The sequence below is a fragment of the Balaenoptera ricei genome, chromosome 1, assembly GCF_028023285.1.
Source record: "Balaenoptera ricei isolate mBalRic1 chromosome 1, mBalRic1.hap2, whole genome shotgun sequence".
Classification (NCBI taxonomy): Eukaryota; Metazoa; Chordata; class Mammalia; order Artiodactyla; family Balaenopteridae; genus Balaenoptera; species Balaenoptera ricei.
The window spans coordinates 15,546,495-15,617,210 of record NC_082639.1 but is presented as its reverse complement, the minus strand read 5'-3'; the positions used below and the strand labels follow the sequence as shown (position 1 = coordinate 15,617,210).

The 70,716-nt window shown below is 50.2% G+C and overlaps 1 protein-coding gene across 1 annotated transcript; it reads right to left on the bottom strand.

Moving 5' to 3' along the window:
* Window positions 1-27,440: 27,440 nt before the first annotated feature.
* On the bottom strand, window positions 27,441-66,890 carry VWA5B1 (von Willebrand factor A domain containing 5B1). Its single transcript, XM_059895372.1, has 21 exons — window positions 66,752-66,890; window positions 64,759-64,911; window positions 63,241-63,508; window positions 59,814-59,959; window positions 58,780-58,911; window positions 58,023-58,147; window positions 54,273-54,449; window positions 50,321-50,431; window positions 48,248-48,450; window positions 47,665-47,779; window positions 45,685-45,870; window positions 43,592-43,775; window positions 42,537-42,727; window positions 38,734-38,935; window positions 37,987-38,301; window positions 36,325-36,462; window positions 33,039-33,152; window positions 30,798-30,872; window positions 30,097-30,166; window positions 29,458-29,575; window positions 27,441-27,935 (listed from the first exon to the last, which is right to left on the bottom strand). Exons 1-21 carry the CDS (start codon window positions 66,888-66,890, stop codon window positions 27,441-27,443), a joined length of 3,657 nt encoding a protein of 1,218 aa, XP_059751355.1.
* Window positions 66,891-70,716: the final 3,826 nt, after the last annotated feature.

Genomic DNA, 70,716 nt, shown 5'->3' with positions numbered 1-70,716 from the left:
GGGGGGTAGAGACAAGGGAGCAAGGTGAAATAAGAGAGGCAGTGGAGAGAGTTTGAGGATGGAGATGAGGAGTGAGGGGAGAAAGAGGGAGAGATCAGAGAGATAGAGACTGCGAGGGAAAGAGAACCCACCAAACAGGGATGGAGTAGTTCTGGGAAGGTCGTCCTGAGGAACGGCAGTTCTGGGCATCTGACAGCCAGGCAACGATTCCCCAGCCCTTCTTGGAGGGGCTCTGAGGGGGTCACCAGAAAACCTGAGCACATCTCACAGGTGTTGAGGGTGGTAGTGGGAAACCTACTCCCCCCCAACTCTCCCCACTGCCGCCTGGGGTTCAGGGCTTCAGCTGCTGGGAAAGGATCCCTTCCCTGCAGCTTCCCAGACCTCAATCAATTCAGGATTAATTCCCTGCCTGATTGGGGTGGCCTGGCCACTCCCGAGGGCTCACCTGGACTTTCCATCACTGTACAGTGTTAAAGCAAGTGCAACAGTGAGGCTGGAGGTGGTCAGAAAAGGTGGTCACCCCTGGGCTCCACTTTATTTTATTCAGAACTCAAGACCTGATGTGTAGTGGCCCCTGAGGTCCTCTGTATTGGGACAGGCCACTAGGCCATTAGCAGATGAAATGGCAGTCATCCAAGCCAGAGCTGGCCCCTTATAGGCAAAGGCTGAGGCTGATGGGTCAGTCTCAGTCTCCCCAGCTACTAAATGAGGGCATGGGACCAGAGATCATACCTTTAGCTATTAATATTGAGCTCCTGCTATGTGTCAAACTCCTTCTGCCGACATTCTAGGACCCCATCCTGACCTGGCCATACTCACCATTCCAACCTCAGCCCTGCCACTTTCCCCACCACTCCCTGTCTTCAGCCTTACCAGCCTCCTAGACACTGAGCCCATTGCCTCCTCAGGGCCTTTGCACATGCTGTCCCCTCTGCAGAATGTCTCTCCAGGTCTTTGCATGGCTGACTCTTCCTGCCATTTGTCTCTTCAGAGAAGGCCTGCATGATCACCCTGTCTCAGTCACTTGCCATTACGTCGCCCAGTTTTATTTTTTGTCACTCTGCTCTCCCCACCCCCCAGCATGTGCAGACCATTAAAGCACGGACCTTGGACTTTTTAGACTCGGGGGTATTCAACCCCCACCCTCACGTCTAGCTCAGTACCAGGCACACATAGACACTGTGTGTCTATTTTCTAAATAAAATGAATGAATGAATGAAGGCAGGTGGAGTAGTTGATACTTAATCTGTGTAATTTCATGTAGATATCAGGAATCCTACTTCCATTAGGTATTGAGGGGAATGTTATTGTCAGCAGTCTGCACCTGAGGGCCCTGAGGTTCTGAGAGGTGAGGTCACGCAGCTGGGACCCGGACCCAGGATTCTGTCCCCCAAAGCCCTCAGTCTTTCCCTTACCCCAGGCTGCTCCTTTGCTGAGCCAGGAGGAGACACCAGCAGTGAGAAGGTTATTATCTGCGTTTCGAGATGGGGAGGTGGTGGCTCAGGGTTAAGTTGCAGGCTCCTGGTTGGTGGCACTCAGCACTGCCACCTACAGGCCTTTGGTGGTGATGATTTTCCTGCCTGTTCCTAGTTCCCACCTTCGGCCACTCTGTGATTCTGGGAGGCCCAGGGCAAGGCTGTGGGGAAACGGCTGCTGCACAGTCTGGATTCAGGTCCCAGCTCTACCATTTACTGGCTGTGTGATGTTAAGCAAGTCACATAACTCTCTGAGCCTCAGTTTCCCCATTGTACAAGAGACAGTGCTTATTGAAGTGCCCGGCCTGCAGTAAGGCATCGAGAGGCATCATCTCGCCATCTGGCCACACTCTCACCTCGGGCCACTCCCAGCCAGTTCCTCCCCTGTGCCTTTGCACACACTGTTCTCTGGCTGGATGCCTTGCCCTGCCTTGCCCGCTGGGCAAAGGTCTCATCCTCCTGCAGGGCAGGCACCTCCTCAGGGAAGCTTCCCCCAGACAGATCAGTCTGGGCTTCTCTGGCCCCCACGGTGCTCTGGGGTGATGGGGTTATAAGGGTCAGTGTCCTTGAGGACCTGGGCTGTGTTTTGTTCATCCGTGTCCCCAGTGCCCAACACAGGACTCAGCACAGGGCAGGAGCAAAAGGAAGATCCCTTTAACAAATAGATGGAAGAGGAATTAAAAATAGGAATGAATTAATGAGCAAAGGAAGGAATGAAGGAAAGAAAGGAGGAGGAAAAGAGGGAAGAGGGAAAAAAGAAAAAATGAAGGAAAAGGAGAAGGAAGGACAAGGAAAAGGAGGGAAGAAAACAGAAGGAATAAAGAAGAAATGAGAGGGAGAGAAGGCACCGAGGGAGGATGGGTTTCAGGCTCATGTCCCTCAGGCGCTGCCTTCTTCCCCACCCTGCAGCGTTGACACCTCTCCCCTGACTGTTCCTGTCTGCCTGTCATCAGCAGAGATCTTCCGTTGCCTCTGGCTCCCACAAAATATTCATTGTTCTCTTGCCTGCTCCATCTCTCCCTGCCTCTTAGGTGCCAAAAACTGGTGGAATTATCAGAGGTAAAACAGGTCTGTCACCAGGCCTGGTGGGTGGGGTGCTGCTACTGACTGATTCACTGAAAGATGCTCCTGTCCCTTGGCTAAGGGTGCAGAGGCAGACTCAGGCCCGACTGAGTTTTCCCCAGAGGACCCAGAGAAAGTGGCAAAGGCTGTGAAAAGGGACAGTCCCCAGGGCTGGAGAATTTCTTTTAGAGCAACTGGGGCCAAGAATCCTTGGCCAGGGGGCAGACCCCAGCCCATGGGGCTGTAGGGGGCTGGGGAGTGGTCCAGCCTGCAGTGGGGAGGGGCTGGGGGAGAGTGTGAACCCAGCTGGAGATCCTGGGGGAACCCTAAGGGCAGCTCCTTGAGCAGGATCTGGGGTGGCTGGTATCTTAGAATGCGCTTGTGCCAGGGGCAGGGCACACAGGGCACAGACTCTCCAAATGGGGCCAGAGACAGGGCTGGGAGAGCATGAGAGAGTGAAGACCACAGGCTGAGAGGCAGAGGCCAAGATTCAGGAAGGCCGCTGAGGCCTCAGCCAGCCTGGGTCTGAGATGACAGCCACAGAGAATCCGGCTAATTGCTTCTGTTTACCGTGCGCCTATTATGCGCCAGGTCCCGTGCTAGGTGCTCTAGGGGTCTTGTCTAATCCCATCTTCACACTAGGTGTCATCCCCATGCGAGGAAACATGGCATAGAGGTCAAGGAAATCATCAGGCCCATGGCTAGAGGATGTCAGAGTCAGGATTTGAACCAAGAATTTGAACCAAGAACTGTCAAACCCTGTTGACACACATTAAAAATGATTTATTAATCTTTCTAGAATATACTAATACATGCTAGCTGTAGAGATTTGGAAAGTAGAATTCAAGAAATAAAATAAAATTTACCCTAAACCAAGTTTTTTTGTTTTTTCTAGGCCCTTAAAAAAAATCATACAGCATACACCAGTTGGCATCTTATTTCTTCTACTTAACATTACAGCATAAGCAATTTCCTGTGGGAGTAAAAACTCTCAGTAAGGGTAATTGTTAACGACTGTCACAATATTCTGGTTCGGGATTTGTACCCTAACTTCCTTAGCCATTCCCTTACATTTGGACACTTGGATGGACTCTAAGTTTTCCCTGATGTAAGCCTCTTAGTGATGCATTTCTTTGTGTGCAAGCTTTTTTTCTATGCTTTAGGTGATTTTCTGAGCATAGATTTCTGGAAGGGGAATTACTGAGTCAAAGGAAGGGCTGTTTTTAGGGATGGGTAGATGGGAAGAAGACCAAAGATTCCTGGCAGGCTCAGGGATGTAGTTTTTTTCTAAGAGAACCCAACTCATGAGGGAAGTTGGCTTCCTTTGGACTAATATGTTTCTGATTTCTGGCTGTGGGAATTAGAACTGAAACAGAGCTTTTGATAATACTCTTTGGACTGTTTTTTCATCCTCTCCCAGGAGCTGGTAGGTGAATGTTGAGGGAAACTTCATGCAGTCACCTAGCTACAGGAGGCATCCACCAATTTTATAGATCTTGGGGATCATCCCACCCAACCCTCCCCACATTCACATAGGTGTACATTTGACAGGCTGGGCAGATGAGTCCCAGCAGGGACAGGTAACTTGTCAGAGTTACTTTGTTGATAGTGACTTTGCTGCGGCCAGAAGTGGGCCCCCTGAATCCCAGTCCATTGCTGTTTCCATGACATTAGCTACTCCTCATTTTAAAATTCCAGGTCATATAATTCTATAAGCTGAGCATAGTGAGTACCAAGCGCTGGTACTGTGGTTACCGTGGCAACATTGGCCCTGAATTTCCTCCCAGAGGTGCCTTGGGCTGTGAGAGGCCTAAGGCTGGGGTGGGGGCTGACCTGGATGGGGCTGGAGTCCACTGGTGTCTCAGGCCATTGAGATGACATCACCCTGATGCCCTCAAGGAAGCCCCAGGGCTGGGCCCTGAGCAGGGACTGTCACCAGCGATGCTCCAATTTGGAGCTGATGCTCCGTGTGAGAAGAGAAGCAGTATCTGTGTTTCGGGTTTTTTTAAGACCGGAAGATGAGAGGCACAGCTGAGTCCTAGAGCCGACTGAGCCACCTAAGCAGGGAGGAGGTGCTGGAGAGAAACCATGTCAGGCCCTTTTGGAAGATCCAGGGAGACAGCAAGGGAGCAGCGGTTCCTGGCGGTGGTGGGTGGCAGGCAGGCTGGTTTGCTCTGGAAAAACGATACAGAAAAGTGACTGGAGAGAGGCGAGGCCCAGAATGGGGCTCTGGAGATGGAGGGGCTTGCAGGCAGGACCAGCTCCGGATCCTGCCCCCCCGGGTGTCCTCCAGAGCACTGCCCAGAGAGGGGTCCTCATCTGGGCTGTGGAGAAGGGTGGTGCTTTCACGGAGGAGGATGGGGGAAAGTGGGGGCTTTGGAGGAAGTGGGGGGAGGACCCCAGGAACAGGAGCCGAAGGGAGGAGGTCTTTTCCTGTTCCCCTCTTTTCTCCCCTCCTTATCCATCTACGTCCTTTCCTTTCTTCCTTCTCTCTCGCGCTCATTCTTTCTCCTCTGTTGCCCTCTTTCTGTCTCTTTCACCTCTCTTCTCCTTCCCTCCTTCCTCCAGCCACTCTCCTCTCCTTTCTCCTGCCACTGTTTGCTCAGTGAATTGAAACACAGCCCAAAGCCAGCAAAATTGAAAAGGAAAATCTGTTGCTAAAATTTCCAAAGCTAAATAGACATGCATTCCCCACACTGTGGCTTATGAACTCCAGGTCCTCAAGGTGGGATATGCAGTTCAGTGACGTGGTTAAAGCAGAGACTTTGGAGCCTGTCTGACTAGGTTAACAAATCCCTGCTCTGCAGCACACTAGCCATGTGACCTTGGATAAGTATTTGATCCCTCTGTGCCTCAGTTTCCCTTTCTGCAAAATGGTAACAATAATAACACCTGCTTCGTAAGTTGTTGTGAAGAAAAAAATGCCTTAAAATGGAAAGATCTCTTAGCTAGTGGGAAGCAGCCGCATAGCACAGGGAGATCAGCTTGGTGCTTTGTGACCACCTAGAGGGGTGGGATAAGGAGGGTGGGAGGGAGGGAGATGCAAGAGGGAAGAGATATGGGAACATATGTATATGTGTAACTGATTCACTTTGTTATAAAGCAGAAACTAACACAGCATTGTAAAGCAATTATACTTCAATAAAGATGTTAAACAAAAAAAAAAAAAAGGAAAGATCTTAGAGCAGTGCCTGGCATGTAATAAGTGCTGAATGACTTAGCTATTCCTATAGATGTTCCATGACAGAAAGTCTGAGAAACACTGAGCACTTCTCCCCCATCATCTTGGAAATAGTCAACACACAATAGCACATTAGAAGCCCCAGAAGTCCTACAGCAAAAAGATCTGTTTGCCTTTGCTTACCTTTGGACATCTCAAAGTACTTCCCCTTCCTTCTTTGTAAGCACAAAACACCTTTCTCTTAGGACATGCCCACTTTTGAAGGCCGTAGTTTGACAAATACTGGTTTGGGATTACTCACTGTTTCCAGACCATGGTGAATGAGGTAGAGGGAGAAAGCGTTATCTGAGTCATCAGAAAGAGCTGAAGTCAACCCCCAGCTTTACCCTACCAGCCACAGGGCTCAGGAAATGTCATAGTCAGACCCAGAGAGAAGAAGAGGCTTGCCCAAGGCTGTACAGTGAGCTAGAGGGAGACCTAAGACTAATACGCAGAACTCCCAGCCCACGACTCCTCCACTTCCCTCCTCCCTTCTCCCTCATTGTCAAGTAGAAGCAGGAGGTCTTTTCTGGGGGGGAGGAGTGTCCCTCATCTTGGAGACTGATGTGATCCTCTCCGCCCCACTTCCATTAGCTTTTCATGCCCTGCAAGGCTTGAGCCACAGTGGCCGTAAAGAAGGTGTGCTTTCCTCTCCACCAGGGAGAGTGATGAGGTGAGAAGTTCCCACTTTTCTCCCCCTACCAAAAAAGGTAAAAGAGCTAAACTCCCTCTCCCCGTCCCTACAGGCAGAGTGACCAGGCACTTTTGAGAGAGCCAACGTGTGTGTCCCTGTCCCTGGTGCTGAAATATGGCTAGTACCTGGGCAGTGGTCCCCAACTCCTGACCAGGCTGGAATGGCTGCTGCAAAATCTGTTGGGGAGAGTCCATCATCACGGTGATTCCTAGGCCTTGCATCTCATTTGTTGAATCAGAATCTCCTGGGGTCACTGCCCAGTTTCTGTACATTTGAAAATCTTTCAAGGTGTGGTTTGGGACCCCACTTCTTTGGGTAATATTTGCGTATCCCAATGCTAGCCCACCTCTCTCATGGATCATTGTTTTTCAGTGGTATTATTTTCTGATTTTTCTTAATAAATTTGTAATTATCATACTGTGGCAGAAAAACAAGTCATTTTATATGCTTCATATTAATGGAACAGATTTTATGGGTGGTTGGCAATTCGATTATTTTTACTCTGGGAGATTGAGGGTGCATATTCCCTCCTGATCCAATATTTGTGGTCCTTTGAAGTCCACTCCATTCTTTCCCTCTGCCTTCAGGCTTGGAGATTTAGGGTGCTGGAGTGGTTTCAATTATGTTCATGTGCTCTCCATCCCCACATTGGACTGCTCCAGCCATAGTGAGATGCCTTTATTGTGGTATTTACTCTTTCAGATACTTCTCTTTCCCTCTGAGACCCTGAGGAAAATCCTCAGTGGAGAAATAGTCGCACTGGACATTCTACCAAGACAGATGCCAGCAGGATTGGGCCAGAGAGCTTCACTAGCTTCTGACAACCCCCTTGGGCTCTAATGCTGTGGGAGAGGGTGGGCTGGGCCCTTGCAGACTGCATCACTCTCTTATTTGATTTCCAGATTCCAGAACAGCTGGTTTTGAGGCCGTGAGGAGGTACAGAATAGTGATCGCAAGCACAGGCTTTGGTGTCACATCTGGATTCAAAGGCTGGTTCTGCCTTTTGCTAGCTGTGTGATCTTGGACAAGTTGCTCCTACTTCCTGGGCCTCAGTTGCCTAACGTTTGAAATGTGGACAGCACCATTCATGCTTCGATAGGGTTGATGTAGAGATCACATGAGAAAATGGACATCAAAGTGTCATCCTATAAGCCACCATAAGTTATCTTTTTTTTTGCTGTCATTTTTAATTTTAATAAAATAGATAATTTCATACTACATAGAGAGCAAGTCCATCCACTCATTGATAAAATTTTAGAAATATTTTCTATAAAAAGTTTAGTAGCTGATTGCGAATGAATCCATTAGAACATGATTTCTATAGGTACAGTGTTCCCATCCTCACCCCCGTTCTTGTTAATTTTGAGAAAATTTAAAAATACAGAAAAGTACAAAAAATAAGACAAGATATCCATATACCACAATCCAGAATTAACCAGTATTTCAATATATTTTCTTGCAGTCTTTTTTATTTTTTTAAAGAGAAATGGACGTTTATATATAAAACTGAAGTCCCCTCTAACCAATCCAGTCCCCCCCTCTCCCACACACATTCCCTTCCCTTCTCCACTCTTCACAGGCAACCACTATCAAGAGTTTGGTCTGTATCCTTCCAAACCATTTCAAAAACATTTAAAAAACATACATACATATATGTATCTATTACCAATATATAGCACTGAAATTTTGAGGAAGTTTTATTCAAATTTACAAAACTCATCATATTATATGTCTGCAACTTTATCTTTCCCCCTCAATATGATTTTTGAGATCTTTTTCTGTAATACATATAGATCTCATTTATTACATTTTACAGATATACAGTATTCCATCATAAGTATTTTCCATTTTGTTGCTGATGGACATTTGTTTCCAATTTATGACTACTACATATCATGCCACAGTAAATAGCCTGGTACACATTTCCTGAGCATACAAACTCAGAGTAGAATTGCTAGGTGTTTTTCAATTTGCTATAAGGAATGTTTCCCAACTCCCAAGGTCATAAACATTTTAGTATATAGCTTTTTCATATTACTGTTTTTAACCTAACCCCCTTGGATCTTACCTTTGTGTATAGTTCATGTTTTTTTTTTCCCCCTTGGAGAACAAATTACCTCCAAATCATTTTTAAACAGTCCCATTATATTCTCATCTCCTGATGCCATTTCTATATTATAAATTCTAATAAATGCATAGGTGTTTCCAGAATCTCTTCTGTTCTGCTAAATCAATATCATAAAAGTCTCTTCTTTTCTAATACTTGCAACCTTTTTTTTTTTTTTTTTTACATTGGTGAAGATCTCCAGATCCATGCAGACGGCAATGTTAAACATGTTTTCCATTCCCAATTTTAGTGGAAATGCATCTAAAGTTTCAGCATTACCTTTGCTCTATTTTTTTTTTTTACTGAATATTATCATACAAATGTCTTTCTCTTCAGGATGAATTCTCTGGTGTCCTTTAAGTTTTTAGCTTTTGTTTCTCTCATTTGTGATGCTTTCCTTCAGAATGATTGTTTCTGATATGTTATGAGATTTAAATTCCTGATGAACACCTTTCATGATATCCACAGGTTTTTAATGAGTATGAATTTTCTGGTGTCTAATATGGTGTGATTTCTGGCTGAAAGCTTTACCACATTCACTACATTGATAAGGCTCCTTACCTGTGTGTATTCTCAAATGTAGAGCAAGGGTTGAGAATTGAGAGAAAGCTTTCCCACACTCATTACAACCATAGGGTTTCTCACCTGTATGGCTTCTCACATGCACCGTAAGAGATGAACTTTGAGAGAAGGCTTTTCCACATAATTGCATTCATAAGGCTTATCACCTGAATGAATTCTCACATGTACAATAAGTGACGTTCGCTGAGAGAAGGCTTTTCCACATTCATTACGTTCATAGGGTTTCTCTCCAGTGTGAATATTTTGATGTTTTATGAGGTACTTCTTCTGACCAAAAGCTGTTCCACATTCATTACACTTAAAGGGTTTCTCTCCAATATGAATTTTCTCATGCTCAGTAAGGTTTGACTTGCCACTGAAGGTTTTCCCACACTCCTTACATACAAAGGGCTTCTCTCCTGTGTGAGTTCTCTGGTGTCTGATGAGGTTCGACTTCTGAATGAAATCTTTCCCACAATCCTTACACTCAAAAGGTTTCTCTCCAGTGTGAATTTTCTGATGGGTAAGAAGGTTTTCCTTCTGGCTGAAGGATTTTCCACATTCATTACATTCAAAAAGCTTCTCTCCAGTATGGATATTTTGATGTTTAATTACATACTGTTTTTGGCTGAATGCTTTTCCACATTCATTACATGCAAAAGGTTTCTCTCTATTATGAAAATGCTCATGCTCAGTGAGAGTTGATTTGTGGCTGAAGACTTTCCCACATACCTTACAGGCAAAGGGGTTTTCCCCACTACAAATTCTCTGCTGACTGAGGTGTGACATCTGAATGGAAGCTTTCCCACATTCACAAGATTTCTCTCCAGTATGAATTTTTTGATGAATGAGAATTTACTTTTAGCTGAAGGTATTTCCACATTTCTTACATTTGTAGGGCTTCTCTGTGTATGACCTTTCAAATGCAGAGTAAGAGATAAGGGTCAAGAGAAAACTTTATCATACTTAGTACCTTCAAAGCTTTCTCTTCAACTCTAAATTTTCTAATACTCAAATGAAGTTTTGTTACATTCACTGGTTTCTCTCCAGTATGAATTTTCTTCTACTCAATGAGATTTGTTATCTAGCTAAAGGCTTTTCAACATTCCTTAGAAGCACAGGGTTTCTCTCCAGCCTGACTTCTACATTTATGAGGTGCAACATGTGAGTGAAAGTTTTACCACATTCAGTAAATTCATAGGTTTTCTCTCCAGTATGAATGCTCTGATATCATATGGGGTTCAAAATTTTTTTAATGAAGGCATTTCCACACTGATTTACGCCTAAAGGGGGTTATTACCACAAGGAGTAAGCTGTGGCAGGATTTCCAAACTAATGGATGATTCTTTCCTACACAACTAAGTCTAAATTGTGTTTCAAACTCTTTCTAGGTTAAGATGAAAAAGGTGTTGCCTTAAAAGATATAAGGTTTGAGATCAGAGGAAGTATTTTTCCAACTTTCTTATATTCACTGCTATTTTCCTCAGTCTGTACTTTACTGGAGCTGGATGCAACTTGCCTCCCAAGTCTTGTTGCCTCTCTATCTGCTCATCATCTTCTCAGGCTTCTTCTGGACAAATTTCCTTTACACTTCTTTCTCCACCATCCAGAGTTTGTCTTCTTGCTTTAACAGAGGATCACATACAGCTTGGTCAGCTTATAACCTGCTATTGGGGAAATGACACAGCACTAGAATGTTAATGCTGGAGCCAAAGTTCTGTCCTAGAACTCAGGCTGAGCCCTGGGGCCTCCTGGCCTTCCGAAGGATGAGGAAGGTGCAGTCTCCAGGAATGCACAAGGAAGCGACCCTTCTATCGACAGCAACGCCGCTTTTCTGGCCTTGGACTACATTTCCCTTAAGGCTTTGCTGGTCGACATTCTATGTCTCTCCGTCTGTCTTTCCCACGCGAACTTGGCGGCCTCTTCCTGTGATTATGATGCTCTCAGGGTGAGTACTTCTGCCTTGGAGGAAGATCAGCTAAAGCCTGGTGGAAGGTTTGGAGGCGGAACCCCAACCCCCTCTTTGAAGCCTCCCGAGGGCAGCATCAAACGAGCCAAGCCCATACTCTGAGGTATGAGGATGCCATCTTCTCTGTAGCTGCCATCATAAGTTATTATAATCATACAAAGGAATCTCTACCCATATGATGGCTGCAAACTTATGGAGGGCATTTATTTGCATTTTATTATGATATTCTTGGTGTCCTGCAAACTTCCACTTCTCTCCCCTTCCTCTGGAGATCAAGATCTAAAAATGAAGTTGAAGGTAGATGTTTGGGGTCACGGAAGGGCAGGGTTCTGTGTCCAGAGCAGAGTGTTGGTCATTGTCCCTTTTAAGGCATCCTCTTGAGGTGCCTCTAAAGGGCAGTTCCAGCCAGAGGAAGAAGGGAAACTGTCCCAGGGGTTGGAGAAGGTTGCTAAGTCTTCCCAGGCCCCAGGTGTGGAAGCCTTGTGCTAGTGTGGGCCTGGAGCTGCTCAGGTCTTAGGGTTGAGCCTAGGGAGCAGAACAAAAGATCACGAATTGGGGGCCCCTCCCCACTTTGTGCGGATGGCAAAACAGAGGCCCATACAGGTCAGATGACTTGCTCCAGGCCACAGAGTTAGCTGGCAGCAGAACCAATGGAAGGAACCAAGTTTCCTTTCCTTGTGCCTCATGGCCTCCTGGGCACAGTGCAAGGAGTCCAGCCACTGCTTCTGTCCAGAGCAAAAAAGAAAAGACTTGAAGGGCTGTGGGTTAGTTTCTGGGAAGATATATTGGGTTGGTTCTGTGTGGCTCCGGGGGGAGCAGTAAAGCTTAGGTGTTAGGAACAGAACTTTTGGCATCAGACAGGCTGAAATATGAGTTCTGACTCTGTTATTCACCACTGCTAGGGGCTTGGCCTCCAAGAGGCTGGGTTTCTTCACTTGCGCAGTGGGACTAATGAGAAATGCTGCCTCAGTGGTGTTGTGAGTCAATAAGACAGCCAGGAGCAATATGTACTTCAGGGGTTTTACAATGATACTTCAGTTCTGTGTCTCTGCAGGTGCTAAGATGTTGAGTGAGAAAGTGAAGAGGTCACACAGCACAGCCAGGAACAGCCAAAATTGTATGCAAAATGGTATGTGCAGACTTCCAGCGACAGAAGGAGCTGCCTGTGTGATGGCGAGCTCCACATCACTGGAGGGGAGCAAGCCCCTGGTGTGGGTGCCCCTGAGAGGATTCAGGCATCTGCTGGAGAAAAGGAACAGAGCCTCTGCCATTCCATGAAGCCCACTCTCCCCCTTCTCAAGTCCCTGGCTCCAGCTCACCGGGGGGGGGGGGGTCTCTGTTTTCCAAAGCAGCAAGCTGCTTGCATGGTAATTACTTTTGGACTTATTAAGCATAATTATCCCCTAATCGCACACAACCAGTAATTACTGTGGCTGTTACTGGGGCCTACCCATACAGTACCACCCGCAGTCCTGGGGTTCCAACACCCAGCTGGGGCCTGAGGTGCAGTTGGTGCTCTCTGCCATGGGGTTGGGGGGCTCTGCAGAGATGGGGCTGCCGTATCCCCCACCAGTGCTCCTTCAGCCTGGGTACCAGGCTGGTGAGGAAGTTGCTCAAACACCCCAGCCCCAGGGCCTTCCTTCCAAGTACTCCCCACCCTGTATGCCTGCCCAGGCCATCCTCCCTTTGCCCGTGCTGCTCCCTCCTCCTGGGACTCTCTTTCTCTCCTCTTTTATTCCCCTTCCTTCCCTCCAACCAACTACCCTCCCTTCTTCCTTTCTTTCAAATATTTTTAAAAAATAAATGTATTTATTTATTTTTGGCTGCGTTGGGTCTTTGCTGCTGCGCACAAGCTCTCTTTAGTTGCGGCGAACGGGAGCTACTCTTCATTGCGGTGCGCAGCTTCCCATTGCAGTGGCTTCTCTTGTTACGGAGCATGGGATCTAGGCACACGGGCTTCAGTAGTTGTGGCACACGGGCTTAGTTGCTCCGCGGCATGTGGGATCTTCCTGCACCAGGGCTCAAACCCGCATCCCCTGCATTGGCAGGTGGATTCTTAACCACTGCGTCACCAGGGAAGTCCACCTTCTTTCAAATATTTTTGAGTCTCTTTTAGGTACCTGGCACTATTCAAGGTACTGGAGATACAGCAGTGAGGGAGGGGGCAAAGGACAAAATCCATGCTTTCATGGAGCTTACTTTCTATTGGGGAAAGAGAGAGAGAGAAAGAACAGATAGGTAGTTATATAGCATATTAGAAGGGGTTGAGCGCCTTGGAGGAATCAAGCAGAGTGATGAGGACGAGGTTTGCTTTGTTGGGGGGAGAGAAAGTCACAATTTCAACAGAATGGCTATGGTTGGTCTCGTGGAGAATGGGACACTTGAACAAAGACTTGAAGGCTAAAGACTTGAACACTTGAAGGTGATGGCTAAACTATGATGATATGCGGGGAAAGAATGTTCCAGGAAGAGGGAACAGCTAGTGCAAAGGTCCTAAGGTAGGAACAGGCTTGCTGTGTTCAAGGCACAGGGAAGAGGCCAGGATGGCTGGAGCAGAGGGAGTGAGGGCGGAGAAGTAGGGGAGGAGGTGGAGGGTAGATGGCGCAGGGCCTCATGGGCCTTTTTAAGGACGTTGACTTTTCCTCCGAATGAAACACCTGAGCAGAGGAGTGGCTTAATCCGACTTGTTCTTTGATTGGTTTTGTTTTGTTTTTTAAATCTCTATTCTGTCCACAGAGAGACTGTGGGCGTGGGGGAGCCCAAAGAGGAGAAGCTGGGTGAGAAATAACAACAATCGGGTGAGAAATAGTGGGAGTTTGGGCCAATATGGCGGCCAGGGAGCTGGGAGGCATGGAAAGATTCCAGATCCATTTTCAAGGGAGAGAGGACAGGATTCTCTGATGGGCTGGATATGAGGTGTGAGAGAGAGGCAGCCGGAAGGGCTCCAAGGTTTTTGGTCTCAACAACCGGAAGGAGGGAGCTGCCACTTATCCAACTGGGGAAGACTGGGGGGCAAAGCAGGTTTCGGAAGGGAGGGCTGAGGTTCGGTTCCAGGCACGTTAAGGTCTGGACACCCTAGAGATGTAGGTTAGTCAGTGATTCAGAGGAGACAGGTCTGGCTGGAGTGTGAACGTGGGAGGCCACACACGGATGACAGTTAACGCATCCAGATAGGATGCGCTCCTCTAGTGAGTAAATGAAGACAGGTAAGAGGCCCTGGGTCTGAGGGCTAGGACCCCCCAGAGTTAAGGGGTTGAAGCCAGCAAAGGGCTGAGAGGGAGCAATCAGAGGTAGGAGAAGAATCCAAGGGAAGAAAGCGATTCATGTAGGAGAGAGGGAGCTCTCACTTCTATATCCTTGGGGCACTAGATTCTGCCTCTCGAGCTCCCCTACTTCTGTCCTCACTCCCCTTTCCGTCAATTTATTCCCTTCCCTCCTCCCCTCACCCCTCTTTTTTCTCTTTCCCTGTCGCTTTGGATGTCTTTCTCAGTGTCTGTCTCTCCCCTGGGCTCCTTCGCTGGGCCTCTCCCTCCCCTCCTCCCTGCTCAGCCCCTGGCCGAGGGTGGAGGCCCCTGGGGCGCGGGGATCCCTGGCAACCGCCGGCACGTGCCAATCTCCCGGCGTCTCAGAACCAGCTCGCGGCCCGTGCCGCGCCTCCTGCCCGCGTAATGCGCTCTAATATTTATTTACATGCCTTTCAGACTATTATTTATTAAGGTATCGCTGCCAACCGTGCTCGGGCTAATTGCTCTTAATGTGCCCCCTCCCGGTTCCCACGGCGACGCCTCTGTGCCAGCGGAGTCAGCGCCGCAGCAGCGGGGAAACCGAGGACCAGCGCGCGGAGGGTGCTGGGAGTGCGGGTGCCCGCGCGGGGTGGGGGCGCGGGGCGCGGGAAGTGCGCGGGTGAGGCGCAGAGGGTGCTCAGGGAGCGCGCAGTTGGAGAGCTGGGGACGCGGAGAGCGCGGGAGGGGGACCCCGGCGCCAGGGCATGAGAGGCGTGCCCGCGGCGCAGTGTGGAGTTGGAGTGGGGTGGAGGTGCAGGGGACCCAGCTGGGGGGTCTGGGAGCAGATGGGGGACTCTGAGTGCGAGGCTGGATGGGACTGAGGTTCGGACGGGCTGTGCTCGGACCTTGCGCAGCTCGCCTGGCTGTGGGCAGACGGACCGATGACGGGGGGCGGCGGGGAGGGGGCCGTAGCCTCCCCGCACCCCATCCACGTAGGCGGTGGCCTCGCCTCGGCTGGTTCTCCCGACTTAGCAGCAGCAGCAGCCGAAGCCGGAGGGAGCGGTTTAATTGGCAGGGTTTTGGGTTAAGGACAGAGGTGGCTTCGCTGGGTTTGGAGGCTGGGCGTGCGGGGGAGGGGGAGGGTGCTGGTCGGAGCGGGCAAAACAGACTGAGAGAGACTCCGCCTAGGCGCCGCTGGAGAGAGGAGACAAGATAGGGGTGGCCGAAGATTGGGAGAGAGAAGCAGGTGAAGAGGGACAGAAAATACAGCTGGGCAGAAACAGGCAAGATGGACTCTGGAGAGACGGCTGGAAGAGGGGCGCTGCCAGGCTGGCTTCTGCCCTCTGCCTGGTGGAGGCCCTCCCCCTTCCTGCCCGGGACCACCCCCTCCCTGTATTAGCACAGCCCCATCCCAGGCAGCAGTCTTCACTGGGGGGGATGGGGGCTAACTTGGGGACATTTATTCATTTAATTTTATTGTTACTGTGTGTACAGTGCCTGCCAACTCCCAGGCCTTGTTGGTGTCACCCTAAAAATTGTCCTCTGGATTGGAGTTGCAGTTTAATAAAACCCAGGGTACTGTGCCCCTCCCCCCAATAAAGACTGATTTAAAGCAGCTGTGCAGGGGCCTTTTGGGTCCCTCTTCTGAGCTGCACTGGGCCAAGTGCATTTCTCCCTGTGAACACTGCTGAGGTAGGTATGGTGATTTTCCAGATGGGCAAACAGGGTCTCTGAGAGGTGAAGTGACTCCCGTAGCTAGTGACAAGCAGAAGCTAGATGGAGCGGCCAGCCCAGAATTCTGCTCTACCCAGGGCCAAACCTCTGATTGCTGGTGGCTATAATTTCATCAAGCTTCTGGCCCCAAGGGATGTTGAGGTGGCCACAGAGCTTTCTGGAACTGAACCCAGTCGATCTGCCTGGTTGGTGGTTGCTTGAGGCTCCGGGCTTGCTCTGTGCTCTGCACGTTCCCCAGATGCCCAGAGCTCATTTCTCCATCCCTGGACCAGATGTGGCCATGCTAGATGCTGCCGCCTGAACGCTGGGAGTCTTATGCCCCATGGGGAAGAGTCCTCGTCTCCAGGAGAGCTGACACAACCTCATGGGGGCTGAGAGTGAGATAGAGGCAATCCCCACCCTTTCATCCTGGAATGTTCTGGAGTCTGGAATCAGGATGTTAAACTCACCAGCCTCAGAGGTGGAGGGAACCTTGAGACTTATCCAGTCCACCACGTTCATTTAACAAATGGGGAAACTGAGGCCCAGAGAGAGGAAGGGACTTACCTAGGGGCACACAGTCTGTGCACCTGAAATGACCTCTGCCCTCACCGAATGATTGCTGGGAGGTGTGGATGGCCCCTCCCCCCATCTTATTTCAGCATCGGGGGTGTGGATTTTACTACAGAATTTGGAGAGTGGCAAGATTTGTTTTCTGTGTGTCCCAGCCTTCTTTCCAGCCCTTGCTCCCCCTCACCCAGCGCTCCTAGGACCTGACTTCCCCAGCCTAAGTATCTAGCTTGTAGGTATTACCCCTCCGAAGTCACCTGTCTCTAGTCCTTACCTACACACACGTATTTTCCCAGGGTCTTTCTAATGACATTGCCTTAGAGTAGCTGTAGTGTGGGATCTTTAGACCTAACAAGGGCAGGTTTTAGGGGACCAGAGTGACCTTGGTGCAGGCCCTGTCCCTCCTGGGCCTCAGTGTCTCCGTCTGTAAAGTGGGGGTGTTGCGGACATTTGGAGGTTCCTAGCATCCTTTCCAGCTCTGACATGTCAGGATTGCCCACAGAAGGAGCGGCTGGGACCTGGGTCCCAGGCCAGGGCCCATCTGCTGCTTCCCCTCCTTGGGGCAGGTGTAAGAGAGGGTAATGGGGCTAAAACAGTGGAGAAAAGGCAAAGGCCTCTGGGCCCCAGTAAGCAGCGTCTGAAGAGGAGGGAAAGGCAGGAGGATTTGTCACCCATTCTCCTCCTGTGTCTTAAGCCTCCTGGCCCCTGACTGCCTTTCTGGGGAGGGACAGGAAGAGGGGGGCTATATTTGCCTTCTGGGGATGGTGTGGGGTGGAGCGGACTTGGTGGGCACAGGGGCAGTGAGCCTGCAGTCCCAGGACCTGGGCATGGCAGGGCAGTTCTTCGTCTAATGCGGGAGAAATGTAATGCTCCGTAACAAACACTCCCCTCCCCTACTTGGCCTGGTTAGCCTAGCCTTGCGGTACCCCGCACACAGTAGACATGGGGTGAATTCACAGGTGGAGTGAATGAATGAATGAATGAATGTCTTGAAGTAAAGAGGCCTGGCCCTAGAGTTGGGCAGACCTGGGTTTGGATCCTGCCCCACCAGTTTCTGGCTGGCTGACCTTGAGCAGATTACTTCATGTCTCTGAACTTTGGTTTCCTCATCTATAACATCGAAAAGATACTTCGTAGAGTTGTGAGGAGCAAACGAGATGAATCAATGGGAAGGCCTTAGAATCATGTCTGACATTTAGGACTCCCCAAATTAGAACTTCTGATTATTTTCACTAAAGAGAGAGTGACTGGGTCACCCTCTAACCTTGCACTTCAGCATGAGTTTATTGAGCCTCTACAATGTTCCAGGCACCACAGGGGGCCTAGAGGTGATTGAAGCAGTCTCTGCTCTCAGATTGCTTATAGTCTGAGAGGGGAGACACCTGACCACACAGCCTTGAAATACCCCTGAGAAGTGCTCATAATAGCTGTCACCTGGAGTACAAAAGGCTGTGGGAGAGGTCGAGTCTGCCCTGGGGTGGGGGTGCAGGTCAGGGAAGGCTTCCTGGAGGAGGTGAGCTCCACACTGAACTCTGAAGGACTTTGCTCCTAGTAAACACCTATCATAGGCGGAGAAACCATGGCAGACATGAACGGCTTGCTTGGGGAGCACTCAGCATCCAGTCTCTGCTCCTATGTCACTTTCTCAGGAAGTCTTCTCTAACTGCTCTCGGATACATAGCGTCCTCCCTACTCTTTTATCACCTTCCCCCAAAACTGCTTCATTTTTCCGCTTTACCTTTTACCCCAATATATATTTATTTGCTTTTGTGTTTCTTGTTTCTCTTTCCACTAGAGCCTCAGCCCCATGAGTGCAGTGTTATGGATTTAATTGAATCTCCCCCTGCCAAAAAAGTCTTTGTATGTTGAATTCCTAACCCTTAGTACCTCATGATGTGACCATATTTGGAGACAGGCTCTTTACAGAGGTAATGAAGTTAAAATGAGGTCATTGTGGTGGGCCCTGATCCAATATGATTGGTGTCCTTATTAAAAGGGGAAATTTGGAGACAGGCACATACACAGGGAGGATGCCATGTGAGGATGGGGGTTATGCTGCCCCAAGCCAAGGAACCACCAGAAGCTGGGAGAGAGGACTGGAGCAGATCCTTCCCTCAGCCCTCGGAAGGAGTCAGTGCTGCCGACACCTTGATGCTGGACTTCCAGCCTCCAGAACTGTGAGACAAAACATTTTTTATTTTTATTTTTTTTACAGTATTGCATCAGATGAAATGAACTCGTATGTAGTAAGTGTCTACACACTGAGTTTTTTTTTTTTAATAGTAATCTTTTATTTATTTATTTATTTTTATATTTTTTATTTTTGGCTGTGTTGGGTCTTCGTTTCTGTGCGAGGGCTTCCTCCAGCTGCGGCAAGCGGGGGCCAATCTTCATCGCGGTGCGCGGGCCTCTCACTGTCGCGGCCTCTCTTGTTGAGGAGCACAGGCTCCAGACGCGCAGGCTCAGTAGTTGTGGCTCACGGGCCTAGTTGCTCCGCGGCATGTGGGATCTTTCCAGACCAGGGCTCGAACCCGTGTCCCCTGCATTGGCAGGCAGATTCTCAACCACTGCGCCACCAAGGAAGCCCCGAGACAATACATTTCTGTTCTTTAAGCTCCTGGTCTGTGGTAGTCTGTCATGGCAGCCCGAGCAAACTGATACAGGCCGAGACTTTGTTCTGTTCATCGCTGTATCCCCAGTCTAGAATAGGGCCAGCGTTTAGTAGGCAACACAGTTCATGTCTCTTGAAGGAATGAACCTTGGTTGTGATGTGCAGTGATGAGGACCAGATCCTGGGTGACCGTGCAGATGGAAGAGAGGAGACGCAGGAGCAGGGTACAGGTGTGGTGCAGAGAAGGGGGGCTGGTGGCTTCAGTCCCTTACAAGTCTCATCCGCCCCCTTTCTGTTCTTCTTTCCCAAAGTGGTGATCTTTTGCCTGATCAAATCCCATCTTTCTCTTACCCAGTGTGCAAAGCTCATGGGACTTGGGGGCAACTCAGATCCCCCCTTGGGGGAGTGGGGAAGAGAGCTGTCCTCATCCGATCACCGTCTGTGAACAGAGTCCTAAAACAGGTGCTACAGGAGCCACACAAGACTTGCCACCGAGAGTGTACAGTCTGTTGGAGGAGACAGAGCCCTCTTTGAGAAAACCCCTGGTCTGCTGGAGCAAATAAGATATGTGCCCTTGGAGAGCCTCCAGTCTGGTGTGGGTACACAGCCCCTGCCCTGCGGGGAGAGATTGCCAATTGTGATTGGGAGTTTCCAGTCTGATGGGGGAGACATACCCACATACATGCACTAATAAAATATCCCATAAGAAGCTGCTCCTGGGAGGCCTGGAAAGACTTCCTGAAAGAAGTGGGTTTGCACGGAGTTGGGGGAAGGAAGGGGGGGGTTCTATATGGTGGGGGGGAGGAGGCGTGGGCAGAGCAGGGAGGGACCAAGTAGTTATCTCTCCTTTGCAGTCCCAGGTGAGCTAGCCTGGTATCTGGACACACGGGTGAATACGTGACTGGCACAGCCTTTCAGTGGGCTTCCTAGCCATCACGAATCACCCATTTTTAGGAGAGAAAAAAGACTGTTGACAGGGGACGGGAATAGCTTCTAAAGCCTCCCTTCATCCCTGCTGCTCTTGTTTTCCCAAATGTTGTCTCCCCAGACCCTGGATCTGGAAGGCATTGCATGCCCACAGCGCCCTCTGCTGGAAGGCATCAGAACATGCTCTGAGTGCCAAGGCATTTGTGCAGGCAGCCCCTTGGTTTCCTGCCAGGGGAAAAGAGATACTGAAGTCAGGAATGAAGCATAGACAGGCCCTGGGTCAGTGTCTGCGAGGGTCCATATGTGCAACCTGGAGGATCTGGAGCTTAAGAGTAGTGTAGGGGAAGGTTAGTTCTGCTTGTGGTGACTGAGGGAGCCATGATAGTTAACTTGCCCCCCAGATCTTATCAAGGGCTCAGGAGCTGGGGGTGGCCATCACCCTGGGTAACCAGGACCTCTCCTCCACCCCAGCGCATGGGAGGACCCCCTCCTAGCGGATTACCTATGTCTCATTATATCCTAGGGGATGTGTGTCCCTTTCTTCCTCCAACCTGGCGTCTGGGGTGGCTGGACTTTGGGTGGGCGGTCTGGATGCTTCCAGGAGGGGTTGATGGTTGAGAGACTCTACGTGATGCTCATATGGGAATGAGGGCCACTGTGCTGGGTGGCAGAAGAAGAGAGCTTGGCAGAGCTAGGCTGGGACTCAGCTTAGTATTTTCTCCCTTTTTCAGACCAGGATAAAGATGAATTGAGTCTAAGGGAGCTCAGGGGGCCAGCAGTGCCTTGGAGTGGACAGGCCACCATAGGACAGAGGACCCAGGAGGCCCAGAGACCCACTGGGCTCACTTCATTCTCTCCTTCTACAGAGTTCCTGGGGAGAACCTGAGTCCCTGCTTTCCTGTGCATGTTTTTCATGGTGTGAGGGACTAGGAGACCCTTACTGCCATCCCAGCAGGATGTGCACGTGCACACCCACCCCCAACCCCAGCTTTTGCAGGATGCACAGTGGGAGAAGAGGACAAAGCAGCAAGTGGGAAGTTTCTTAGAAAGGTGGAGGTAGTGCCCAGCTCATGTAAGTCAGTGAGGTGCTAAAGGGACCTTGGGTCCCCCAGCAGCTTGGAGCTGTGGTGGGGATCAGAGGAAGGGCTTGTCTATCTTAGTGAAGGCCATTACCTGCCTGAAAATCACCAAAGAAGGCTGCCCGCGAACAGTATTTCTGTTGACCATTTAATCTCAGCTTGTTGGCTCCTGGAATTTTTTCTATTAGGGGCTGTTAGCACGTTGTGGTGATGCCTTTGGCCTGTGGGGAATTCCTGTTTTAGTCACTGTTTTCCCTGACTGCTGCAAAGGGATGAATGATTTTGAAGAAACAAGGCAGGCTGCTAGAGGATTTCCAAATGAACCTTGTGTTTGGTTTTGGGGTCAGTCTGTGTAGATTCCAAGACGAAATGGTGGCTGGTGACGATTTTCAAAGAAATATATTTTGTGGGACCACTAATGGCTTCTGAGAAAAATCTGGAACGGGGAAAGCAGCTCTGCAGAGATATTGCAGCAGGTGCTGTCCGTGCCTGGCTGTATCCCCTCAGCTCCATTCAGCTCAGCGCACAGGGGCTGAACACCTGCTGGCACCTGTCCTTTGCCAGTGGCTTTCTCTAGCTGCAGAAGTCAGCGTGGCTGGTGCACCTGTGGCCAGCCACAAGTAATGCCCTTGGGAGGGAGGGACCCTCAACCAGTGGCTGAATGGAGCCGATGCACATACACTCCATTCCTTCCCTGTGAGTTCTGAGATCTGCATCTACTCTTGTTCCTAGAGTTCCCCAGGGGGATGAGGGTCCACACCCATAGTAGTAACCAGGTTAGTAACATTCCCTTTCTGGGTGTCCTTCCTGTAGCTATTTCAATTCCTCACTTGCCTAGGGTGTTTCCTAGAATCACACAAATAACATTATTTGCACTGAATCCTTATCTCAGGCTCTGCTTCTGGGGGAACTACTGTGACCAACTTGTCCCAATTTTCCTGGGATTGTCCCAGTTTTAAAACTCCAAGTCCCACATCCTGGGACCCCCTCCCCCACCAAGTTCCAGGCAAACTGGGGGACAGTTGGTCACCTGAGAGAGACAAACGTAAGACAGATGTAATCATACTAAGTGAGGCAAGAGGATCACTGAGCCACTATTTTGAAAGCCAAGCACTGGCTTCGAGAACAGAAGAGCAGACACAAGTCTAATTTCGTCATATCATCAGGTTTAACAGTTTTTATGAGCTAAAAGCCTTTAAGAGAACGGTAGCCACCATTTACAAAGAAGCCATTCCTTTGAGAACAGGCACACGCATACAGCCCCAGGGTATGCTTTGCTAATTACTGGTGAACATTAGACGCTGGTGTCCAGGATTCCACAGTGTCTACATAACTGGCTACCAGGCAGAAAGGTGATGTGTATTCCAAGAACAAGAAGTGTCACAGGCACCATGGGGACATTACAGGTGAGCAGGCAAGGGGATGGGGTAGCACGTTGTAGGCACTTGAGGCTCTGAGGGGAGCAAGCACCGGCCATGCCACTTGAGCCAAAGCCATCTGGGCAAATAGTGAAACTATGCTGCGGGTGTGCCCACGTTTGGCCACAGTGAGACGAGGCGCTTTGCCTTGGAAAGCGGCTGTAAGCTCAAGGCCGCTGGCTCTGAGCCAAGGAGATTTGCAGCACGAACAGGAGAAATCCCACTTTGTCAGGTTACCTGGGAGGCAGTGCTGTTGAGAGGCTGGGGGCCGGGTGAACACGTGGGTCAGGGAGCTCCACAGTGGGGACTGGAGGCCTGGCCAGGAGATGCCGCCAAGCTCCTGACCTTGGGACGGATCTCTGCGGATCCGAGATCCGTGGATCCAGCTGCAAAATGCCACACGCGCCCCTGCCCTGTTTATTTTTACACTGGCACTGCAGAGCGTGCTACAGCTGAGGAATGTGCCCATTTTTGTTGTTTTCTCTAGTCCTTGCCAGATTGGTGGGGAATAAAAGATCTTCCAAATGCCATGACAGTGAACACACAACCTATTTCCTGGGGGTAGCAGAGCCCTTCTCTTTCCCTTCCCAGGGCACTAAGGATGCAGAATGCATTTGTGTCTGGGCACCACCTATAATCCAATATGAAAGTAGTGAGAGGCAGCATTTGGCCCCTGCCACGGCAGGTGCTGCCGTGTCACACAGGTTCCAGCCAGGCAGGTGAAGGAGGTGACAAGTCCCTCGGGGTAGGCTGCACACAGATCTCAGGAGACTCCTCCAAATAAGGGTAGGGACCAACAGGGACTAGTCAGGATTTAAAGGAAACTTGAGAAGTCTTTTCTGACAGCTGTTCCACGTGAACAGCTGGAAGGGAAGAAGAGGAACCCTTGCCTTCTCAAATGTCTGAGGAGCAGGTGAAAACCCACCAGCAGCTAGTCTTGGGACCAGCCACTCCATTCATCAGCCCGAGCAGTGGAGGACAGTAGATGCCATTGGTTTGGTCCACAGGCAAGGGACAGATTGAGAAAACAACAGTGCTGGCTGGAAACTTATGCTGCTTATTTCCACGTCCAGTGTAAGTCTGCCTACGTGTGGGGTCCAGTTTTCCTGGGATCTGGAGTTGGTCTCCTCAGCCGAGGGGTCTGAGAGAGAGGGCTTTGCCTCTGGGTGTAGCCGCAGGTTGGACCCTTGAGGCAGGAACTCCCCCCGCCCCCGCCCCGCTTCACTGGACAAGGAGGCCCACAGCTACCTCCCCCCTGGCTGCAGTGGTCAGTTTTCTTCACACACCACTGAGCATCAGAAAGCTTAGGGCGGTCTTCAGTGCCAGTGGTGCCTGAGGCCACACCCGCAGAGGGCAGAACCACAGGGTGGGGGTGTGGCCAGTCAAGACACACCCACCTGGATGGCCAGGAAGTGAAGAAACGGTTCATGGAGCAGACATCCCTCAAATGCTTCTCACCAAGCTCCAAAAAGCACAGGAACACCACCTAATATGTTCACTACGCCGCCCCAGTGTGCCTGGCATACAGTAGGCTCTCAATAAAGGAGTTTTGAATGTCAGTGCCTGAAGAACCCAAAGGGGGATCTAGACCAGCATTTTCCCTACTGAATAACCCGGGGAGAGACACCTGAATCACCCGATGGAGACTGACAATGCATGTTTACATATTCATGGGACTGAGTTGTCCTGACTTCAAGAAATCTGTTTTCCTAGTGTTTTCCCAACATATTTGCCCGCCAGACAGTTTCTCATGAATTGCTAATTCACATTTCAACCAAGAAATAGTGCTGGAAATGCTGATCTAGTGTTACCTCATCCTTCTACAAAATATGAAAAGGGGCCCAGAGAAAGCAAGCAACTTGCCAGAAGTCACACAGCACACTATTGGTGGAGTTTAGACCAACATTTAAATTCCCCAGCTTTTAGCTCCACGTTCTTTCCACTAAAGGCTGGGCTTTTCTGGACAATGCCATTAAGCATTTGTACCCTCCTGATTCTTCAGCCAGGCAGGGCATAAACATCCTTCTGCATGACCTAGAAAGCAAGGGCTAGGGTTAACAAAGAATCCAGATTAATCCAAATCAATCCCGATTGCTGGGGCACCGGTTCACCTACTCAAGAACCCTTGGAACCACTTTAGCTTCAATGCACGTGCTAAATACCTAAGGTTCTTCTCTCTTCCTTAAAGCAAGTCCCTTTGGTCCTCTGCTTGGCAACCCTGGGGACAGATTCCCGAGACCCATGTCCTCTCGATACCACTGGAGTTTTTAAACAATGTCTCTTATCCAGATGTCCCCCAAAGCCCTTGGGTTATCTGAAATCAAGGCGCATTTGTTCCTCTGCACCTTTGGGTGCTGAGCAGGGGAATCAGGGAGTGCACAAGTCAGCAACCTGCTTGTGCATCAAAGTAGTCCAGGGCTCCAGCAACTGTTACTGGGGCAGGGTCTGAGTCAGTTCCCTGGAGAAGGGGGTGGTGTGCCCATCGCTCTGCCGGGCTTCTCAGTTCCTCCTTCCAGGGGTCTTGCAGCACTGGTTTTACACTGGGCAGGTACTGGGCCACCTGAGCTCCGGTCATTGTCCACACTGAGCTTGGAGACCCAGAAGCAGGTTAAGCAAGAGGCTGGCCAGCCCTGTCCCACCTGGTCACCTTAAGGGGGAAAGAGGCCCAGAAAGCACATGGGACTTGTTCAAGGTCACACAGACAATCAAGCAAGTCCATGGTCACTAAGAGGGAAACACCTCAGAGGCAGAGAATCTGGGAATATCAAAGCAGGGGGAACCTCCCCCCCACCACCCAACCCTGGCTCCAGGGCACCCAGAGAGGGATAGCCACTTGCCCAAACTAGTGCCAGGCATTTCAGCTCTCAGCTTGACAATATTTCCATTCCTGGGGGCCAAGGCGGCGATGCCACGCCCCTTCCTCCTTCCCCTGAAGCTGGGGCTGCTGGCTGCATAGCTGCACAAGTGTTATTTTGTGGGGGAGGACGCACGCAGGGAGATGACAAGGTCTGGAGCCAGAGCCTCGAGCCCTCATCCCTCTGTGTGCGCGACTGCCCGGCTGGGTTCCTCCCCAGGGTGGGGGTGAGGGGGGTGCATCTGAAGCAGAACAGTCAGCCAAGCAGCAGGTGGGACTTGATCTGAAGTCTCCAGCCCCTTCCCCTCCATGCGGGGTGGGTCACCGGCTTTTTGGGGAGAACCTCAGAAGGGCTGGGGAGGTGAAATCCCCTCGTGGGAGATTTTGCAGCACAGCAGGAGGGTTGGGCAGGGCTGTGCATTGGGGGCGGGTGGCGTGCTGGGCAGGGTACCGCATCCTGGTGGGGCTGCCTTTTCTCCATAAGTGATGGGTGTTCTGCTGAAACACCTCTCTCTCACCCCCTGCTGAAGACTGGGCATTTCTTGAGTCTCCATGAGGCTTCATGAAGGTGTTTGATCCATGGGGTCCTCCACATACCCCTGAAGGGGGACATCTGGGGGGAGGGTGCTTCTCGCCAGGGCCCTGGTGCCAGAAGGGAATCCTTTTCTTGATTAGGAAACGTTAAAGCCCTGGAGAGGGGGCTGGGCAAGGGCATGGATTCAGTGTGGAGTCCCAAGCTGATGGGCTTCCTTGGTGAGGTCCAGACACACCTCCAAGGGAGTCTGCAGGACAGAGGTGATGGGGTCCCAGCCACGAGGGAATCTGAGGCTGGGACACGCCTGTCCCCACATGGTACACATGGTGGGCCTGAGAGAGGGATGTCCCCAGGGGCTCTCTGCTTTGAAGCTTCAAGAGTCTTTCATTTCATTGAATAAATCACGGCTCCCAGTGGAAGCTGCCATCCCCAAATGCACTGCAGCCAAGCAAGGTTCTCTGTTGCAAAAAAAGCCCCTCTGTCTCACAGTGTGCTGTGGCAAGGGAGGGCCCCCACTATCCCAGAATGCAGCTGACACAGGGTGGCTCTCTAGCCCCTCAACACAAGGGGATAGAGATTGCATTACACAATCCCTGAAAGTGTGTAAAATTACTTCAGGTGTCCTCGGGTTTCTCCACTGACTTCTGTGACCATGGCTCTTCTTTTGGGACTAGTTTTGCACAGACTGTGGCTTAATGCTAACACCTTGGCTTGCGGGGTGCCTCCCCTTGTCCTGCCCATCTCCTCTTTTTAGATAGGAAGTCACAAATAGTCTGCAAACCAACACTAAAATATATGAAGGTCTTCCAAGCCAAAAGAAAAGTTCCCCGGGTGACTCTTTTAAAGTGCTGGGAAGGATGGTTCTCCAGGCAGTTTGTAAGTGGGATTTAAGGTCCTGGACTGTCACCATGGAGACAAATGCTTATCCCACAGCGCAGCTGGCAGAGGTGGTCTCCCTCTGCCTGGATGCAAGCTTGCAGGTCTGGTTACTTTCAGGCTTTGGGTCCGCTCATCCACCCTTTATTTGAGGGGGGCATTGCCAGTGTGATCCTCCTCCAGAGAGAACTCAGGCTTAAACTGTATACGCTCTCTCCCCATCCCCCCGTGGCAGTAAATTCCACGGCTCTCCGGATGTCCGGGCAGAAAGGAACCTTTGAACGTTCTGGGATTCTAGTCCAACTCCCTCACCTCACCCACTTATTTTACAGGTGGCGAACCTGAGGCCCAGAAGGGAGGGAGGGGCTGGCCTAAAGTTGCACAGTTAGGTGGTAGCAAAGTTGGCATTGAACTCAGGCCTCCTGATTGCCAATCCAGGGCTCTTTCTAGCAACCAGTATATTGGCTACAGTTTCAAGAGTCCCCCTACCAGGGTCACGTGGTCTCCTCCCTCTCCCCCCCTGCCCCCACTCCCCTCCTCCCCCACTACACATAATTCGGGTTATAGCAGAGCATGTTGAACTCCAGGTTCTCATCCCAGTGCCGCAGCAGCACGAAGAGCTGGCGGGCGGCAGCCTTGAGCGCGCCCCGCGTGCGGCCCTCGGGCACCTCCTGCTGCTCCAGCCACGAGCTGGCCTTGGCGGCCACCAGCTCCCACTCAACAAAGTAGGAGGCGGAGCTGTGCTCCAGCCACGCCAGCGCCACCACTGTGGCCCACAGCTTCCCCGTGTGCTCTACCGCAGCCCTGGGCTCCCAGCCCGGCTTGCCCTCGGCCCGAGGCTCCGGGGAGAAGCTGTCACAGGAGGGGTGCCGAGGTGAGGGGCTGGTGCACATCTGGGGACTCGGGGGCTGGCGGGCGGTGAGGGACACTCGGTGGCAGGTGAAGGGTGAGGTCCACTTGAGCTTCTCCATGGGGATGTGGATGGCCTCGCAGAAAGCTTGGCTGAGCAGGAAGGCTCCGGAGGCCAGCTGCAGAGACACCTGTGTGTGTGGGAGCCCCTCAGTGGGCCTCAAACTTTTTAGCCCACGGAGCCCCAGGCCGTGCCCAAGTGTGGGTGCACAGAGCCCACTCGTTCACCTCCCCCAGCCAGCTCGCCCCACCTACCCGGGGGATTTGCGGGATACCCAGCCCAGCCGAGCGTCGCCATGCTTTATCCCACTGGTACTTCAAGCTAATGACTTTCCAAGCCCAGCTCAACATCCTCACTCCAGACCCGCCTCTTGTCCTGGGCGGATGGGCCCAGCTCGGCCACTGGGACCATCTACTGCCATCCAACAGACTCTGGGCAGCTAACCACCCTCTTCCTCCCTCCATGTCAATCAGTTACCAAGTCCCAACGGGTCCCACTTTCTGAACAGCTCTGCAGTCCACCATCTGCCACTTCATGTTTTCTCTGCCTCTACTTCCCTCCCCTGTCCCCCCACCTTCACTCCATCTTTCCTGCATCCGGAGGGGTCTTTGTAAGGCAGAGGCCTTGTCACCTTTTGGAGGTCAACAGCTCAGTTCCAATTTTCTCCTAGAATAAATCCAAGCTATGATTTCCAAAGCGCTGGTTTGTCCTTGACTCTTTCCCCTCCACCTCATTCTCCAGCGCCTAAGCTCGCTCTCTCATGTGTAAACTGTCGGCTTAACCATGTAACTTCAGCGTGTAAACTATCGGCTTAACCATTACATTCTTCCAGAAGTCATGCGTCATTCCTCCCTGACCTCAAGCCTGGAGTAGGTTTCTCCCTCCCTCCCCATTCTCCCCCACCAAACCCAACTTCTCCCATCACAGCACCTAACGATCAGAATTGCCCGGTTTCCTTGGCAGTGCCGTGAGCGCAGGGACCATGTTCACCTAGTTCAAGGTTGTCTCCCAGGGGCTAGCGCTGTGCCTGGCTCAACAAATCCTTGCTGAGTGAGTACATGCCTCCTGCTCTGTCGCCCGGGATATTTGGAAACTCCAAGTGACACTGAGCACTTGGGTGTGCAGGGGCTGCCGCAGGGCAGTGAAGCTCAAACCGTGTCCCTCCTTTCGGCACCTCTTGATCCCCAACCTTGCTGAGCCCCAGGTGTGGCAGGACCAGGCTCCTTTGCTCCTCATTTCACAGACACCCACTCCCGACCTGGGTTTCTCTCCCTGCCCCACGTGCTGGGGCATCTGCAGAGCCACTTGCTAAACCCGTTGCATGTCCCTGGGGTGTTCATTTTACTTGCGTGTGAGTCGTTTCAAGGCTTATTTTTATGTATTGAAAAACAGGCACACAGAGGTGGTGGAGTAGAGGGCAAGATTCCCGTGAATTTTTAAAGCGAAGGTGGCAGATTGCAAAGAATTTTCATGGTGCCGGCGCTGGCTTTTAGCAACACTCCTAATCCCCAGATGGAGGATTCAGGCAAACTCCCTCTGCCCGGCTGCTAAGTGGGCGGGAAGGTCTAGGTCTTCTTCCCTTGGTGGAGGGGAAGCAGGGGGCAGCCCCTCTGCTGAGTGTGGGCCTGAGGTCTGGGGTCTGGGGCACTCACCAGCGGGACGTAGTCCAAGCTCTGGCTCCCTGAGGCTGACTCTGGAGCCTTGGTCAGTGGCTTGCCCAGGAAGCCCTTGGCCGCTCGCATCAGCAGCCTGGACTTATTGAGATTCAGCCTGTGTGGGTGGAGCCGGGGAAGAGTGACCACCGCTGCCCCAGTGGTGTCCCTGGTCATCCCACCCCCCCCAGAGCCCACTCAACAGCTTCTGAAAGCCAGGGCTGGAAAGGGATCTGACAGATGACCTCCTCATTTGACAGTGCATTTCCCCGGAGGCACTCAGTCAGTTAGCAGCTGCTCGGGCGAGGGGCGAGGTAGTGTTCTTTTTAGGACCCTCTTTTGATAGCATGTTCTTGTTCAGCCCAGTGGTCAGAGAGTCTCATGCTAACCCTCTCAGGGGGACTTGCATTTGCAAAGACACCGTGAACCCGTGGGAAGTGAACTTGGGGCGGAGGTGGTTTCAGCAGTGTGATACCTGAAGACAGTGCTATCTCTGGGCAGGGGTCCTTCTTGGCATCCTTCAGATTGTTCATTTTTGTGTAAATGTCAGCCTGGGCCTGCCTTTGGCCTTCCAAGCTAGGGACAGTCCTCGGAAAATGGGTGGCGGTAGAGTGAAACCCCAGTGGAAATCCCATGTACCTGGATCCAAAGAGAGTCTCTGAGGCCTTCAAGGAAGAAAGGGTGTTGGTGGCCAGACTGCGCAGGGGACCTAGAGAGCCACAGAATGACAGTTAGGGCTTGACAGATGACCCTGTCCAGCTGTTCACTACCCAGATGGGGAAACAGAGGCCCAGAGAGGGGCAGGGGCTTGCCTACACCCCTAGGGATCTGAGCTAATGATTGGGCTGCAGGGCTGTTTCTGACCCAGTTGGTATGGGGAGGGGAGAAATATGTGGGTCCGTGTGTAAAGAAGCAGGCCTCCAAGTTCCCTTGGCTGGTGGCCCTTGGCATCTTCTGGAAGGTTACCTGTGGGGACAGTGACAACTTCACATCAACCCCCTTCAGCCCCAAGTAGGGACATTGAGTTTCCTCAATGGGCACATTGCTTGAAGATTCTCGGCAGAGTGAGGTGGTAGAATGGTCCCTCAGCTGGGAATTGGGATGCCTGATTCCTGGCCTAGCTCTGTCACCAACTTGCTGTGTGACCTTGGGCAAGTCACTTCACCTCTCTGAGTCTCAGTTTTCTTCCTTTAAAGTGTGGATACTCCTATTTATCGTACATGGAACTGTTTTGAGGAATAAAAGAACCAACAAGGACTTTGTTGGGTTAAGACACTCTCTTGGCCCAAAGATCTATCACTATTTTAATTAAAGGGAGAGCTGGCAGACTGCCCACTCACCTTCAGGAGTAGCGTACTTCTCGCGGCCCAGGGATGTGTTCTCACTGAAGGGCGCAGTGGGGCTTTCCTCCACATCTACAATAGAGGAAGCCAGTGAGGCCTGAGCTTCCCCAGCCCTCCGCCTTACCTCCCATCCTCCCAAGGAGAGTGCTGGTCTGAATTCACAGTACCTGGGGATGGGCTGGGAGAGCAAGGTCAGGGTTCCCATCCCTGCCTGGATGGGCCTTCATCTCCCAAAGATACCACCTGTGCTCCACTGTAAGGGTCGGACATGCCTGGGTTCAAATCCCAACTCTCCCAATGATTAGCTGTGTGACCCCAGGGAAAGTTACTTGCTTTATAACTTTCAATTGCAAATCGGGGATAATAGTATTGATCTGTGTTGTTGTAAAGATTAAATGAGATAATACACAGATAGTGCTTAGTGCCTGGTCCATGATAAGTGCTCAATAAAGCCGTGAGCTGCAGACCCAGCAGGGAAGCAGGAGCAGGTCAGAGGCCTGAGCGTGGTGTTTGGAAGTGGGGGGAAAGGTGGGTTCAGGCCAGCTCTCCAGGAGGCATCAGAACATGCACTGACATGTCAGAGGGCTCTGAGCCTCAGTTTCCCCATCTGTAAAATGGGGATAATACTTGCACATAGTTTGTTCAAAATATATAATCAGGATGATTATTCTTATGACTATTATAGTATTTCAATGGCTGGAGAGTGACGGGCATATATACTATATAGGAATGATCCAAACTATGGAAAAAGCTTCATGCGCAGATTTGTTCTGCAAAGCCTCTGTCTCCCTTATGAGACCGTTAGTAGCTTTGTGAGGGCAAGAAGCTCTGATTATCACTGGATGCTCAGGGGGCAGCACAAGAGTGAACCAGTGACTGAATGAATGAGGCAACCAGCAGGCAGAGAGCATGGTGGTTAATTAACCTCATGGACTCTGGAGCCAGACACGGCTTGTTCAAATCTCAGTTCTATTGTGCATCTGCGGTGTGACCTTGTGTAAGTCAATTAATCTCTCTGAGCCTCGGTTTCCTCATGTCTTAATGTGGAAAATAAAAGAAACACTCTCAGATGGGTGTGAGGAGTCATGGATAACTAAAGCAGTGCCCAGCACATAGAAAACCCTCAGTGAGTGTTAGCCATTGTCATCCTTGGGGAGGGAAAGGGCTTGGGATAGACTAAGAGTTTAGAAGTCCTACACACTGGGTGTGAATCAGAGGACAATTCAAAAGAAGGGATTTGTGATTTTGATGGAAGTCATGGGCCACCAGTAGCTGAGCTACAGAGAAAGGAAAGGGTAGACCAGAAGTTTCCTCTAGACTGGGAACCCAGCTTGGCTCAGGGGCAGAGCAGGTTCCCCTTGGTTTTGGAGGCTCTGAGGGACCAAGGAGTTGGCAGAACTCCTTAATTCTGAAGAGATCCTCCTCGGGATTTTCACCTCCTTACAAACTGTTCCTTTTTTAACCCATCAAAGTCTGTGAGCACTTTCTAATCCCTCAGGTAAAACATTGTTATGATGTGGGGGTCGGGGCTAGTGGCCAGGTGGGACCTCTGACGTCCTTCCCATGCACAGAAGAAGGCAGGAGATGCTCATTGTACACGTGAGGGCACGTAGGAAGGGGTTAGGACTAGTGCAGCAGTTAGGCTGTCTTTAGTGGGACAAAAAGACACGCAGACATCCAGGACACAGAGGATTAAGGCAATCCTGTGAATTAGTGCAAGGTCACCAAATGGTAATCATGGCTCTTCAAGGACCCAAGCTGCAGGCACAATGAAATCAGGTGAAGGTGGAAAGGATGCTTTTGGGAATCCTGGAAGAAGCAGAAGGTGGGATGGAACCGCCTCTTTGCTTTTTCCTTTATTAGGTTTCCTGGCATTCAGTGCCTGGGAGGACTCAGAGGTTGGAGGCGGGAAACAGCCACTGGGGTTGGTGGAACTTGAAAAGGGAGAGGTGGGGGATGGTGTGGGCACGTGGGCAGGGAGGCCAGGCTGCTCTCTGGCTCCTGGTGGCTCTCTCAGCAAAGCTGTGTGAACGACGTATGCCTGGGCCATGCTGAGCCCCCCTGCCCATCTCAGGCCTCAGAGAATCCAGGAAACCTGGCCTTGCTCTCGCCCCATAAGGCCCAGAGTGAAGACTCAGAGAGAGTCCTTCGGGGCCTCGGAGATGAGGGTGCAGTGGCTCAGGGGCCCAGGCTTCAGAGCACACCGGAGGCGGCTCTTACTTAGGTTCTGAAATTTGCCATCTCCCGCAGCCGAGTCTTCCCCAAGCATCGTCTGGGACCGCCCGAAACCAGCAGAAGTGCCCCTTGACTGTCTGGTCAGCACCCGAGAGCTGACCATCCGCAACACAGCACCTTCATGAGGACAAGGAGAAGGGGTCAGATGGGTACAACTGTGCCAGTCTTTTGCCTCTTCCCCAAGGCTGGCAGGAATGATTCTGGCTTCACTCTGTCAATTATCTCAAGGCAGGGAGGCATTGCAGAAGGTAAGACCATGAGCTCTGGAGGCAGAATGACCTGGGTTTGAACCCCAGCCCCATCTCTGACTAGCTGGATGGGGTACTGACCACTCTGAGCCTCAGTTTCTTTACCTGGAAAATGGGGAGAATAATACTTACCTTGCCAGGTAAATTCTATTGCTGAGATAATGTTCAGAAAGCACCAATGTTTTCTAGTTAGTTAAAAGGCTGGTTTTCTCAGAAACACCCCATTTCCCTTCTCTCTCAGTTTGCTGTCTCAGAAACCGAGGTCCCAGTTTCCTCTCCCACAGGGCAGGGCCCTGAGTCCCAGAGCATCACCATCAGGGTATGAAGATGAAGCTACAGCACCCAACAGTGTGTTTTGGGAAACTCCATTTTCGGAGAACACTAGTTTGGAAGTTGTCCCTTAAAAAATGAAGAGTTCCATTGGAAAATAAGTCTTGAAGAAGCTTCATACTGTAGTGCATTCTCTGAGCCTCTTCATGTATACTAACAAACACCTTAAAGGCTCTGAGAAGTCCTGCAGTAAAGAAAGCTTTTAAGTTTTATTTAATCCAGTCATTCAGAAATGTTTTTTCCTAATCTGGTATTTCCTATTTTTGTGCTGAATGGCCATTAACAAGACACGGAACCAGGGTTCTAGTTTCCTGGAACACACTTTGGGAAGTGCTGATCAGATCTTAGGGGGCTGTGGGACTTGGGTTAGGATATGTGCCTGGTCCTTAAAACTCCCAGACTGTGGCTACAGAAGCTAAAAAAAAAAGGTCAGAGATGAGTGGGAGGGGGTGACACCATTCAGGGTGACAGTGCCCAGTGGGTGAGAAGACCCAGTGGAGTGACAGCCTGGGCTGCTGGCCAGAGCCTGAAATCAGAGGAACTGAGGCAGAGAGAGAGGGAGGGAGGGAGTGGGTCGTTGAATATTTTGGTACCAGATTTTTAAAAAGCAAGGTGGGGGGAGGGCAGAGGAATCAGAAAAGGCAAATTTTGTTTCCAAACACAATTCTTTCAGGAGGTCTGCTTTAAAAAGAAAAAAGAAAAAGCTGCTGCAAAGGACAGAAAATGTATTGCTAATTCAGGAAAGAAAAAGTACATATAGTCCATAAACATACGAAAAGTTTTCAACAAAGAAACTAAAGAAATTCCCCGAAGATACTTTCCTCCCCTCTCAGTTTAGTAGGTTTAGAAAGATAAACAATTTTCAGTGGTGGTGAGGGTAGAAAACCTCCTTCATGATAACCTTTGGGGGCAGGGTCAGTTTGATAACATATATCACAATAATGTAAAATGGGCCGACTGTTTGATATGCAATCTTAGTTCTGAATGTCAGCCCTGAGGAGATTACCAGACAGGTGCACAGAGATGTTCTTTGCAGCACAATTTACAATAATCAAAAGGGGAATAAACAAAAGGTCTAATAATAGGGGGCTACATTCTGATAAACCTTAAGAGGCGGTGGAGGGACTTCCCTGGTGGTCCAGTGGTAAAGAATCCTCCTTCCAATGCAGGGGATGTGGGTTCGATTCCTGGTTGGGGAACTAAGATCCCACATGCCGCGGGGCACAACTACTGAGCCCACGCGCCTCGTCTAGAGAGCCCGCCTGCCGCAAACTACAGAGCCCACGCGCTCTGGAGCCCGCGCACCACAACTAGAGAGAAGCCTGCACGCCACAACAAAGAGCCCGCGTGCTGCAACTGAGACCCGATGCAGCCAAAAATAATAAATAAATAAATAAATAAAACATTAAAAAAAAAAAAAAAAAAAGAAGCAGTGGAGAGGAGTAGGAGGGAGCACAGACTCTGAAACCAGGCTACTGGGAGTCAAAGCCTGACTCTGCCCTTCACTGCTGTGTGACCATGGGCAAGTTACTTACCCCCTCTGCCTCTGCTTCCCCACCTGTAAAATGGGGGAAACAGTATCTTCTTTGCAGAGCTGTTTTGAGGATTAAATGATTTAATGTCTATAAAGGGCTTTGGAACACTGTCTAATTGGCTGTTATGATGATGATCGCTCCCTGCAGTGGGGTACCTGCTGCTATTGAAATGAAAAAACGGAAAGATATTTCCCACACCCAGAGTTTGTAAGATATAGCACATATTGGTACGATCCAATTTATGCAAAATGATCTGTCTTTTGATTCCTCTACATGTAGACACCTGTAGAAAGAAGTCTGGCAGGATGGTCACACCAAGGGATTAATTAGCGCTCATTTCTGGATGAATGTCAGTCCCAGTCACTTTTGTGTATTTTATGTCTTTCTATATTTAATTTTTAATTTTAATTAATTTTTTTATTGAAGTATAGTTGAGTTACAATAGTGTGTTAGTTTCAGGTATACAGCAAAGTGATTAAGATATATATATATATATATATATATATATATATATATGTATATACACACACACACACACATATATATTCTTTTTCAGATTCTTTTCCCTTATAGGTTATTACAAAATGTTGAGTAGAGTTCCCTGTGCTACACAGTAGGTCCTTCTTGGTTATCTGTTTTATATATGTGTGTATATGTTGATCCCAAACTCCTAATTTATCTCTCTCCCCCTTTCCCCTTTGGTAACCATAAGTTTGTTTTCTATGTCTGTGGGTCTATTTCTGTTTTGTAAATAAGTTCATTTGTATCTTTTTTTTTTTTTAGATTCTACATATAAGTGATATCATATGATATTTGTCTTTCTCTGGCTTATTTCACTTTATATGATAATCTCGAGGTCCATCCACATCTTTCTATATTTTAGAATTTTCTACAGTGAGCACATACCAATTGGAAAAATACAATCAAGTCATATTTATTTAGTGGGAAAAGGGGAGTGGGATGGTTTCACAACCCTCTGCAGAGCAGTGGGATGGGGGTTTGTGTGCCCCCTACCCCCTGGCGGCCAAACCATCTGCTGGGGGGCCTTTTAGCTTCAAGGCCCTTCCCTGAACCCCTCCCCACCAGTCTAGGCTCCTTTGTATCCCAGTCCCCCTCCTCTGGCCCACTTGGGAGTTGCTTGGCCCTCAGAAGAGCCCTGGCTTGCACCTGCCTTACCAGAGTTGGGGTATCCCACGACGGTGGGCAGGTAACGGCTCTTGCTTCTGTCCACAGGCACGAAGGCTGTGTACTTGCTGATGACGTTGCAGGCCTTGCTGGTGTGCACGGCGTTCACTTGGTAGTGGCGGCTGGACCCTGCAGAGGGAGAAGGGGGTGGGGGTCACTGTGTGGACCTGACATGGGAGCTCTGGAAGCTAAAAGGAGGGCTAGATCCATGGTCCCATCTTTGGAATTAAATAAGCCCTTAAAATTAAGGAGTTACCAACTTGCCATTAAGGTCATTTAAAAGAAACCCTCAAGATTATTAAAACCTCCACCATCACTTCATAAAATAAGGATATTTTAATGTAAAAGAGGTAAGACATTTAATAAAAAAATGACAGTTACTTTCCTTAAATAACTTTAGTGTTATTAAAAAAAAACCCCAAATCTCTGTGTTGTCAGTATCTTCTATTTTCATTTTGCAGCTCTCTGATGAGAATCTTGCTGCAGTATTTCACAGGTCTCCTGGCTATGTGGGGACCATTGGTCTGGCCCATTGGGACAAACTTGCAGAGACAAACCAGAGAGGGAGAGTGGTGAGCATAGGGTCACACAGCAAGTTAGGAATGGACCTGAGATCAGGACTCAGGATGGTCTCCAAAGCCCAGGCTCTTCCTACTGAGCAGGTGAGCAGTCTCCTTGGCATGAAGGATGGACAAATGTCCTGTAAACTGTAAGGTAAAGTGCTCATGGGAAGAAAAAAAAAATAACATATACAAAAATACAAATAAAATAAAATATAAACCATGTAGTATTGTTATATAAATAAAGCATAAACTATTACAAATAATAGAAATATTCTCTATTTATCTCTCTATTTATCTGTTCTCCAAGTGTGCTCCATCAAGATCCCAGGAATCACTGTCTTGAAAGTTTGCCCCAATTCCTGAACTAAATTAGCCTCCCCATCATCCCTGTTATACAATTTCTTGGATCCCTGTGTTTCTTCTTAATAGCATTAGGACAAATGCACTCAATTAATTGTGTGCATTTGATTAATGTCAGCTGGCTTCCCTGCTAATCTGTGTCAAGCACTCATAAGTAAGGATGGGGATGGTGGTGGTCATTGCACTGCTCAGCCCTGAGCCTGGCCCCCAGCTGATCCGTACTCAGTAAATGGCCTTGATTGATTACTGGGTGGACCGATTAGATCTAGGGGTTCTGTGGGAAGATAGGTGTGGTCCCAGAGGAGCAAGGCAGGTGGAATAGGGAGATCCCCACGGTTCTGTCTCGGGAGCCCTACAGGGGCGCTGCAGGGAGATGCCCTGGGAAGTGAGGAGGAGTGAGGGGCCTGTAGCAGAGGAAGAGGAGGAAGGAGAGGACTGGTCACCGGGTGGGTGTGGGAGGTGTGGAGGAGCGTGGGGCTGGGAGGGGGCAGATCAAGCAGGGGGTGGAGCCCTGGGCCGCTGTGTGTGTGTGTGTGTGTAGGGGGACTGTGGGGGTCAAGGGAGGCACCTGGGGGCAGCGATGGGGAGGGGAGGCGGAGCATTGGGCGGTGGCAGGGCAGTGGAGAGAAGGAAGGGGGTGGAGCCAGGGGAAGGAGGGCAATCCCCGGGGGAGAGGCATGGGCGGGGCATGGGCGGGGCTGCGAGGAGGGGGCGGGCCCGCGGCCCTCACCTTGCTCGATCTCTCCCTCGCGCTCCGCCAGCTGCTCGAAGTCGCGGATGATGGCGCGGGCCGCCAGGTGGTGGAAGGTCTCGCTCCACAGGTCGGGCTCGCGCGCGCCGCCCCTCCTGGGGCCGGGAGGCCCCAGCTCAAAGCTCACCTCCCACTGCAAAGGCTGGCTGTCGCGCAGGCCCTTGACCACGGCCTTGCCCAGCACGGGTCCTGGGGTGGCGGGCCTGCGGGGACTGGCCTGCTCCTCGGACTCGGCTAGGGGCTCCCAGTCCGAGGACGTCTCGGTCTCGAAGGCGGAGGGGTGATGGGACAGCTCTGGGGGCGGAGGGACAAGCGGGCTGTGATCTGAGCTGCAGGACAGGGGGTCCATTCCCAGGCGACATCATCCCTCCCCGGGATGCAGACACCCCTAAGCAAGGACAGTCCCCCTCCCCCCTCCCGCCCCCAGGGAACACACAACTCTTTCCTTAGGAGAGCAGGGGTGGCACTGGCTTGTCCCCAAGAGTAGGGCAGACCCACCTCTCAGGAAGCCAGTACCTGAGGGGGCCAGGTAGGGTGGCGGGTCACTCCGCAGGGAGGACACCTGGGAGCTTCACAGGCAGCCCAAGGGCCAGGTTGATTGGGAGAGAGGGATTGGGAGGGATGGGCCACGGCAGATGCCCCCCACAGCCCAGATGCCCTAGGCTGGACTACAGCCTAGGATTCCTCCCTGTCCCCAGTCGGGTCTTGGACCCTGTGGGCACTTACCCAGCTCCCCAGGGCTGCAGCTGTCTGAAGCAGGCTTCAGGCCAGACCCAAGATCCAGCTCTTTCATGGGGCTCCAAGCCTGGGTCTCCTGGCCGGAGGGCAGAAAGGGCTGGCAGCCTTGGGGCAGCAGAGAGGGCCTGCGGGCCCCTGGACCCCAGAGTCTGGGGCCCTGGCTCAGGTCCGGGCCACTGTTCAGCAAGGGCTAAGAATGCAAGAGGAAGGGGAGGAGGCTGAGCTCCTGGTGGCTGGCCCCCTTCCCTCCACTCCCAGCCGCAACTCCTTCCCTGGCTACCCCAGCTCCTCCTGGGGGACTGCCCCTGTAGTACCCAAGGACACATGACCTGCTCTCCACTACCCATGAGAAACCTCAACACAAATAATCCCAAACCATGGATAAAGTCCAAACCAGGAAAACCATGGAAAATCACATACCATGGATAATATTCTAAACCCACCTTTTTTGTTTTTGGCCATAATGTTTAAAACTCTGTGTGTGTTTGTGGTTATAATTATCAGCCTTTTCCCTTATGTCTTCTCATTTGTCATGTTTAAAAAGTCTTCCCTACTAAAAAAAGTTCTAGAATTTTTGTGATTCTATTTTTGTTTGTTTAAATCTTTGATTCACAAAAAAATTTATTTTGATGTAAGGAAATAGAAAACAGCCTTTTCTTTGATTTTATGAAGAGTACAAGCGTCATCACCATTTACTGAATACAGTTCATTCATTGAGTCCCTATGGCTTATCAATTCTCTACCTCTATCCTGACAAAGCTGTCATGTATATTTGGTTTTATTTCTGGACTTTCTGTTCTGTTTTATGGATTTAATCTGTTTAGTGCTAGTACAAAACACTTCAAAAGGCAAGGAATAAACTGGGAAACATATTTGCAACACGCATGACAAAGATCATTTTCAAGAAAATGCTCTTATAAATCACTGGGGTGGAGGAGAAGGGAGATAAACGCAATAGAATAATGGGTTAAGGGCATCTGCAGGCAGTTCACAGGAAGAGGATTCTATAAGCCCATGAAAAAATGCTCAGTCTCATGAGCATTGCTCTAAATTGAAATAAGTTATGATTTTTTTAATCTTCTGGATTAGCAAATATTTAAATGTTTGATGACAACCATAGTTGTCAACAAGGAGACAGTTTCTCATGGACTGTTGCTGGGACTGTGCACTGAAGCACACTTGTAAAAGAATGATTTAGCAGCATGCTATCTCTCAACAAGATGCACAATCTCCTTTGACCCAGCGATTCCACTTTTAGGAATTTAATTCTGTGGTAATACACAAGAATGCAAATATCCGTGTGCCTGTATTGTATATTTATTACGGTACTGTTTGTAAAAGTGAAAATCTGGAAACTGTCTAAATGTCCATCACTAGGGGTTGGTAAATACATTATGGTACATCCATGCAATGGAACATCATACAACAGTGAAATGAAAGAGGCGGATTTTTTCCAAACCAATATGGGAAGATGTCCAAGATAAAGTTTATTTCAAAAAAGTAAATTGCAACTGTTCTATATTTTGATTGTGGAGTTACATGACTACATGCATTTGCCAAAACTCATAGAGCTGTTCACTGAAAAGAATAATGTTACTGTATATAAAAAGTGAATTAAAAAGACATTTAAAAAGTAAATTGGAGAGCAGTTTGTATATATGATTGTTCAAAACATATACATGTGTCACATATGTGTGTTTTTTAGTGTGTGTAGTATTTCTGGAAGGAAACACCCAAAACCAAGTGGGTCAGGGCACAGGGGAGGGGGACTTTTATTTTTACTTTATATTCAAATGAACTGTTCGAGAGGTTTTTTTATTGAAAACCCTGAGTACGTATTACTTTTGTAATTAAAGAATATTAAATTAGTTAAAAATAAATTTTGTGCCTTTGGGAACACATACGTCTGCCTGGAAGGAGGAGGGGATGGGGGGACAAAGGCACTTATTAGGTGTAACAGAGAGAAAAAGTGCCTCTTAGTTTTTAGGCTAACAGTTAACCATGGGGTCTTTTTCATCTCTATCAAATATTTACTGGAAAGAGGACTGTGCCTCCCCATTAGATGGGGTCTCCTTGGGGCAGGGGCTAGATTCATCCTTCCTGTTTCCTCTGAGCCTGAGGTCCTGGGGATGGTACAAGGGTGTGGGAGATGAAAGGGACTGCTCCCTCTTAGGACGGCCTCAGTGGGAACTGGTACCCAGCCAAGGCTGCTGGGTCCCAGGGCATCCCTAACCTCTCTACCACAGCAGAGACTGGGATTCCCCCTACCCCTGCCCCACCATCACCAGCACACTGAGAAACAGAAGCTGCTACAGTTTCCATAGCAACAAGTTAGTCTAAGATTCAGCCCCGTTCACCCAGCCATAGGCTGCAGGGAGTGTATATGTGTGCGTGTGTGTGCATGCATATGCATTCACACAAGTGTATTGGAGATAGATTGTGGAAGAAGCCAAGCAGGGAATGGGGAGAGATGAACAAAGATGGGCCAGAAGTGAGGAGGAGAGCTGCCAAGCTGCCCAGAGCTCTCACCAAGTAGAGTTGCATTTAAAGGACACCTACTGTGTGCCAGGTGCTGCACTAGGCACTTCATCTTTTATCAGCCAATGCTGCAAGAGTCCTCCACCTACAGTTGGCTCCCAGTAAACATCTGTTGATGACTGTTAGCTCAGTCATCTGACAAGCTATTATCCTCATGTCATAGATGAAGAAATTGGGGGCTCAGAGAGGTTAAGCAACATGCTTGAGGAGCAGAGTCTGCTTGACTCCAAGGTCAGTATCTTCCAACTGCATCGGGTGGTTCCTGGCTAAGCACAGAGAAGAGCCTTCAGGGGCAAGGTGGCAGTGTCCCCGCCGTTGGGGAGCATAGGGGGCTTATGTGTATTTGGAGGTGGGGAGCGATGGGGGTTATGGGTGGGAATGGGAGAGCGAAAGGTTACTTTTATGGAACCACAGACTCACAATGACAAAGCTACATAAAGCCCATTCTTAAGAAAATGGGGTAAGGCATACAGATAATAGCAAATACCAATTTGGTTTAGGACAGTGATTCTCAACCTAGTGATTTTGCCCCCCTCCCCTGGGGACGTTTGGCAGTGTCTGCAGACATTTTTGGCTGTCCTGACTGGGGATGGTATTGTTCCTGGAATCCAGTGGATAGAGGCCAGGGAGGCTGCCCAACATTCCACAGTGCACAGGACAGCCTCCACAGCAAAGAATTCCCGTGTCCATAGTGTGGGAACTGAGAAACCCTGGTCTGGCTGGACACTGGATGACTGGTCCTGCTGTGCTTCTGACTCTGAGATGATCTCTGCCCTGCATGAATGTACAGCCTTGGGATTTTCAGAAGGTGCAGAAGGTGACAGAGAGGGGAAAGGAAGGGCTTTTCAGGAAGAAGGTCCTTGGCTGCAATCTCCTGACTGGCTGTGTGACCCTGGGTAAGTCACTTTACCTCTCTGACCCTCAATTTCCACATCTGTACGGAGTGGGGGTGGCCAGCCCCCACATTCCCTCCTTTCCAAGGGGTGCTGTAAAATCAAATGAGAGTGTAGATGGGGGTGATCCTTGCCAACTGGGAAGTTCTATGAGCAGAGAATGGGTGATGTCATTGACCAATGGGTATCATTATTAGGAAGTTGTCATTGGAGGTCAGGCAAGTGAAGATCCAGAAAAAGGAGGAAGTGACTCACTTCACTGTAAATTGTGGTCAAGCTCCATCCTTATGGCTGAAGCAGGAGACAGAGCTCTTCCCCATCCGTGGCCACCCCCAACTCCAATATGCCCTACTTGGGTACCTGCAAATCAATCTGCCACCGCGGGCCATCCAGGCTGGTCTGCTTGGTGAGGTCCTGCAGCTTGGTTTTCCTCAGTGGGTATTTCCTGGCAGCTGTTGTGGGGTCGCTGGCCGTGAGGGCCCTTGGAGAGGGCTTGTGGTTGGTGATCTGGTTGGTGCTGTATGCCCGCCGTCGCTGGGAGAAGTCTAGACCTGGGCAGGAGTGGTGATAGGGAAGCCATCAGGGTGGAGGACAGTGGGGAAAGAGAGAGGGGTTTGCATACCCCTTTCCTGCTTGGAAACTTCTTGAGTTTTCCACTGCTTACTTATTGAAATATGTGCAGATGCCTCACCTCACCTGGCATTCAAAGCCTTGCCTAACCTAGCTCTAATCTATCCACCCAGCTACTCTCCTTTCTGCTCATTTTTTAAGGTATTATGTGCTCCAAATATACCAGCTGTGTATGCGTTTTCTAGGTATGACACCTCCACATCTTTGCTCAGGCAGTTTCTGCTGCCTGGAATCTCCTCTCCCTTCCCACTTCTAAGAACCAGTGCCCTCATTATGTCTCTGTTAATATCCTCTACCAGATGTTCCTTTCCCTGGGATCCTTACAGTTTGCTAAACTTTCTTGTGGTCCATGTCATTCTGCTTTCTAAGAGAGGTAAGGCCAGTTGTATCTCTCTCACTAGATGGAGAACTTCTGAGGGACAAGTGCCATGTTTGAGTCATCTTGGCTTCCCACACTGCGCTCAGTACCTAGCCTTAGTAGGTCATCAGTAATTACCCTCTGAATGGAAACTAAAACCATAAAGAGGTTTTGGAGGAAGACAGGTCTAAACTCTTTGTCTGTACTCTACCTCTTTCAAGTTCCATGAGCTTAGTCGCGTTGCTAAAATTCTCCAAGTTTCAGTTTCCTCATCTGTAAAATGGGTATTATAGCACCCACCTCCACAGCTGCTAACCGTTCAATGAGATTGTAAAAAGTGCTTAACACATAATAAGTGTGCAGTAAAAATGTAGCAATCATGGCCTCCCTGGAGAAGGGAGTGAAGCACAAAGAGCAACTGACTGACCAGGATTGGTGGCGGAGTCTCCGCTGGATGGCTGGGCACCTTTGGCCTGCCTCAGGGTGAAGGGTGTCCCCAAGCTCTTGGCACAGTCTCCGCTGTCTGGGCTAGGGCCCTCATCCTGTGAGTGGTAGAAGACAGAGCTGCCGGACTCCTGTGAGTGTAGCATGCTGTATCGTCTTCTCTTGTCCTGGAGGGAGGGAGAGAAAAGAGGGCTTAGAGCGAGGCTGGATGTCAGGAAGGACATCCAAAGGGCAGCAAGGGGTGGGAGAGGAGATGGTGCAGGTTCTACCTTTGAAGAACCGAGATAATAAGAAAATTTTTTGCTTGCTTGGGAAATTTAGGCAGATTTCTGCCTAAATTTAAGGGATGGTGAATGGAGGTGGTTTTTCATATCACTTATGTTGTTTATATTTTTAATTATATTCTTTATTAAATGTTTAAAAATAGTGTAATTCTAAATGCTACTGCTGTCTCCAAATAGATAACTAAAAATAACAGCATGAAGCATCTGTTCCTTTCATTCCATTCTCCATGATATAAACATATATAAAAATATAAGGGCTTTTGGGGTCATCTTGTGTTACAAAAGCTGGACCATATTACTTACATTTTTCAGTAGCTTGAACTTTGCACTTAAAATATTTTGGAAATCTTTCACATCAACTATTCTTTTAAACAGTTGGCTGTACGATATTCTACCACCCCTTTTTATTAAGCATTCACTTTGTGGCCGTTTATTTTTTGCCACCGTGAAAAATGCTACAATAAATCCTTGACCGTGAATCTATTACATCACTTTTATTTCTATGTGTTTGATTCTTAGGAGGTTTTTCTGGGTTGAAAAGGTATATATTTCTAATTTTATTAGTTATTTCTAGATCACCTTCCGGGAGGGTAAGTCACGATTATACCCTTACCCAACAACTCTTCTAGTAGTAGGAGAAAGCATTGCCAGTCTCATGGGTAACGAAAGGAGAATAGATTTGACAGTCCCTGCTAGTAGTAAGGTCTGTGGATGATCTGCTACCTCTCAGACCTCCAAGAAAGGCCTAGACTGTGCAAAGTCTTGACCAGCATTTTGTTTAGCATGTTCTCCCTGCAGTTGAACACTCTAATCTCCAAAACACTTTTACCATTACTGACCATGGTTCTTAAGAGATTCCATAACATTTTAAAATCTGGAAATTTCAAATAAAATTCTAACTTCTCTTGAAAGGTTGGAAACACATTTAACATAGGGTCCACATTCTTGCATGGTAACTGATTGTTAGAGCCGAGTAGGGGCTGAGCATTTAGACAGAGTGTGTGCTCTCCAGTTTGCTGTATTCCTCACCACCCCTTACTTCCTCTATATGGGGAATGTCTGCTATCTCTCATGACATTTGTCCCTTTAATTTTTACAACAAGCCCATTTTGTTCATTTTATACCTGCCCAATCCCTCTAGGCATTGAGTTTGTGACTCCTGCTTAAAGACAAAACAAGATGACAAATCCTTTAAAGGGGAGTGGAGAGACTTACTAACGAGGGAAGCTAGATGAGGAAATAGCATCTCAGGCAATCTTCTACATTTTAGCATGGATTCCACCTCCCTTTGAGAAGTTCCTCATTTTTATTCCACTTCTGCCACCACATACAAGAGAATTACCCATGTAAATAAATAAAACACAAGTTCATCTAAGGAGATATGATCTGTCTAGAGTGTTCAGGGAAAGAAATCTGAGTGCCATTGTTCTGAATTGAACTATTCATCAAAATCACTTTGAGTAGACTATGCAAAATGCAGGTTCCTGGGCCTTATCTTCAGAGATTTTTATTCAGGGGACCTGGGTTGGAGCTAGGGCTCTGCATTTTAAACATGTTCCCCAAGTTCTCCTCTTGCAGGGGATCTTGAGAACCACATATTGAGATGGTAGCATTTACCCAAGCAGTGTCACCATGACTGAATGCCCATGGCCTGACAACTCTACCCCACAAGAGTAAACCCAGATCCAATTGGCTCCTAGCTGCCACAAATAAATTGTCTTTCCAGCCAAGGATGGCTTTGTGGGAAGGGTTCTGGACCCCCACTGACCCCTGGAATTTCTAAAATACTTACTGTTCTGGGATTGGAGATGTATAAGGAGGCATCACATACAATGCCATACCCCACCAGCCGTTCTCCAGGGAAGAGGGAGCTGGTGCTGACAGGTGAGATCAGGGCCTCGGTAGTCTCAGGGAAGACCCACTCCACAGTCACATCACTCAGGACTGGAGCCATGGCCTTCTTCAGGGATTTGACCATCTGTTGGACAGGGTCAAAACACAGGTTGGGGGGATGTGTGAATGGGGATATGCACAGATGAGGAGCACGAAGACCATGTGGGTGTGAGCATGAGAAGAGGTAGCAGGGAAGAAGTGACAGTAGACTTTGGGTGGCTAGCTCAGCAGTAAACATGCCTCTAGAACATCAGAGTTGGAGCAGATCTTTGCTTTCACCTTCTCTAAGCTTAGCATTTTATAAATGAGAAAAACCCAAGACTCAGAGTAGGGCTGTGATGAGCCTGGGGCACACAGAAAGTTTGTCTCAAAACATGGACTGAATAGTGATCTTGAGCAAGTCAATTTGCCTTCCTGGGCCACCGTGCCCCCTTCTGTTAAAGGGAGTTAGTAATTCTCAGCTTTCAGTGTAGTGGGGAAGATTACCTGTAGTTGGGAAGATACTGCATTTGAAGTATCTGCCACATGATAGGCATTCAATAAATGACAGCTGGTTTAGCACTTCGACAGTGGTTTAACATCCCCTAGGATGATTTTCTCAAATGTACTGCAAAGCTGGAGAAAAATGATTTGAGGATTGTGGCAGCCATAGAGGTGCACTCTCAAATTTCCCTTCGAGAAAGACTGTGTTCTTTTGCTGCAAGGAATGCAGTTAGATGACAGTCTCCATGTGCAATGCCTCAGCTTTCAAACCAAGTTCACACCTCTCCCTGGAAGCCCCCAGGCAACAAATGAGCATGGCAGGGATATTAGTGCCTGGTCTTTCCACCCAACATAGACAACCTAATGGGCAATTCTTGCTCCAGAGATCCCTGGTGGGTTGGCTGAGACCCTGTCAGACCTGCACTGCAGTCTGAGGCTCTCCCTGACCAATCCTGCTCCCCTCCTTCCCTTTCACAAGTGTTGCATCTGCACATGGACTAAAAAGTTTTCCCCCCTGTTTCCTCCTCTTTTCCCTTCTACAGATTTTATCCCTCAAGAACCCTCCTGCACTCTTTTTTTGGTGTGTGTGTGTTTTGTTTTGTTTTGTTTTTAAAATTTTATTTATTTATTTATTTATTTATGGCTGTGTTGGGTCTTCGTTTCTGTGCAAGGGCTTTCTCTAGTTGTGGCAAGTGGGGGCCACTCTTCATCGTGGTGTGCAGGCCTCTCACTAACGCGGCCTCTCTTGTTGCGGAGCACAGGCTCCAGACGCGCAGGCTCAGCAATTTTGGCTCACGGGCCTAGTTGCACTGCGGCATGTGGGATCTTCCCAGACCAGGGCTCGAACCCGTGTCCCCTGCATTGGCAGGCAGATTCTCAACCACTGCGCCACCAGGGAAGCCCCCTCTTGCACTCTTAACTTCAGCTCTGTTTCTTGTTCCTGGAAGGTCTGGACTGACACAGGAATTTTCTAAGTGTTGGCTTATTTGTGCCAATTATGCAGGACATGGAGAGAAGACTATAAATGCCTTGATTTCTGGGTCCTTTAGATTCTTCTGAGCCATCATTTGTCATCATCAGGAACATGGCCAGAAATGACCCCAAGCACAACTCTTATCCGTAGAGGCAGTGACTCCTTTGGGAGCCCCAATCCTGCCCAGCCAGTGGATGGAGCATATGAGCCAGTGGCTGGAGACCAGGGCATCTAGTGTCCTGTACTAGCTCCAGGAATTGTCCACTCTGTGGCCTCCAACTCTGATTTTCACTGGGGTGCAGTGTAGCCTAGTGGAGTGCTCAGACTTGGGGTGAAATCCCAGCTCCACCACTGAGTTGCTGTGTGACCAGTGTGGGCCTCTGAGGTCCCAGCACCAGAAGAGATGGAGGCCCTTCTGCCTACCTTGGGTTGCAGCCGCTCCCCCTCCACCAGGAACTCAGCACTGCCCTTGGACACAGTTGCCAGCCCTTTCACCAGTCTGTGGCAGACGTTGGGTCCAATTCCAAAGCTATAGCACCTGGAGGAGGGGGGACAAGAGAGGCTGCTACTTCCCATTCTCTCTGCCATTTTTGTCCCCTGATGGGGAAAGGGTTGGATCAAGATCCAGCAGAGCTATCTCAGAGCTGGCCCCAGCTTCAGGTAGAGGGTGAGGGAGAAGAAAGAGGGCCATCAGCGGGCACTCACATTCACACATGGACAGCCCATCACCTCCCACCCCAGCACAGAGTCGAAGCAGGTAAGACTTCCTCTGCCTAGACTGCTCTTTGAAACCTGGATGCAGAGGTGTGGGCATCTTATCCCTCCTGAACCACTGTGGGGAAAAGGCAAACTTTGAAGATGGCCACACCATCCTGGAAGCAAAGCTCAGTAGGAATTGTGGGTCCCCTCTTCTCCTCCTGGCATTTTCCACGTTGCCCCAGTTCTGACATCCCCAGCCCAGGGCAGCCCAGAATAACTGAGCCCTAAACCTTCAGCCTGTGCCCACCTGGTGGAGAAGGCATGGTTTCGCACCAGCTCCAGCACCTTCCCGGTATTGTGGACGGCACCATCTGTGATCAGGAAGAGGAGTCTCGGGTGGCCTCGGAGCGCTGGCTGCCGGATGATCCACTTGAGCGGGGAGAGAATGTCGGTGCCACCCATGTCGGCTTGCATCCTCTGGATGTTGTCACAGGCCTTGGCCAAACTCTCCTGCAGAGAAGGGTCACGGGCAGGGAGATCGTCCCCAGGGTCATTATATGGTGTGGAGGCTCTAAGCCCCTTGGAGGATGAATCCTTTGTTTCCCTGGATCTTAGTTCAGCCTCACTGGAGCTGACTCATGTTCCCAGTTTCATCTCTGCCCCACGCACAGGAAGAATAGGTGGCCACTTTTCGGTGTGAGTCTGCCCAATAACACCACCTACCAATGCCCCAAATGCCACCATTCATGATGTCTTAACCTACTGTTGTCCTTTCTTTGTTCCTCTTTAAAAATATAAACACCCCTGGAAAAGGTAGCGCATTAAGCCCTAACTGCCCAGCACAAATGAGGTTTCCTTTTCTGGTGAGTGAGGCAGGAGGTATGGTGGAAAGACCACTAGACTAGAAATCTTAAGACTTGAGTCCTGGCCTGACTGTGACACTAAATCCCTATGATACTCTGAGGAAACCATTTCCCCAATCTGGGTTTCAGATCTCCTCCCTCCTGGACCCACACTGTGAGACCCAACTGGCCAAGGATTCCTGACACTGGATGGATGTCACTGTAGCGAGGACAGATTCTCACTGGATATCAGATGTTTTCCTGCTCCTGACTCAGGAAGATGCTCTTCCAACATCCACACTTGGAGTAATGGAATATATCAAAAGTCTTAAAATGTATATGTACCTTTGGAATCAGCCAGGCTAGGCATTTATTCCAAGCGAATCATTAAGGATGTATGCAAAGTATTTGCTGCAAAGATAACTAGATAGAAAAAAATGGAGACAACTTAAATGCCCACCTGTAGTGGTTTAGTTAAATAAGTCGCAGCCTATCTATGTAGTGAAATAGTAGGCAGCTATTGAAAATTATGTTGCAGATTAATACTTACTAGCATGGACATATGCTCATGATAGGCTGTTTTGTTAGAAAAATAGGTTACAGAAAGTATGGGAGTTCTAATCCTACCTTTATTGAAAATGTATGTAAATGCTTAGAGCAAGAAGGGATTTATACTAAGCTCTTAACAGTGGTTTTTCTTTTTTTCTGACTGATCATGGGAGATTTTCAAATTTTTCGTTTTGATTATCTAGATTTAAAAGTTGTGGGACAATCAATATATATTATTTCTGTATTTAAAAAACCGACAAATAAATTATTTTTAATTGAAAAGTGGCTCCTATGCCCTTCTTTCCTCCCTTCCAACCCACCGTCTCTCTCTCCCTCCCTCCATCCCTCCCTCCCGTTCCTAGACCTGGGTAGGATGTCCGCCACCCACCTGCCTTTTTTTTGGCTGTGCTTCATGGCTTGTGGGATCTCAGTTCCCCAACCAGGGATTGGACCTGGGCCACAACAGTGAAAGCCCAGAATCCTAACCACTAGGCCACCAGGGAACTCTGTAGGATGCTCCCATTTTGAACATCCTATTGGGGCCAAGGGACCTCTTGTTACAAACTGTTACCTTGAGCCATGTGAGTGCCATTCTTAGCCCACTCGCCCACCTATTCACTCCTCTATCCCTTGCTATTCACTCCTTTAGCTCAATCTTGCATGAGTCTATCATTCTAATGAGATGGAGGCTTCAGTGAGTGGGAGGCCTAAGATATATCCTCTCCCTATCCCTTCCCTCTACCCCCTCCCAGTGTACATCCATACTTTGCCCCACATGATCTTTAGTTTAAGGAGGGGGGAGGCCAGAAGACTGCCTACATGGAGATAGCCTCCCTTTGGTTCTCTGCTCCTGGCATCATCTAGGTTCTATTTGGGTGAACAGGTTCTATGAGGGCAGGCCTCGGGGTTACCTCCTCTTTCCTCTTCCTTCCTTGCCTCTGTTTCTCACCACCTGACCCCTTCTGGTCCCAGCCATGCCCCCTCCTTACCTCATTGTAGGTCTGACTGGAAGGGAAGAGGGTCTTAAACGTGGATCCAAACCCAATGACATTGAAGAGGCAGGCTGGCATGAGGCTCTTAAGAGCCACCAGCATGGCATCCTGACAGGTAAGAAAGGAATTTTTAGGATGCAGGAAGGAGCTCTTACCTTGGCCACCACACAGCATTGTTCTCATACCAGCACAGAAGCAGCCTCCAAGTGGACCTTTCACCCTCTGTCTGCAGCCAACATCACTTTCTCCCCCAGATAAAGAAATTCGCTGATGTTGACCAGAGGCTGAGCCAAAGCCATCATCATAAAACTCCTCATCTGTGTAGCAAGTCTGATTTCTCAAAGCCATTCTCTTACAGTTTTCCAGTTTCGTTTCACCTCCTACTGACCCTGAGCGGTAAGGAGAGCAGGGAGTGCCCACCCCCTTCCACCAAAACAAAATTGACGTCTAAGAGAGGCACGTGGCCTCGTCCAGGTCCCACTGGTGATGAAGCAGCCTTCTGCTTCAAGGTCTGTGAGCATTAAAGAGTCTTAACCTATTTAACTATGCAACACCAGGAGACTTTGATCAAGGTATATTCTAAAAAATAATGACAAAGAGAGAAGGTGGAGGAGATGACAAGAGGGAAAATGATGATATTGATGATAATGATGATACAATGCAATGATAAATGTCAAGCAATTACTATATGCTAAGCAGTTTGTATTCATTATCTCATCTAACCTCTATAACATGTATTATAGCATAGTGGTTAAGGAGATACACTTTGAAGTTAAACATATCTGGGTTTCAATCTCACCTTTGCTATAACTAACTTGACCTTGGGCTAGTTATATCACTCCTCTGAACCTCAGTGTGGCACACAGTAAACATTCAGTAAATGGTTATTATTACCAACCCCGTGAGATACATATTAGTATCAATGCCTCTGTTTTACAGATAGGGAAACTGAGGCTCAGAGGGTTAAGGAATTGCACTGGATCCTAAAACCTGAGAACAGGACTGAGGCTTTCAAAGCATAGCTCCGAGATCTTTATTTATGTTGGCTCTGCCTTGGCACAGAACTCAGGAATGAGTGGCTTTCCCTCATCCCTATAGAGTTTATTGATGGCACCCCACGGATCTCAGCATAGCTTCAGAGAAACAAACTGTTACTCTCCAAAATCTTGAAGGAAACAGCAGCAAGTAGATCCTGGCAACTTTTACACCATATGGCCTTCCAGGCTCCACGGCCCTGCAGCCCCTCTTCCATTCCCCTCTGTAAATATTGACACTAATGTTCTGTCCATCTCCTTTTGTTGCTTGTGTCAATATGTTTTGTTTTTCTGCAGAAGAAGTCAATATCTGTTTATTTTTGCATTAGTTACTGATGTGTATTGCTGCTACGAGGAGACTCTGTTGATCCCTACGGATTGTCTCTGTTCACACCTATTAGAATTTTAAAGCCATGTTTTTGGCAGCAAGTGGCAGCTGAAGAATGAGACCAGCTGCAGGAAATTAAATTGGCTGAACTTTCCCCTTTGGCATGGCTGTTTGGATTTCTATTCTCTCCTACCTCCCTAAGCCTAGTTTTTCCTAAAACTTCAACCTAATGAGCCACCTAATGACTCAAGCAACCCCTCAATGGCCTCATTGTCAGTGGGGAAAGGGATGTGTGGCCTGAGTAATGACTTTTTCTAAAAGGGGCGTGTTTAGCAGAATGGATTGTGCCAATGCAGAGCCATTTGTGAAAGGATGACCTCGAGCTCGCTGAGCTGAACCGGAAAAGAAAGCAAGAGCGACTCCAAGGGGAAAGGGACTGAGACGTGAACCAAGTTATTGTCAGAGAATTCTGACAATAGGTCTCTAGTTCAGGAACTGGATTTCTACTCATAAGCCAGCTCCATTTAACTGGTAGTAACTGCCTGGAACACCAAGATGAGAAGGAGGTAGAGACTGAATCCAGGCTCAGCACTGAAAAAAAGTGTCATAGTCAATTACTGATGTCTGCCTGGGCTTGGAGGAGGGGAACAGAGGGATGTGTGACATATGTTTGCCCTCCCTGAATGAATCCTTCTTTCTTATTTTACAGAAAGAATAAATGAAGTCAGAGTTGAGAATCAACTTGTCCAAAGCCACATAGCGAGTCAGCGGTAGAATTGACCCCGGAACCCAGGCATTGTTTTTCTCAGAGCCATGTAGCAGGAATGACAATCAGAGAAGAGAGGTTTTCTCAGTGGAAGAGTCTGTATAATTCCCTATTGGCAATGTAAGGAAAATGAGCATTGAATTAAGATACAGAAGGTTCAGGCTCCCGCACCAGCTCTGTGATGTTGGGAAGAACATTTAGCGTCCTGGGGACTGAGTTTCCTTACCTGGAAAAGGGCAGGGAAAATGAATTAAATGCTCTCTGAGAGATGTTTTAGGTCTGTGATCCTATGATACGTTAGAGGAACTGAAGAGATGTCTTACAAATTGGTACAGCTGTGGAATGGAATACACATGGCCACACAGCCCTGGAGCGTGCTTCAGCACTCCAGCACTGTGGACAGGTCCTCACTTCAGTGCCTGCCTTTCATGGTGGCCAGGGGTGGGGAAAAGGTACCAACCAGTCCTGCATCCCAATGTCAAGAGGCTCAAACAAGAACTTGGATCTCATATATGACTGCTCTGTCATACTTCAAGACCAAACCCAGTCATAGAAAGGCTTAGGAGATAGCTGGCATCACAGCTCCCACTTAACCCCATTCCTCCTGGCTCCTTCTGTTGCTCTGGAAATAAGAGGGACAAGGTAGGGAGAGGGACAAAATTTCAGGTGACAGCAGAACCCTCTTCTTGTTCTCTCATCCTTTGTTCTCTTGAACTATGATCCTTTACTCAGTTCAATAAACAGCAACCAAGGGCTTTTTACACATAAACACAGAGCTAGACCCCATGGGGAGAGACAGATGAGAAAGATCTGGTCCTTTTCCTTAATGAGTGGATAATTCCAGAGGAGGAGACAGACATCTGCGCAACTAAAAATACAAGGAAGTGTTGGATAATGCCATAATTTTGGTGAATAATCTCCTCACGGAGATGGAATGCTTCTGGATGTGAGGGGAGGGTTTTATCACTCTTTCTCCTGCCCTCCTTCAGAACCCTCCAAAGCATCAAGACCATGCTCCCAGGCAGGCTTGGTTAACAGGGCTATGCCCCTCACTTGACTGTGAGCTCCTTGAGGGCAGGAACTATGTTTACAACCTACCGTCTTTCCAGGTGGCCAAGCACAGGGCTTTGCACATATTAGGCATTTGAAAAAAAAAAAAAAAAGATGAACCAAATCATTTCTACTGGATTCTACACATCCCTTAATGGCAGGGGCCATGTCCAATGAATCTCCAATGTCACATGGTAGAAACAGTCAGACAGACAGATATGGGTTTAATTTTAGACCATGATCTTGGGTACATTACTGAAACTCTCAGGATGGGTTTTCCTGTTTGGAAAATGGTGACAATCTGACCGACCTCATAGGATTATTCTCTGGATTAAACACCAAGCTGTGCATTAAGTGGCTGCACAGTGTCTGACCCATAGTAGGTCCTCAGCAAATGTTAGTTCCCTTCCTCTTCTCTCTGCATCCCTCTCCACTTAGTACCTAGTGAGGTGTTTTAGCCAGAACAGGGACACAACAAAGACGTGTAGAATGCCAAGGGAAGCTCCTGATCACTTCATCCCTTGTAAATGGACAGCAGTTAACCTCTGCTCAGATCACTTCAGGGGTTTATTTGGGGAGCAAGTTGAGTTTGGGTGGGGTTTCTGTTTAAACTGACATACAGAAAAGTTGTTTGTCATTTCTCTTAGCCATGGATAGTCATTTAAGGAACTGGTTCAGGTGTGGAAGGAGGGATGCTTGGGACAGAAAGTGCTGAGAAGCTGGGTACCCTGGGACCCTAGATCCTGGGGGTAGGGGTCCTCTGAGAGGTACCTTGACTCGGTGGATGTTGGTCCCATTCATGCTGTCGCTCCTGTCGATGAGGAAGATAAACTCGCCATGGGTCTTTCTTAGGTTCGGCTGGACTGACTGGAGGTCAGGACAGAAGTTGAGCATGATGACAGAATGGTGGGGAATGTCCTTGTGGAGGCGTTTCCGGATGATTTCTGTCTGGAGGAGAAAGGGAAACTCTCTCACTTGGGCGTTCAAGGGGCCCAGAGCTACTCCTGGGGGTCGTGCTGGTCCCCCACTACTCTCCAAGTCTTGTCAGGATCCCTCTCATCCTCTGTGTGAAAGACTTCCAGGTTGACCCTACCTGGCTCTTCTGCTAGACATTCACAGGTTGCAACAACAGAAAGGCCTAGGTTTGAACCCCAGCTCTGTCACCGTCCAGCTGTGTGATCTTGGGCAAGACCCTCCTCTGGGCCTGACTCTTCTTGTAAAACGGGGCAAATAATGTCCATTTCTCAGGGTGGTTCTGAGGATGAACTGAGTTGGCATGCAAATGGGAAGGTCCTGGCACACGTGCAGGTCCTCCGTTGAATAGTGGTTTCTTTCCCTTTCACACCCAGGGGATAAGCCACTCTCTGGCTCCTTTTGACTGTGGACTTGGATTCTCTGGTTTATTGATTCTCTCCCACTGATAACTTCCTACTCATGCTTCAAATTTTACCTCTTTGGAAAACCTGCTCCCATCTTCCTGGTGGACTTAATTACTTAGTTTCCTCATGCGTGAAATGAGGACAAGAGTACATACCTCACTGAGTTGTATGGACTAAATGCAATGCCTGTGAGGCGGCTTCCCAACAGAGAAACTGTCTACACAGCAACCATCAACGCTCTTGCCGCCGCTGTTGCTATTTATCATGGGGACCCAGGCATTTCTCACACTGCGAGTTTTTGCTCATCTCTCTGTCTCCCCTCCTACTTGAAGGCATGTCATGCTTGAGTCTCTTGTATCTCCAGGGCTTAACATAGAGCTTGGTGCAGAGATGGGCTCAGTAAACATTAAAGGAAGGACAGCACCAGAGTTCTGTATCTTTTCATGTGTTCTCTTAGTTGGCCTTGTCACACTGCTACTGAACTGTCCTTGACTCTCTGGTCACTTTGCACCAAATCTCATTTCCACTCTTCTCACTCTGCCGCCCTCTCTCTCCACCCCTACTTTCTCTGTCTCTGTATCTGACTGTCTTTGCGTGTACATATCTCTCTTTGTCTATTTCTCAATTTCTGTCCAAGGGTCCCTTCCTCAGTTCAGTAGATGACATCATCACCCGCTCAGGTGTTCAAACCAAAGACCTAAGAGTTGTCCTTGATTCCTCTCTTTTCCTCACCCCACGCACCCACTCCTTCAGCAGAGGGCTGCCTGTTCTGCAGCTAAAATACATTCTGAACTTGTCCTCTTCTCTCTGTCTCCACTGCAATCACCCAAGCGCAGGACAGTACCATCTCTTGCCTGGATCTTGGCAATAGCTTCTTCCTGGCCTCATTCCTCTACTTTTATTTCCCCGTTGTCCCTTCTATAGTGAGCAGGCAGTGTGATCTTTCTTGTTACTCTCTTGCTTAGGCAATAGTTTCCCCTCACACCTTGTACCAGGGCTCATGAAGCCCCGCTAAGGACTGACCCCTGCCTACCCATCCACCTCATGTTTGCCCCACATTTCAGCCATTCTGGGCATCTTTCTGTTTTCCAAACACATCATCATTATCCTGCTTCCAGTTCTTTGCATGTTCTTCCAACGCTTCACAATCCACCGGGTCTCATATTCAGACAGGCTTTCTCTAAACACCTGGCTAAACAGCACCCGATGCTCATCACTCATTATCATATCGTCCTGTTTTGTCTTTCACAGTCCCCAGCCCTCACCTAAATCTTGCCCATGCATTTGCTTCTTGTCTGTTCCCCTGTGCTAGAATATAAGCGCCATGAGGAAAGGATGTGTCATTTTCAGTGCTTTCTTCCTAGTGCCTAGAACCTACTGGGCACTTAGTGTTTGTTGAATGAATAAATGAGAGGATGAATCTGTGGGGGTCTTTTTGTCTGCTACTGACCTATGTGCAGAGACAAAAGAGACCTTTTTGTCTCTCTGTCTCTATTTGTCTCTGCTTCTCTCTGCATCTCCACCTCTCATACATAGTGTCTCCCCCTGTGTCATTTGCCCCCTCTTTGCTAAATCGCAGTTTTTGACAGCTCGTCCCACTCACTCTTCCTGATTGATGCCTCTGGATGCCCTCCTCCCTCCCACCGGGAGCTCCTTTGCCAAAAGCCACCGCCCAGCCTGGCCCTTTGGACGACAGAGCCCAAGGCAGCAAGAGCCACATCTGGTAGTGACAGGAGCCCGATTTTTGCCTCTCCGAGGCGTGGGGTCGGGGGTCCGGGCTCAGGATCCTCTGATGTCTCGAGCTCCCATTATCCAATTACAATAAACTCATCACTTCTTAGCAGCTGTGGGTTGATGGCTGTCATCCCTGGAGCTCATGAGAATACAGGGTATTTGCATAACCAACCCAAGGTGACAAATTAATTCTCATTTGCTTCAGTGGTCCCAGAGCTAATTGGTTTAAGGCTTGGCAGGCAGGCCTGGGAGGCTCATTGCCGACACCCCTTGCCCACGTGCTGCAGTTCTCAGAGCTGAGTGGCACCCCCTGGCATTCCCACCACCACTCTGAGAGCCTGGCTCCAGCTTCTTCTCCCAACTGACTCATCTGGGTGAGGGGGCACCTCTGCGAGGACACGTGTTTCCAGCGGGGTCTCTAACGTGGGGATGGGCATTGAGCCACCTACACCTTCCCTTCGCCATCTCCCCTACCCCCCACCAAGCCGGGGCTTCCAGTGGGATCTCTACCAAAGGGAATGATGTCATCAGCTGTAAGTTATCTCCGCGTTCTTGTCTGTTCCTCTGCCAGTCAGGCCAGCAGGAACGGGGGGCCCTTACATCCGGCACAATTGCCCCACATGAGCAAGGCAAAGTCCTTAGCCTCTTTGTCACCAAAGCCAACTCCTCTTTCCCAGCTCACCAGTTATTTTGGGTGCTAAGCCTCAGTTTTCTCATCTCAAAAGGGGAGACAGTAAAAAGAAGTATCCCGCGATTCTTAAGCCTACCTTGGCACTCAGGACCCGGCTCGATGTGCAGGGTCACGAGCAGGAGGGAGACTGCGGGGGTGGCTTGTGGCTGTGGCTCGGCATCCTCCTACCCCCCTTCCCCACCCCCAGCCCCTTGCTGATGGCGCCCTTATCCTTTCACTTCGTGGGGGAGGGGCGGGCAGAGGGAAAGGATCTTTCTCGGGCTTTCCCTGCTCTGCCTTTATTCTTTACCTAATAGCAAGCAAGGATCCCAGAGTTAGGAAGAGCAAGAGACCCATTCAGCAGGTGGGAAAAGGGAGGCCCAGGAGTAGAGATGGAGCCGGGAGGGCACCCAGCTATAGGGTCCTTGGTGCCTCTTGGGGGTGGATTAGCCTGGAGGAGACCAAGGTTGTTTCTGCCACCAGCCTAGAATTTTGCCTGGCTTAGGCACCTTGGTGGCACTAGGAGCAGGTGACCTGGCAGGAGGCGGGAGGGCAGCGCCAGGGTGACTGCCACATCTGGACATCCACTTTCCCTCTGCCACCAGCTTGCTCTGTGACCTCGGGCAAGTCACACCCACCCCCAACCCCAGGTTCAGGCTCCTCATTGGTCCAGCAAAGACCAAGTCCCCAGTGCCACCCCAGTTCTGCCACCATTGATGTTGCTTCAGTCACCCTCACCTTTCGCTCTGCACTGCTGTCCTTCTTCATCCCTTTAATGAAATCTGTTCTTCCCTTCAAGTGCTGGTCAAACTCTCCCAGGGTCATGTCCCCTTTCTCCATCAGGACATGTGGCATGTAGGGCTCTGCAGAGATGAGATCAACTCTTGGCACTTGCCCGAGGGTGAGGGTGATGCTGGGGGCCTCGGTGGAGTGGCAGATCTTCACAGTGGGGAGGACTCCCAGTTGGAAGAGGGGGATGGGATCCCTGGCTGCTTGAGGCAGTGTGGGACCCTGAGAAAACTCCTTAGCTGGGAGGCAGGAGAGCCTAGTGGCTGTGGGTGATTCACTGCCCCTCCCTGGGCCTCAGTTTACCCATCTGTAAAATGGGAGTGATTCTGGGCTCTGATCTTTTTGCATCTAAACATTCGATGAATTCGTAAAGAGACAAAAGAGTTGCTCCCTGAGAGTTCAGAGCTGCCAGGGTCTCATGGAGCTTAGGGTTTCAAAGATCTCTGCTCAGCTGGCCTGGGGGCAAAGTGCACCACTGGGTGGATGAGACCCTGGGGTCTCAGGAGCTAGAATGGGGCAGGAGACACTCGGTTCTGCCAGTTAGCGCTAAGTTTCCCAGGAGGCAAGTAGTTGGTCTCCTCTCCTCTGTCACGCGCCCCTACCCTCTCACTGGCCACTGGGTGGGGGGCCACGTGTCTGTGCCCCATGGGATCAGCACCTCCTCCCTCCCACAGGCATTCTGGGGGCCCCGCCTGGTGCACAGTACCGCTGGGGTGGATGAGGATCTCCACGGGCCGGTCGAAGGTGTGCCTGTTGGCCAGGGTGATAATGATACTCTTGGCCGAGCGTGCAGACGGGGCGGCATCGGCTCGGATCTCGTGGGTGGGACTCTCCACCCCTGAGTGGCACAGAAAGGTGGGATAGGCTCAGGAGTTCCCGGAGAGAGAGGGGCTTGGTGGGGGACCCTGAGACTCAGGCCAGAGATGACTGGCACTCCAGCCCCATCAGGGGCTCCTGACCTGCTGTGTAAAACCGTGGACAGACCTTCTCAATTTCCCCATCTGCAAAAGGGGGGCTTAGCTAGATGGGATCTAATGGCCTTTCCATCCCTGACCTCACGATCCAGTGGGGGTCAAAGGAATGGCTTCCTCACAGGGCACAGAAAGATAGAAAGAGCTCCATGCTCCATCGGTCAGCACTCCATAAATGCCTCTGTGTTGGGATGTCCTGTTGCTCTGGGAGAACGCTTGTTGACAAGAAACCACACCCTAGTGTCTTTTTAAAACCTTGACTGGGTGGGGGAGGGGAACCATCAGAACAGTGGTACCCTCCTCTGGCTGCTCGTTAGAATCGCCTGGGAACTTTCCAAAGTTCCAATGCCCAGGACTCACCCCAGACCAATGTCATCAGAAGCTCTGGGGTGGGGTCTAGGTGGTGGGATTTGGAAAGTTCCCCAGCTGATTCTGCCATGCAGGGGGAAGAGCAGGAAGCAGCTTTGTGGCTGTGGCTCCAGAAGAAGACCGAGGACTGCGGACTTCGGACGGCCATGGCCTCGTAGGCATTTCCCCAGGGAAGCCATTGGGGGGTGGGGGGTGGGGACAGCCTTGAAACCTGTCCTTGGGAAAGACTCATCTTGGGCCACATGTTGGGGAGCAGGAAACGGGGGCGGAGGGGCATGAGCTTCAGGTTGTCTTCCATCTGGGCTGGCCAGCCTTCCCTCCCTCCCCTTCCTTTCCCCACCCTGCCGTGGCCTCGAATCTTCTTTCCAGCCCCATCCGGGTCTAGCCAGCTCCCTCTCACCTGCGAGCAGGCAGGGCCCACGGATCTCCAGCTGGAAGTTGAACTCGTATTCCATGGGGTTGGACACATCGGTGTCCAGGAGAGTCGCCAGGCACAACTTGTTCCAGGAATCCAGGGCCTGGGGGCCGAAGCAATGCTTGTCTTTGCTGGGAAGGGGGCCGAGAGGAGGAGGAGGCGGCCAGTCAGGGCTGAGGCAGGGGGCCAGCAAGAGAAGACATGGAGAAAACGGCAAGTCCCAGGCCGCCCTGGCACCCCTGCAGCCCCACTCACAAAGGGGCTGAGGAGTTTCCTTCCACCCCAGATCCTGACATTCCCACTCAGTCTGACTGCCGGGAGAGCCTGGATTCAGACCTAAGGTACCACCACCCACGCCGGATGGGCCAGGCACCAGGCATGGGGGCTCACGCTGTTCTCACCACGCCCCCAGAGGGCGGCCTCAGAGCCCTCACCTCCCCCACCTCCCACGTGGGGAAACCGAGGCTCAGCAAGATGAGGCCACTAGCCTACGTGGCCACCACTGGGACACGGCAGAGCGTGCGTCCTCACCCGGGTCTCTCTGGCTCGGCCGTGAAACAGTTTACACTATGTCACATCACTTCTGGAATACCTGCTCTGTCTCTGCAAGCTGGGAACCCTTGCGTAAAGCCACTTCTCTGAGTCTTGGTTTTCTCATCACTGAATGGGGATAATGATGACACAGCTGTCTTAAGCAAGCGCTTAGCAAAGTGTCACCGCTGAACGCTCAAGTCTCTGGCCCTCTATCCTTGTCATCCCTCACCCTGTCTCTGGTCCTGCTCTATTTCCCTCCCCTCTATGGTCATGCCCTCTGAGGTCTGAATATGCACATATTTTTGTAAAACACACCATGACATTTGGTTGAAAAGAAAGCATTGTATTAGGAATCTCATTCAATTGCTCCCCTTTTTTTCACCCAACACTGTGTCTTTAAGCTCTGTCCAGGTGGCTGTCTGCAAAGCGAAGTCTTTGCTGCTGATGTGCTATGGCTTGGGGCCATCTGTTTTACTGTACTTATTTGTTCCTGCCTTCACCTCCCTGTGTCCACAGACACCAGCACCATGAATATCCTCATCCATGTGTTGTTTTTGGACATATAGAAGGATTTCTCTGGGATCCCTGGGTCAAAGGGCACACACCAAATATTGCCTGAGATTGCCTTCCAGGGTGGCTGGGCCAGTTTCCACTTCCACAAGCAATGAACAAGAGTTTCCTTCTCTCCTCATCTTCACGAACACTTGGTATTATCTATTTTTCTTATTTTTTCCCATGTCACTCTATCTAAGCAACTTTGAGGTTCATCAGAATTTGATGCAGGTGTCTCCCAAGAGCATCTCTGTTAACTCTGCCTGCTGGAACGGGCAGGAATTAGCTTATCAGGGCCACCTCAGGGGCACCGGGGACTCCCTGGCCTCTTGTTCCCTGATCCACCGAGGTCTTGAATGCCCCCAGGTCTGCTAGGTCCTGCCTCTCCCATGCACCTGACTTGGCGCCTATGGCAGCATTTACATAGATGACACACGAGCTGATGTTCCCTGGCCTGAGACTGGCTGGTGCCACCAGCTTCTCTGTTGTACCAACAAGTGTCCTTACTCTAGATTTCGAGGCCCTACACAGTCTGACTCTCCCACTTTGCTAGAGTCTTACTAGCCTTCCAGCTGCTCTTCCAACACACCAAACCTGTTGCTGCCTCAGGGCCTTTGCACTTACTGCCCGCTCTGCCCCCTGCCCCGAATGTTCTTCTTCCAGTATTCTTCCATGGCCAGACCCCTTCTTTCAGATCAGGCCTCAAATGTTGCCTAAGCCCTGTCTATTCTAGCGAAACTAGCACCCACCCCATCCTCTCCCCCTCTAGTCTCTGTAGCATCTGTCTCCATAGAGCTCATCACCCAACATATGACATGCTTGTGGGCTTATTACTTTATTGTCTGTCTCCCCCCCTTAGAATGCTAGCCCCACGAGGGCAGGGACCTTGTCTGTCTAGTTTACTGCTGTATTCCCAGCACCCAAAACAGTACCTGCCCCATGGTAGGTGTTTAATTACTATTTGTGGGGTGGTTGAGGAGTGCCCTCTGGGCTGGCCCCACGTGGGAGGCTAAAATAACCCCTCCCCGTCAGGTCACCTTGAGGTCAGCACTTTAACTGGTGGTGTCCAGGGGTTTGCTGTCACTCTCTTCTGTGTCCCAGTGGGCACGTGCTCCCAGCTGCCCCCATAGCCCATCCAGGGTATGTACGAAACTCCTAAATACATATGGTACATCTTCCCAGATTTCAACTTGGCTCAAAGATTCAGGCTCAAAGCTGGGGAGGGGGAGTTAAGTAGTTTAACTGGTAATTAATTCAAGTGTTATTTTTCTACCACAGTGGTGCTAATATACTGTGGAACAGATTTTTTTTTTTAATGACATGAATTGAATGATAAGATACACGACTTCAAAAGACATCTCCTGTATGCATCAGGCTACCTTAAAACTGGCCTCCTCTCTCCCTGCAGAGGAAACGCTAGTCCCCCAGGGCTTATAGGTGGGAAAATGGGAGGAGCCCCGATCTCAGCTGCAGGTGCCTCAGGCTGTGACCCACCCCCTTTTCCCTCCTCCCCCAACCGGGGGAGTACAGAGAAACTGTCCTGGAGTGTACCCTCCCCGCCCTGCTGAAAACCCTTTTTAATGACTCCTTGTTGCTTCGGGGAGAAATCCAAAGTCTGCCAGGGCCACAGGGTGTCCTGTAACTCTGCAGCCTCATCTCATGTCACCCGTCCTTCAGTCCCCCTCTGTGGCCCTGTCCTTGCTGCCTCAGGGCCTTTGCCCCTGCTATTCCCACCTATAGGAACGCTTCTCTCTGTGCCTATATCCATCCCCCTCCTGGCTCAGCCCTCAGCTGAAATACCACTCCTCAGAGAAGCCTGACCAGGCCCCCAGACCCCCTCCCACCCCGGTTGGGTCTCTCTTTTATACTCTTAGCCAATGAACCTCTCCTTTACTGCACTTTTCACATAATTAATTATGCATGCAAGTTCATAAACAGTTCACATTAGCTGTGTTATCTGTTGGATGATGATCTCTCCCACCAAGTTCCAAAAAGGTAAGGGACCATGTGGGTTTCGTGTCCTCTGGGTCCCTAACACCCACCCCAGTGTCTAGCACTTAGGTGCTCTGAAAATACCTCTTGAGTGCATTAAAGAAAAACGCCTGGAAATTCTGATACCAAGCTGTCCAAATCCTAACACTTCTGACCAGTACCAACACAGAGCATTTCAGGGAGATTCTTAAGTGCTCGAAATGTGAGCAGGGGAGGGACAGTTACTGAGACGGGGGCAGCTACAGAGCTCAGCCTCACCTCCTATCCTTCCCACCCACCCAACTCCCTGCTGCCCACCCGGGACTCTGGGCTTGTCTGGGCGGGGGCTCCTCACCCGTGGGTCTGTTGGTTGGAGGGGCCAGTGCTCTCGGTGCAGAACTGAGGCACGGTTGGGGCGCAGACAGCAGGTAGCAGGACCCTCACAGCCCCGCTGGGCAGCGTCGGGAGCTCCGAGGAGGTGCTGACGAAGATGGTGACGTTCTCCATAGGGGCGACGGTCCCCAGGTTGACCACAAAGAGGATCCGCTCCAAATCCTCATCCAAAGCCACCTTTCCTGGTGTGCAGGAAGGAGGGATGATGCAGAGTTTCCTAAGTGCCAGGCCTGGAGTCAGGGACTGTGCATACACTCTCCCCCATCCCCTCTAAGCTTGCTGTGTGTTAGGTTAGAGCAGCCTGTTCTGCTGATGGGAAAACTGAGGCTCAGCGTGTGGGTGCAATTTGCTCAAGTTACTCAACAAATAACTAATTTATTGAACCAGGATCTGAACCTACGTGGGTCTGATGCCAGGCCTGTGTACTTTCCACTGTATCCTGCAGGGAGTGGGAGACTGGGACCCACAACTCCCCAACAGAGGGTCACATCTCTATCCGCAGACTCTATGTCCCCCAGAGAATCACGGTGGAGCATTCCCCCCTCCCCCAGGATCCATGCTGTCTCCTTTCATCTGAAAGGCCCAGCCCTCATTCCTTCTTAGCCCATCCTACCCATCCATCCAACCCCTCCACAAAACCCTCCCTGGTCCCACCTGGACCGCTCTTTCCCTCCTCTGACATTATCTGGACCACTTTTGGCATAGTCACTGTCAACTTCCTATCATGGTCACTACCGGGCATGTCCGAGCTATTCTTCCAGGCTGGAAGAAGTCCTAAAATCTTGGGGGAAACTTTGCATCTTACACATCGTGAGTGTTCATTAAAAGATTCTTGAACATCTCAATTATCAGGTGAAAAACTTCACCTCCATCATAAATCCAATGGTAAGAATCTCATATCATATGATCCTTGGTCTGGACTCAAGCCTTGGCTCTGCCACTAACATGCTGTGTGACCTTGGGCCAGTCACTCACCCTCTCTGAGACTCAGTATCCTCAATAGCAGGCATCAGTATCCAGGCTGTGAGTACTTACTCTGTACCAGGGACTGTGATGAGTGTTCTGCATGCTCTTTGTTGAGATTTGGATGCATAGGATTATTAGTTACAGTTTACAAATGAGGCTTAATTTCTTATCTAAGCTTGCAAGCAGCAGGATAGGCAGTCAAATCCTGGTGTGACTCATTCTACAACCTCTGAGCTTAAATGACATGCTCTTCTGTGTTTTAGAGATATCTTAACAATCCTTCTGTTGCCTCCTTTGAGCCTTACCACTCTTTCCAGGTGAGAACAGAAACAATTACCTCTATGTTCCAGATAGTAAGGTGAGGTTCAGAGAGGTTAATTATTGGCCTGAGGTCACACAGGATTCCTGACTCTTAGTGTAGTGCTCTCTCTACCCTATCCCATTGCTGCCCTTTCAGTCTGCCTGAGACTCCAGCCATGCCCAGGCCCTGCCACAGTCTTTCTGGCCTTCTTACCTGTGACAGTTGCAGCTCGGAGGCCGGTGGCATCCAAGTGGCCACCCTCCATCTTGGCTTTGTCCTTGATCTGTACTGTCACGACTCGGTCGGCAATGACTGCCTCAAAGCCGATCACCGTGGTGTACTCATCCAGTGGGTATACAAAGAGACCTGCCAGAGCGGGGCCCAGCATTGCGGGGTGCCCCTGACCCACTCTGCATGCCCCACCCTGGAGAAGGAACTGGAGCCTTTGGTCTGCCATCCGAGTGGATGGTACTCACTGCCACTTGGAGGACTCCAGAGAGAACTTGGGCTGGGGCCTCCTGGTTCCGGGGGCTGGGCAGGAGATGCACAGCAGCAGGTTCTTTGTCAGCTGCAGGGCAGCTGGAAAGGGACGGCTGCTCCCCTGTCCCAGCCAACTCTTACTCTGCTGGCCTGTGAGGCCGGTGTGACCAGGGCTTCTGAGTTTTCAAGAGAGAGTGGAAATCTGGATTTTTACGTGACCTGATGTGTGGGACTAATAAGACACCTCTGTGTGGTGGTCCCGTGCGTGGCGCCCAGGAGCTGGGGCTTTGGAGGAATAGGGCTAGGGTTCTAATCCGGGCCCCGCCCCCTTCCCCAGTCTGGTGACCTTGGCTAAAAACATTTAGCATCTCTACGCCTCACAGCCCCATCTGTAAAATGGGGATAATAGAGCCAAACTCAGGGTCGTTATGAAAATGGAAAAAACAGTCACCACTTATTAAACTATATCCCCCATAGTGCGTGCCCTACATCTTTATATCTCAGTGATTCTCGAACTTCAAGAGCACGTGAATCACCTGGGGGTCTGGTTAAAATGCAGATTCTGATTTAGTGGTTCTGGGACAGGGCCTGAGATTCTGCATTTCTAACCAGCTCTGGGTGATGCCGATGGCTGGGGTACCACACTCAGAGGATCAAGGTCGTATCTCATTTTATCTGCCCACTAACATGAGGGCAGCACAGTGCTGGGCCCATGGTGAACTCTCCACAAATCCCAGCTTCCCATCCCTCAGTTTCCTCATCTATAAAATGGGGGGACTGTTCTTTCTGCACATGGAAAGCCAAAGGACTGTCCCAGAGCTGTTCAGTAATTTAGTCCCTGGGTTCCTCGCGGGTCTCACTTTAAGCCACCCTCTATAGGTTTCCTTAAACAGAGGAAAAGGGTCGTTTGCTCTGCCCAGGAGATTTCCGCAGGGAGGAGACTTTCCCTCGCAGGTTTCTTTTGGGAACTGAAAGAGTTTCAGAAGCTCAGGTCAGGCTGGAGGGTGGTGCCCCGAGACATGAAGTTTGGGGGTTAGGAGGCCCCCATCACCGTGGATGAGAAGCAACGCTAACCATAACAAGCCTTTACGCAGGACCCTCCTGGCCAGCCTGCCCGTAACTCCCTTCCTTAAATGCAAGGAGAGGAGTGTGATTTACAGACACCTCTTGCAGGCGAACGCCGGTCCACACTCCTGACTGCCTTGCGCTGATGACTCATATTTGCAGACTGTTTTCCATTCCACGCTGTCCTTCCTCATGTATTACCTCGTCTGTTCCTCCTGCAAACCCTGGCGTCCAAACAGGTGCAGGAGCGCCCTGATGTCGAGAAGGACAGCGGCTTCCCCAAGGTCACGGGCACGAGAGCCACACCTACGACTGGGAGCTCCTGGCTTCCACTGAGTCTGGATGCCTCTCCTACCGTGAGGTTCACTGGGGAAACTGGAGGACTGACTACCTGACACAGGTGGGCATGGCTTGTGAACATAAATAGGGCTGGGACAGTGGGCTGGGGCCGAGCCCCAACCTGGGTTCGAATCCTGACCTGACTTGCTACCAGCTTTAAAACCTGCAGGGCAGAAGTGGTGTTCCTATTTCACAGATGAGGAAACTGAGGCTCAGGGAGGTGACATGACTTGTCCGGTGTGAATCAGCTAATACATGTCAGGGTGGGGATTCTGCTTGGAGGAGCAGGTGGTCCCGGGGAAGCCCCAACAGGGATCCTTACCCTGGAAGGGCTGGGCTTCCAGGTTGCCATAGGTGAGGGAGGCGGTGAGACCCAGGGCGTAACCACTGACAAAGGAGGTGACGTCGGATGCGGTGAGGGGCAGGGCTGCCCCTGTGATCTGGTTCAGCAGACCAGGCATCTTGCTGGCTACTCAGCCTTCAGGGCCTGCAGGAGACAGGAAGGCAGGGAGTGGGGAGAGGCCCCCCATCCCTCCCCAGCTCCGTTCTCCCACTTCGGCCCCCACAGGAAGTCAAAGCATTGCTCTCTTCACTTCCCCCAACTACTTCCCACTCAGTGACCCACGGTGACTCTTGACCACCCCTCAGAAGACAAGGAGTGGTCATTCCATTTCTTTCCATTTCACGGTAGAGAGACTGAGGCCTAAAGACACGTGACCTGCCCGGATTCACTCAGTGGGTGGGAGCGCAGGCAGGGTTAGAGCCCAGGCAGGCTCACGTCCAACCTGGGCTCCTCCATGGGCAGTGCTCTCCGAGCTCCGGATGGGAGTCCAGGGGCTCTGGTCCCATCCCTTTGTCGGTCCCGTGATCTCTGAGCCTTAGATGCTTCCTCTGCAGAATGAGACGGTTGGAATAGCTCACCAAGCCCCTCCTTCGCTGACTGCAGTGAATCTAGCCACTACAGTCAACATGTGGGGTGTAAGGGAAGTGAGGAACACCCACCCCTCCAAAGATACGAAAGTGAAAAGAGCCACCATCCCTCCAGGTGTGCAGACCAAAAGCCTGGGGGCCGTTCTCGGCACCTCTTTTTCCCACCCCCACACCTAAGCTATTGCCAAAGATCATGATTTACCTCTGGGAAGAGCCGGGCATCCATCCATGCCTTTCCTCCTCTGCCACCAGCATCCCTGTCCCAGCCATCACCACCTCCACCTGGACCGCAGCTCCTAACCGGCCTCTTGAATATACTCCTCCCCCCCAACCCCGGAATCCATTCTCTACCCAGTGGCCAGAATGAACAGACCAATGCGCAAGTTGGACAGATTTCCATCACCCCCGCCACCCTCTCTCACCCACCAATGGTTTCCTATTTCTCCTAGAATAGAGCCCAAAACCCTTTTAAAATTTTGGCCTAGGGCCCTGTGTGATCTGGCCCTGCCTGCCTCTCTAGCTGATCTGTCATCACGTTCCCAACCACACTTTGTGTGTCTCCCAGCTTCCGTGCCATCCCTCAGATGTGTCCTGTGCTCTCTCCACCTTTGTACTTGTCACCCTCTACCTGGAAGGCTCACCCCATGACCCACTGTAAACTAGTGACCTCCTATTGTCCTTCAGTGTCAACTCAGGGCCCCCTTTGCCGGGAAGCCAGTCCACGCATGCCCAGTATCCTTCCTCTGCCTCTTACAGAGCCGAGCTTCCCTCCCTCGGAGCACTTCCGTTAGTCTGTAGGGATGCATCTTGTTCCCGTGAGATTACTTTATTCACGTCCGTCACCCCGTCTGGAGTGCACGCCCCTGGAGGCCAGGTCTATTTTTGCTGCCCATGGCGTCCTCAGTGCTGACTGAATACACAAAAGGATGCATGACTGTCATCATTCCAACACCAAAGACTTCGGAGCGCTTCTCAGGGCAGGGTATCGAGTCTCTAGGAGGTTCCTGAGACCCTCCCAGGCAATCACCTGCCTTCATGAGGTGGGGTGGGAGTGGGAAGCAAAGTCAAACAAAGGGTGTGGAATACGAATTTGAGATTCTTTCTGGATCTTCCTCTCCGTGATGTACGTGGCCAGGCAAAGCTGCTGCGGGCTGGTAGCCTGTTGCCGTTTATTTGCAAGGCTGTTCAGCGAGTGCTGATTACTCTGCCTTTTCTCTGAGAAGGGAACTCTTTGCTTCTGCGTCCTCCTTGTGTCCCCAAGCAAGGGTCCTCGGCTGCCCCCTCCCTCGCTGCCAGGCCAACAGTGTCTTTTTAATTATGTTCTCTCTGTGGCTCCGGCCCAGACAGCTCTCAGCCCTGGCTTATCTGCAGTGGGCTGACTGACAGCAGGAGGAAGATAAGGAGCTGGGAGGGAGCAGCTGTATCCCCAGCTGCCTGCTTTCAGGAGTTCTCTGTCTCAGGGGCCTGGCCCAGCCCAGAACAAGATGGAGGAGGTCATTTCCTGACAGAGCCTCATCCCCTGCCATCCACACTCCCGCCCTCCTCCTCCTCCTCCTGGTTCCCTCCTGTCCGGAATGCTGATTGGGAAGCAGCACCCAGACGTGTGGTGGACTTGAACTTAAGCTTCAGTTCAACTCGAGGTAGAGTTTTGCCAAGGACATCTCAGCCAACCCACTCATCCTACACTGCCCTGTGCCCACCCCAGCTTCCTGGGGTGACTCTCACCCAGAGAGTGGGGCTTGGGTGAGCGATGTTGATAACACAGGCAGACTCACGCAGCACTGACTCTTTAACAATGTCAGCCCTCTTGGGAAGAGTAAACTTGAAATTCTGCAGGGCCTAATTCATGCAGTCTTCATCAATTCATCCAGCATTGATAAGCACCTACTGCGTTCCAGGCCCTGAATTAGCCACTAGGCATACAAAGATAAGATACAACTCCGTCCTTAAGGAACTTAAAATCCAGAGGCAGAGGAGTTGGGGAGTGGGGGAAGATAATAGTAACAGCAGGTGGAATTTGTTGAAAATTGAAACTGTGCCAGGCACACATCTCATTTAATTCTCACAACCTTATAAAGTGTATTGTTTTGCAGGTGAGGACATCGAGGCCTCAGATGCGTTTGGTTTTGCACATGAGTTTGGGGTGCCCCAAGGACATACTGGTACCCAGGGTGCGTGTGCGGGACTTTCTCCTGGAGGAGCCCAGGGGCAGCCCCACGAGAGATGGGGACCAGAGCAAGTAAGGCTGAGTATCCCCCCTCCAACCATCCCAACCTGGGCCTCCAGTGGGCATCAGGCCACAGGAAACTCCTAGGAGAGACCTAACAGGGAGGAAGCCACCAGCATCATCCCCAAGACAGTGTGAGAAGCCAGGCTTGGCCTCAGGAACAGTGTGGTGTGAGCGGGGCTGAGGTGGTGACAGGGGCTGATCTTAGTGTGGCAGGGTCAATATTTCACTAGGCGTTTACCCGCCTCACCTCCTTCCTGATCGGCCAGACCACCTGTCTTTTCCCAGGTCCTTGACTTTTGGGATGCAGAATCTGGGCTGGTGAGGTGAGAGAAAAGAGAAAGGGGAGTGAATGGGCTGGGAGAAGGGATGGAAGGGGCCACTAGACCTTAGAGCAGCCAAGGGGAGAGTGAGGGGGCGGGCAGGAAAGAGGATTTCTAAGAAGTGAGTGAGCCACTGTAATCCCTGGGTATTCGTCCCCTCCTTTATAAAACCAGGTGAGTGGAGGGGCCAATAGCTCCCATCTCATCAGCACTGTGAAGATTAAATTGAATAATGTGTACAAAGTACCCAGCACAGTGCCTGGCACATAGTAGGAGCTCAATAAATATTTGTAACGTGAAATGAATGAATGAATGAATGAATGAATGCCGGCAGCCTCCCAGGAACACTAACCTTTAGAGGTCACCTAGGTGCTGGGAGACAGGAGAACAAGGCAGAAGTGACATATAAACTAATGGAGGTGACAGATATTAAATGAAGCTGCAAGCCAACAGATTCAAAACCTGACTCTTTCCTGTCACCTCCACTGCTGCCACCCTCTTGTCCCCCTACAGTTTATTCCCAGTGGAGCAGCCAGAGAGATCCTTTGAAGACATGGATCCAGTCATGTGGTTCTAGAGTTCAAACCCCTGCCAGCTCCCCTCGCCCCTCAAGACCCCCTGATCTGGGCCCCATGCCCTTTCCTTTCTGATCTCCCCATTGGTGACTCTGCTCTGGCTCTTATGCCATAGAGCTTTTGCACTGGCTGTTCCCGCTTCCTGGAATGCTTTTCCCCTCACTATCTACGTGGCTCTCACCCTCACTCTTTCAAGTCTTTGCTCAGATGGCACCTTCTCAGGGCGGCCTAT

Coding starts and splice junctions, on each gene's coding strand:
- VWA5B1 (XM_059895372.1), bottom strand. CDS start 66,890: ATGCCTGGTCTGCTGAACCAGATCACAGGGGCAGCCCTGCCCCTCACC. Junction 54,450..58,022: donor ACAGCAGTGCAGAGCGAAAG/GTGAGGGTGACT, acceptor TTTCTCCTCCAG/ACAGAAATCATCCGGAAACG. Junction 48,451..50,320: donor CCAGTCAGACCTACAATGAG/GTAAGGAGGGGG, acceptor CCTTCTCTGCAG/GAGAGTTTGGCCAAGGCCTG.